Consider the following 60,948-nt stretch of genomic DNA (forward strand, 5'->3'; position numbering starts at 1 on the left):
CATGGTTCTCACCCCCTTCCATAGACTTACACAGTAATTATGACGACTTCCGGAGGACGTCCTCTAACCTATCAGAGCTCTTGCAGCATGAACTGACATGTTGTCCACCCAATGAAAGGATCAGAGAAATGATCTCGTACTGAAAGCATAAGCTACAGCTAGCTAGCACTGCAGTGCATAAAATGTGGTGAGTAGTTGACTAAAAGAGAAAGAAAGACAATAGTTGAACAAATTAGTTTAATAAAAAATTAAGGATAAGCAGCAGAGAGAGTTATATTTTGCTATAATTTTTGCCCCACTTACTTACTCTAACTAGCTAATGCAATTAGTTTAGCCTACTCAACAACCTGACTCAAACAGAGAGGAATGATATTTCTGTTAGCTAGCATGCTAAAGCTATCCAACTCTGCAACACTTCCAAGTCAAGGTAAGCTTTTTTTTTTTATTGCCACCGGGGCCTGCCGGTGTAACTGCTAAACTACTTGCTGTACACTGTATTGCATGATTGTACACATGGATTGGATTGTGGGTTTCCTAATGTTAGTTCTAGTAGCTTTGTTGACTAAAATGTGCAGTTTTGTCACACAACACAATGTCATAGATGTCTCAAGTTTTGAGGGAGCGTGCATTTGGTATGCTGACTGTCCAACAGCTGTTGCCAGATAATTTAATGTTAATTTCTCTACCATAAGCCGCCTCCAACGTCATTTTAGAGAATTTGGCAGTACATCCAACCGGCCTCACAACCGTAGACCACATGTAACCATGCCAGCTCAGGACCTCCACATCCGTCTACTTCACCTGCGGGATCGTCTGAGGAGGGGGAGGGGGGTGCTGAGGAGTATGTCCCCTGTAGCTCAGTTGGTAGAGCATGGCGCTTGCAACGCCAGGGTTGTGGGTTCGTTTCCCACGGGGGGCCAGTATGAAAATGTATGCACTCACTAACTGTAAGTCGCTCTGGATAAGAGCGTCTGCTAAATGACTAAAATGTAAATGACATTAGCTAGTATGGTGACAATGATGTGATCCCTTGACTTTTTTCCACATTTTGTTACGTTACAGCCTGATTGATTTAAATAAAGAATCTTCAACAATCTACACACAATACCCCATAATGACAAAGCAAAAACACGTTTTTAGAATTTTTGGCAAATGTATAAAAAATAAAAAACGGAAACAAGACATTTACATAAGTATTCAGACCCTTTACTCTGTACTTTGTTGAAGTACCTTTGGCAGCGATTACAGCCTCGAGTCTTCTTGGGTATGACGCTATTTACTATTTACTTCTTGGGTATGACTATTTACATTGACCCCCCTCCCTTGCTACTCCCTGTTTATTATCCATGCATAGTCACTTTACCCCAACCTACATGTACAAACTACCTCGACTAACCTGTACCCCCGCACATTGCCTCAGTACCGGTACCCCCTGTATATAGCCTTGTTATTGTTATGTAATTGTATTGTGTTATTTTCTATTTTTTACTTTAGTTTATTTATTAAATATTTTGGTAACACTATTTCTTGAACTGCATTGTTGGTTAGGGGCTTGTAAGTAAGCATTACACAGTAAGGTCTACACCTGTTGTATTCAGCGCATGTGACAAATACAATTTGATTTGACTTGATTTGGAAAAGCTTGGCACACCTGTATTTGGGGAGTTTCTCCATTCTTCTCTGCAGATCCTCGCAAGCTCTGTCAGGTTGGATGGGGAGCGTTGCTGCACAGCTATTTTCGGTCCCTCCAGAGATGTTCGATTGGGTTCAAGTCCGGGCTCTGGCTGGGCCACTCAAGGACATTCAGAGACTTGTTCCGAAGCCACTCCTGCAATGTCTTGGCTGTGTGCTTAGGGTTGTTGCCCTGTTGCAAGGTGAACCTTCGCCCCAGTCTGAGGTCCTGAGCGCTCTGGAGCAGGTTTTCACCAAGGATCTCTCTGTACTTTGCTCCGTTCATCTTTGCCATCATTGTCTCCCAGTCCATGCCGCTGAAAAACATCCCCACAGCATGATGCTGCCACCACCATGCTTCACCGTAGGGATGGTGCCAGGTTTCTTCAGACATGATGCTTGGCATTCAGACAAAACAGTTCAATCCAGAGAATCTTGTTTCTCATGGTCTGAAAGTCTTTAGGGGCCTTTTGGCAAACTCCAAGCGGGCTGTCATGTGCCTTTTACTAAGGAGTGGCTTCCGTCTGGCCACTCTACCATAAAGGCCTGATTGGTGGAGTGCTGCAGAGATGGTTGTCCTTCTGGAAGGTTCTCCCATCTCCACAGAGTAACTCTAGAGCTCTGTCAGAGTGACCATCGGGTTCTTGGTCACCTCCCTGAACAAGGCCCTTCTCCCCCGATTGATCAGTTTGGCAGGGCTCTAGGAAGAGTCTTGGTTGTTCCAAACTTCTTCCATTTAACAATGATGGAGGCCACTGTGTCCTTGGGGACCTTCAATGCTGCAGGAATGTTTTGGTACCCTTCCCCAGATCTGTGCCTCAACACAGTCCTGTCTCTGAGCTCTACAAACAATTCCTTCAACCTCATGGCTTGGTTTTTGCTTTGACATGCACTGTCAACTGTGGGACCTTATATAGACAGGTGGGTGCCTTTCCAAATCATGTCCAATCAATTGCATTTACCACAGGTGGACTCCAATCAAGTTGTAGAAACATCTCAAGCATGATCAATGGAAACAGAATGCACCTGAGCTCAATTTCGAGTCTCATAGCAAAGGGTCTGAATACTTATGTAAATAAGGTATTTCTGTTTAAATGTTTTTATAGATTAGCAAACATTTCTAAAAGCCTGTTTTTGCTTTGTCATTATGGGGTATTGTGTGTAGATTGCTGAGGATTTGTATTTATTTAATCCATGTTAGAATAAGGCTGTAACGTAACAAAATGTGGAATAAGTCAAGGGGTCTGAATACTTTCCGAATGCACTGTATAAAACACGTCTCCGGATTACATCTTCAAACTAAGGGCAACCATGGCATCCTTGACAGAGAGGGAGAAGCATTCATCCATGTATATAGGTAAAAGAGTGTAGCTAGGTACATTTTCAGATATTATACGTTTCTAATTTTGTCAGAATGTTGTTTTCATTGCAAGTTAAAGCGTACTGTTAGCCAGATAGCTGGCTGGCTGGCTAGCTAACATTACGTGTATGATCTGCATAGTAATATTATCCGTATCTCAGAGTAATTTGCATTGCTATTTATAGCCTAATGTTAGCTAGCTAGCTAACATTGAACCTAGCTAGTTGGTTAGCTTTAGCTACAGTGGGGAAAAAAGTATTTAGTCAGCCACCAATTGTGCAAGTTCTCCCACTTAAAAAGATGAGAGAGGCCTGTAATTTTCATCATAGGTACACGTCAACTATGACAGACAAATTGAGAAAAAAAAATCCAGAAAATCACATTGTAGGATTTTTTATGAATTTATTTGCAAATTATGGTGGAAAATAAGTATTTGGTCACCTACAAACAAGCAAGATTTCTGGCTCTCACAGACCTGTAACTTCTTCTTTAAGAGGCTCCTCTGTCCTCCACTCGTTACCTGTATTAATGGCACCTGTTTGAACTTGTTATCAGTATAAAAGACACCTGTCCACAACTTCAAACAGTCACACTCCAAACTCCACTATGGCCAAGACCAAAGAGCTGTCAAAAGACACCAGAAACAAAATTGTAGACCTGCACCAGGCTGGGAAGACTGAATCTGCAATAGGTAAGCAGCTTGGTTTGAAGAAATCAACTGTGGGAGCAATTATTAGGAAATGGAAGACATACAAGACCACTGATAATCTCCCTCGATCTGGGGCTCCACGCAAGATCTCACCCCGTGGGGTCAAAATGATCACAAGAACAGTGAGCAAAAATCCCAGAACCACACGGGGGGACCTAGTGAATGACCTGCAGAGAGCTGGGACCAAAGTAACAAAGCCTACCATCAGTAACACACTACGCCGCCAGGGACTCAAATCCTACAGTGCAGACGTGTCCCCCTGCTTAAGCCAGTACATGTCCAGGCCCATCTGAAGTTTGCTAGAGTGCATTTGGATGATCCAGAAGAGGATTGGGAGAATGTCATATGGTCAGATGAAACCAAAATAGAACTTTTTGGTAAAAACTCAACTCGTCGTGTTTGGAGGACAAAGAATGCTGAGTTGCATCCAAAGAACACCATACCTACTGTGAAGCATGGGGGTGGAAACATCATGCTTTGGGGCTGTTTTTCTGCAAAGGGACCAGGACGACTGATCTGTGTAAAGGAAAGAATGAATGGGGCCATGTATCGTGAGATTTTGAGTGAAAACCTCCTTCCATCAGCAAGGGCATTGAAGATGAAACGTGGCTGGGTCTTTCAGCATGACAATGATCCCAAACACACAGCCCGGGCAACGAAGGAGTGGCTTCGTAAGAAGCATTTCAAGGTCCTGGAGTGGCCTAGCCAGTCTCCAGATCTCAACCCCATAGAAAATCTTTGGAGGGGAGTTGAAAGTCCGTATTGCCCAGCGACAGCCCCAATACATCACTGCTCTAGAGGAGATCTGCATGGAGGAATGGGCCAAAATACCAGCAACAGTGTGTGAAAACCTTGTGAAGACTTACAGAAAACGTTTGACCTGTGTCATTGCCAACAAAGGGTATATAACAAAGTATTGAGAAACTTTTGTTATTGAACAAATACTTATTTTCCACCATAATTTGCAAATAAATTCATTAAAAATCCTACAATGTGATTTTCTGGATTGTTTTTTCTCATTTTGTCTGTCATAGTTGACATGTACCTATGGTGAAAATTACAGGCCTCTCTCATCTTTTTAAGTGGGAGAACTTGCACAATTGGTGGCTGACTAAATACTTTTTTTCCCCACTGTACCTGTAGATTCATGCAGGGTAGTAACGTTATGAGTTGGGATTATGGTTCATTGTTTACTTAGCTAGCTACATGTCTAAACAAAAGACCATTCACTGTACCGTTTACACCTTCTGTATCCTGTACATATGACAATTAATTATTTATTTTATTTTATATAGTGTGTTTATCAGAGACGGTAATGTGAAGAACAACACGACCTGCACCAAAGTCAAATTAGGATATAACGTTAGGCCAACGAGACAGTGTCCAAGTTCAAATATCCTCCGGTAGAATGCCTGCTTTTATTTCGCCACACTCACAACCGTAAGCTATTTTCTGTAATTAGCTCGCCATTAACTTGTTAATAATGATATTGTTGTGAGTTTATTTTCCTGTAATAATGAATACAAATTAGCTAAAGTTAAGACATTGTCAGCAATATGATATGGTCATTATTTGAACTGGCTAGCCAGCTAACTTAACGTTAGCTAGCTAGCTAACAAGCTACAAATGAACCAAAACATTGTTTAGAAAGTTGCTTTTAGTTGCCTGGTTTGCTAGATTGACATATGCTAAATTCATTTTTAAACTGATGGGTTTATAGGTAATAAAATACACCAGTTATGCTATTTTCGACCACCAGGCTGCAGCCTGTTGTTTTTTGTGTTTATACTTTTTCATAACGACAATGACAAGTTTGATGTCGGACGACAATATAATGTTCATGATGTCACTGCAACAACTGTATACAGACGTCGATAGACGTAGTGTAAACCAGCCTTTAGTCTTGACATCTTTGGTTGTACATTACAGTTTAGCACATGGCCTCACATGTGAATCCTTAAAGAGATGGGTGGGGGTAAGGCTTAAGAGGGTGTGAACGATGCTGAATGGGTGTAGACAAAGAGGAGCTCTCCATTAGGTGTACCAAAACATTTAACGTGTTGTCATCCCTACTGCCTCTGATCTGACAGGCTCACTAAACACAAATACTTTATTTGTAAATAATGTCTGTGTGTTGGATTGTGCCCTTGGCTGTCCATAAATACATTTAAAAAAAGAAAATTGTGCCATCTGATTTGCATAATATAAGCAATTTGATGCATAGCATTTATTTTTACTTTTTACTTTTACTCAAGTATGACAATTGAGTACTTTTTCCACCATTGTACTTGGGTACATTTAAAACCAGATACTATTATACTTTTACTCAAGTAGTATTTTACTTGGTGACTTTAACTTTTACTTAAGTAATTTTCTATTAAGGTATCTTTACTTTGACTAAAGTATGACAATTTAGTACTTTGTCCACCACTGGCTGGTGCCCATCCGATGGCCAAACTTTTAAAAGCATGCAGGTTGTTATCAAACCTAGCGGGAGGCGGGCACTTCACCGGCCAATGGAGAGTCAAAAACATACAAAATAGATAGATTCCAGATGTCCGTCAGCTAGCGCGCTAGCACTAAGCCAAGCTGGAAAAAGTTACAAAACTCCCGTAGCCTATTTCACAGAGAACATGCCGAAAAGTTGACAAAACAAAAAGGAGCTATGATTTTCTCTTTCGTTTTGAAATTGTGGGTAATTTAGAAGATAGCTGGAAATAAGTTAATAAATATGTAATAACCCAAAAACAACTATTTTGGTACTTATAGATGACTACAACTAAGTTACTAAGTCTTTGACCACACTGTGTTGTTACATTGGTGAGTAAAAATGTATGCTTCCTACCCTTTAAGATATTGTCACTTTGTAATTCAGAAATCTGTAATAAAGAACATTTTGATTGTACTTACCCATCTCTGTGGTTGTGTTTGCCGTGGGATCCTAGAACTATGCTTTTGACACAGACACACATGTAACGTGGGGTATTTACACATAAATATCTATTCCTGTAGCCGATACTATGCCACTTTTTTTTTTATACGTGAGGTGAGGTCCTTGGGACTAAATTATAACATAGCACATGTTCTTTAAATCAAGGAGTGGAGCATGGGAATAAAACAACCATATCAGAGATGCAACAATTAATTTTTAGCTGTAGTTCACCAATGCACATACTGTACATGGGAGAAGGAGAGCAGGTCTGGACTAAGGGCACTAAAAACTAAGGGAACTATGCCTAGAACAATACATTTACAATTACTACAGTTCCATACTTTGTTAAAAACCACCACCAACGCTCTCGTCCTCCCAAGGCCCACCAACCTCAACATGGCAAAAGGGATCCCCTGAATGACAGAAAACACACACGCACACTCCCACACACATACCCACCCACACACACACCACCCTCTCTCTAATTAGCGGGTTCCCTGTGTTAGGGCTGACTGAGGGCCTGCATGGTGTTGAGAAGAGTGTCATCACCCTCTACTACTTTTTACCACACCTCCCTTCATCCCTTCTTCCCTCCCCTTCTCTCCCTCTCTACCATTCCACCTCTCATCACCCACTACCACTCTCCACACCCCTCCCTCCATTCTTTCCATTCTCCTTCCATCCCTCCTTCCACCTCTACACAAAGGCTTGGACCGAGGTGCCAGACATTGGAATGAGACTTGGGGGGGATGACTAGGTTTAGAGAGAGAGAGAGAGAGAGAGACAGAGAGAGAGAGAGAGAGAGAGAGCAAATTAATATGAATTAAAGACAAATCTATCAGAAACACGCCTCCTTTATATAACCCCCCCCAGTTTGTTTACTTCACGTGCATTTTATGTTGACTGTCCCCCTCTGACTCTGCTTTGGTGACATGTTTGACTTCTGCAGAGTGCTAACCAGGACACAGATGTCTCTGTTGTCACACACACACACACACAGATACAAACTCATACGATACTCACGTGTGCACAGGCACACACTTTTTCTCTTTGTCCATCTCATCTCTCTATCCGTCTGTCTCTCTCTGCCTCTCTCTCCCTCTCTATCTCGCTCTTTCCATCTCTCAATTCAATTCAATTTCAATTTAAGGGCTTTATTGGCATGGGAAACGTGTGTTAACATTGCCAAAGCAAGTGAAGTAGATAGTAAACAAAAGTGAAATAAACAATAAATATTAACAGTAAACATTACACTCAGAAGTTTCAAAAGAATAAAGACATTTCAAATGTCATATTATGTATATACAGTGGGGAAAAAAAGTATTTAGTCAGCCACCAATTGTGCAAGTTCTCCCACTTAAAAAGATGAGAGAGGCCTGTAGTTTTCATCATAGGTACACGTCAACTATGACAGACAAATTGAGATTATTTTTCTCCAGAAAATCACATTGTAGGATTTTTTATGAATTTATTTGCAAATTATGGTGTAAAATAAGTATTTGGTCACCTACAAACAAGCAAGATTTCTGGCTCTCACAGACTTGTAACTTCTTCTTTAAGAGGTTCCTCTGTCCTTCACTCGTTACCTGTATTAATGGCACCTGTTTGAACTTGTTATCAGTATAAAAGACACCTGTCCACAACCTCAAACAGTCACACTCCAAACTCCACTATGGCCAAGACCAAAGAGCTGTCAAAGGACACCAGAAACAAAATTGTAGACCTGCACCAGGCTGGGAAGACTGAATCTGCAATAGGTAAGCAGCTTGGTTTGAAGAAATCAACTGTGGGAGCAATTATTAGGAAATGGAAGACATACAAGACCACTGATAATCTCCCTCGATCTGGGGGCTCCACGCAAGATCTCACCCCGTGGGGTCAAAATGATCACAAGAACAGTGAGCAAAAATCCCAGAACCACACGGGGGGACCTAGTGAATGACCTGCAGAGAGCTGGGACCAAAGTAACAAAGCCTACCATCAGTAACACACTACGCCGCCAGGGACTCAAATCCTGCAGTGCCAGACGTGTCCCCCTGCTTAAGCCAGTACATGTCCAGGCCCATCTGAAGTTTGCTAGAGTGCATTTGGATGATCCAGAAGAGGATTGGGAGAATGTCATATGGTCAGATGAAACCAAAATAGAACTTTTTGGTAAAAACTCAACTCGTCGTGTTTGGAGGACAAAGAATGCTGAGTTGCATCCAAAGAACACCATACCTACTGTGAAGCATGGGGGTGGAAACATCATGCTTTGGGGTTGTTTTTCTGCAAAGGGACCAGGACGACTGGTCCGTGTAAAGGAAAGAATGAATGGGGCCATGTATCGTGAGATTTTGAGTGAAAACCTCCTTCCATCAGCAAGGGCATTGAAGATGAAACGTGGCTGGGTCTTTCAGCATGACAATGATCCCAAACACACCGCCCGGGCAACGAAGGAGTGGCTTCGTAAGAAGCATTTCAAGGTCCTGGAGTCTCCTAGCCAGTCTCCAGATCTCAACCCCATAGAAAATCTTTGGAGGGAGTTGAAAGTCCGTGTTGCCCAGCGACAGCCCCAAAACATCACTGCTCTAGAGGAGATCTGCATGGAGGAATGGGCCAAAATACCAGCAACAGTGTGTGAAAACCTTGTGAAGACTTACAGAAAACGTTTGACCTGTGTCATTGCCAACAAAGGGTATATAACAAAGTATTGAGAAACTTTTGTTATTGACCAAATACTTATTTTCCACCATAATTTGCAAATAAATTCATAAAAAATCCTACAATGTGATTTTCTGGAATTGTTTTTCTCATTTTGTCTGTCATAGTTGACGTGTACCTATGATGAAAATTACAGGCCTCTCTCATCTTTTTAAGTGGGAGAACTTGCACAATTGGTGGCTGACTAAATACATTTTTCCCCCACTGTATACAGTGTTGTAACAATGTGCAAATAGTTAAAGTACAAATGGGAAAATAAATAAACATAAATATGGGTTGTATTTACAATGGTGTTTGTTCTTCACTGGTTGCCCTTTTCTTGTGGCAACAGGTCACAAATCTTGCAGCTATGATGGCACACTGTGGTTTTTCACCCAGTAGATAAGGGAGTTTATCAAAATTGGGTTTGTTTTCGAATTCTTTGTGGATCGCTGTAATCTGAGGGAAATATGTGTCTCTAATATGGTCATACATTTGGCAGGAGGTTAGGAAGTGCAGCTCAGTTTCCACCTCATTTTGTGGGCAGTGTGCACATAGCCTGTCTTCTCTTGAGAGCCAGGTCTGCCTACGGCGGCCTTTCTCAATAGCAAGGCTATGCTCACTGAGTCTGTACATAGTCAAAGCTTTCCTTAAGTTTGGGTCAGTCACAGTGGTCAGGTATTCTGCCACTGTGTACTCTCTGTTTAGGGCCAAATAACATTCTAGTTTGCTCTGTTTTTTTGTTTGTTTTTTCCAATGTGTCAAGTAATTCTCTTTTTGTTTTCTCATGATTTGGTTGGGTCTAATTGTGTTGTTGTTGTTGTTATCCTGGGGCTGTGTGGGGTCTGTTTGTGTTTGTGAACAGAGCCCCAGGACAAGCTTACTTAGGAGACTTTTCTCCAAGTTCATCTCTCTGTAGGTGATGGCTTTGTTATGGAAGGTTTGGGAATCGCTTCCTTTTAAGTGGTTATAGAATTTAACGGCTCTTTTCTGGATTTTGATAATTAGCGGGTATTGGCCTAATTCTGCTCTGCATGCATTATTTGGTGTTTTACGTTGTACACGGAGGATGTTTTTGCAGATTTCTGCATGCAGAGTCTAAATTTGGTGTTTGTCCCATTTTGTGAATTCTTGGTTGGTGAGCTGACCCCAGACCTCAGAACCATAAAGGGCAATGGGTTCTATAACTGATTCAAGTATTTTTAGCCAGATCCTAATTGGTATGTCAAATTTTATGTTCCTTTTGATGGCATAGAAGGCCCTTCTTGCCTTGTCTCTCAGATCGTTCACAGCTTTGTGGAAGTTACCTGAGGCGCTGATGTTTAGGCCGAGGTATGTATATTTTTTTGTGTGCTCTAGGGCAACAGTGTCTAGATGGAATTTGTATTTGTGTTCCTGGCAACTGGACCTTTTTTGGAACACCATTATTTTTGTCTTACTGAGATTTACTGTCAGGGCCCAGGTCTGACAGAATCTGTGCAGAAGATCTAGGTGCTGCTGTAGGCCCTCCTTGGTTGGTGACAGAAGCACCAGATCATCAGCAAACAGAAGACATTTGACTTCAGATTCTAGTAGGGTGAGGCCGGGTGCTGCAGACTGTTCTAGTGCCCTCGCCAATTCGTTGATATATATGTTGAAGAGGGTGGGGCTTAAACTGCATCCCTGTCTCACCCCACGGCCCTGTGGAAAGAAATGTGTGTGTTTTTTTGCCAATTTTAACCGCACACTTGTTGTTTGTGTACATGGATTTTATAATGTCGTATGTTTTTCCCCCAACTCCACTTTCCATCAATTTGTATAGCAGACCCTCATGCCAAATTGAGTCAAAAGCTTTTTTGAAATCAACAAAGCATGAGAAGACTTTGCCTTTGTTTTGGTTTGTTTGTTTGTCAATTAGGGTGTGCAGGATGAATACGTGGTCTGTCGTACGGTAATTTGGTAAAAAGCCAATTTGACATTTTCTCAGTACATTGTTTTCACTGAGGAAATGAACTAGTCTGCTGTTAATGATAATGCAGAGGATTTTCCCAAGGTTGCTGTTGACGCATATCCCACGGTAGTTATTGGGGTCAAATTTGTCTCCACATTTGTGGATTTGGGTGATCAGTCCTTGGTTCCAAATATTGGGGAAGATGCCAGAGCTAAGGATGATGTTAAAGAGTTTAAGTATAGCTAATTTACATTTGTGGTCTGTATATTTTATAATTTCATTGAGGATACCATCAACACCACAGGACTTTTTGGGTTGGAGGGTTTGTATTTTGGGTTGGAGGGTCTCTCTCCTGCTCTCTTTCTCTATATCTCTCTATCCTTCTATCGTTCTTTCTCTCTTCCTCTTGCCCTGTCTCTATTCCTCTCTCTCTCTCTCTTTCTCTGTATATCCCTCTTTCTCCCTCTCTCTCTCTCTCTTTCTCTGTATATCCCTCTTTCCCTCTCTCTCTCTCACTCTCTCTCTCTCTCTCTCCAACCCTCTACCTTTGTCTGTGTATTGATTAGTATTGTTTGCAAGACTGTGGTAAGGTTAATTTACTTTGTGGTGATGACAAAGCGTTAACAGACTGATGAGTCTCAGAGGGATTCTGGGATTGAGGAGGACTGAGAATGATACCATCACCAGAAGAATGCAGTTGTGTTCTTATTCCAAACACTGTACCACAGTACCATAAACAGGTGAATACATCTACATGTAGTGATGTATTTTACTTTGGCATGGTTTCACAAAGTACATTAGCTGAATTGCGGCAAAAAAATTTTCTAGAAAATCCCCAAATATAGCAGAGAACTGATATATTCAGAACTCCTACAGTATTTACTGTACCTCTACCTGATTTTCTCTATTCTTTCTCTCCTCTGTTCCAGTAGTAGCTCTGCCAGGTCTCTCACCTTCCTCCCATCAGATTCTCTTCCTCCATAATTACCTCTTATTAATTTTAAATGAGGGCCTTAACGCCTTGCATGATTTTAATACAGACTGTTAATATGGGAGCTAACTTATGGATGGGGGATGGAAGGATGGATGGAGGAAGTGTTGGAGGGATGATGGAACGGGTGTCCTCCATCAAACAAATCACTATGGACTGGGAACTCACTATCATCATCACTCTATCACATATAGACACACTCAGTGGTAGATACACAGACATAGACTCACATTTAGGAACAGCTAAAAATAGTAAATATTAAACCATGCAAAACCAACATTGTAACATAAAGGTGTGTAGTGGATGAAAAGGGTTCTCTTTCCTTTCTTCTTTTTTTTCTTCTCTACCTTTTCTCTATTCCCTCTCCTCTCCATACTTTCCTCCCTCCGTTCATCCCTCTCTCCGTCCTCTCTTTGTGTGGTGTGTGCCTTTCAGGGGCTTTCAGGGGCTGAGTGGCGCTTGGAGAGTCTGAAGTGTCTCTGCCAATGTGCCACATCCTGCAATTCACCAACTGTGTGTGTGTTTATGTGCACGTGTATGTGTATGTGCCCGAGACTGCAATTCACCAATTTCTCCGCAAATTAGCTTACAAAGGCGACCAGTGGGGGGAGAAGGGGGGACAGGGGGATAAGAGAGAGGTGGAGGAGGGGAAGGGGGAGGAGGGAGAGGAGTGTAAGAGAGGAGAGGGGAAGAGGCGTAAGGGGGTCTGGGCCTGGGGGTCTGGCAGGGCTGGCACAGCTGAGACATATGGCACAGAACCAGACTGGAGAGAGAGAGAGAGCGAGAGAGAGAGAGCGAGAGAGGTGTGTGTGTATGCATTTGTGTGTGTGTGTGTGGGGGGTTGGTTGCAGCTGTATCTCACCCAGTCTTGCCCCAGAGACTGGTCACAGCCCGCCCAGCTGGCAGCTCACTACTGGTCCCATTCCATCGCTGCCCGCCTGTGTGTGTGTTGTGTGTTGTGTGGCACACGCAGCTCGCCTGGCATCCTATATGCCACCTATCACCAACAGGGCCTTCCACAGAGACAGGCTGGTTGGCATACAGCCCAGGAGAGTGCTGGAGTGTGGCTGTGTGTGTGTGCTTGCATGCATGTGTTTTGTGTTTGTGTTTGCTTGTGTGTGTGTGTGTGTGTGTGTGTGACTGTGTGTGTTTGTGTGAGAGGGTGTTTCTCCCTTTGTCACTTAACCCCTGTAGGTCTAAGCCCTTAGATGGCAATATCTACTAAGCTAACATATGGAATTGTTTTAAGATGGTCATACCATGGTTCATTTAGCTATTTAATTTAGAATTTTAGGACCCCTGTAGGTATAACATTTTTTATTTGACAATTGTTTTATAAAACATTGCATCTGGCCTTTACTACTCTAGCCCATAGAAACAATGGTAAAACAGATAGTCAAAAACAATTAACAAAAGGAAATATGTTTTGAAGTGTGTCCTATATCTGAGAGATATAAGAAACTCAGGATTGCACTTTTTACCCTCTATTCATATTGTCATTTTTTCTGCCCGGTACTGGGTGACCTTCAGAAGACTCCTGAGAAGCTTGCAAAACAGACACCCACGTGTATGTGAGAGTCTCAGCTTTCGATAGTGGTGTTTCGATGGTGGTTTGTGTCTTGTTTTGTACGCTTTGTACAAAATAATAAAATGCAGGACGACAGGATATTTATAAACGTACCTCTTTATTAACTAGCTATAACGTGCATGTCCATGTGTCTCTGGCCATGATCATCTTAGAATGACCTCACCACCTGGGTGGTCTTAACCAATCATTGCACAGTATGATGCATCCAATCACAATTCAGTATGGTGACACATATGAATATTACATCCCCCTTCTTTTAAAAAAAGAAAAAATATGTGGAACAATAAAGCGTTTCTTTTGAATATATGCTCTGTAGTTTGAACTCGAGGTAAGTAACCATTTAAACTGCACCAACTGCATCAACATAACAGACAAACAATGATTCAGCATATTGTTATTTTTAGAACAAATATTTCTCAGCAACTCAGCTTTTCACTGTAGCAATGACATCTCAACATATCAAACAAATACAATACCAAAGCATTTCAAGTTAACTTTCAATAACAAGTTTACAGTCTGGAAACTCTTTTAGGGCAGCGATCCGCCTACACCCTTTGACATTTCACAGGTCTAGGACAGCTCTAGGCTTGACCTCTCTTCCTGACCTTGTGTGATATGAAGCTGAGCATGCTTCTGTGTCAGTCAACAGTTCTTGTGGTGTTGCAGGTAAGTATGGTGTATGTTGTGTTGTGTCTGTGTTTAGTCCATCCCGTTCTCTTTCAGGGGAACAGTTCATCTCGTCAGTGTGTTGTTCTTTTGTGTTCAGTAGGTGACGACGATTGCGGCGGTACACCGCTCCTTCTGCGGTGCGAACGTGATATGAACGTTCAGTGTCAGCTGGTTGGATGACGACTGCTGGCTTCCAGTAGCCATGCTCCTGGATTCTAACTGACTCTCCGTCGTTCAGTGGTGGCAGTGGTCTGGCTGACCTGTCGTAGTATCGCTTTTGCTGTTGCTGTCTCTGTGCACGTTTTGCATGCACTTCCTTGTAGCTGACGACCTCAGGTTGCAGCTGCTGGTTGGTGCTGGGGAGGATTGAGCGAAGTCTGCGGCTCATCAACAGCTGGGCTGGTGATTTGAAGTTGTCAACTGGAGTGTTGCGGTATTCAAGGAGACTGAGGTAGGGGTCTCTCTTGTCTGCTTTTGCTTTGTCCATGAGTGATTTAGCGATCTGCACAGATTTTTCAGCAAGGCCATTACTTTGAGGGTAATGTGGGCTTGTGGTGACGTGTGTGAACTCCCATGCTTTTGTGAAGGATTCAAACTCATTTGATTTGTAACAGGGCCCATTGTCAGATATTAAAGTCTCTACAATGCCATGCCTGGCAAAGGCTGCTTTCAGCTTGTGAATCACAGCTGCAGATGTGGTGCTGTGAAGCTTGTCGAGTTCGAAGTATCTGCTGTAGTAGTCCACTGTTATAATGTAGTCCTCGTTGTTCCACGTGAACAGATCGGTTGCCACGACTTGCCAGGGCCGGTCTGGGATACGGTGAGGTAACATTGGCTCTTTGGTGTTTGAGGGGCGTCGTTCAAGACAGGTGGGGCATTTACCAACCATGTCCTCTATTTGTTTGCACATTCCGGGCCAAAACAAAATGTCCCGTGCTCTCTGTTTGCACTTTTCCATGCCCATGTGTCCAGCATGGATCTTTGTCAAAATCTCTTCTCTGAGACTGGTAGGAATGATGATTTTCTCTCCTTTGAAAATGATTCCGTTGATCTGTGATAGTTCGTCACGATGGTTCCAGAACTCTGAGACGCTCTGAGGGCATTTTCTCCTCTCCTCAGGCCATCCTGACTGTATGACTTTCCTCAGCTGTGTGAGTTGTGTGTCTTTTTCTGTTTCTGCTCGGATCTCCTTCAGTTTTGTGTCACTAACTGGTAAGTTGCTGTACACAGTGTGCACCTGCATGTCCATGCCTTCACTGAGGCTGCTGTCCTTGTAGGTAAGAAACTTCCTGGAGAGTGTGTCTGCGACAGGGATGTCTTTGCCTGGACGGTGAGTGATTGTGAAGTCGTATTTTTGTAGTTGAAGGATCATTCTCTGTAGCCTTGGCGGGGCTGCGGCTAACGGTTTCCTCATGATTGACTCGAGGGGCTTGTGGTCTGATTCCACAATGACTTGTCGTCCATAGACATACTGATGGAAACGCTTACATCCGAACAGAATGGCGTACAGCTCCTTTTCGATTTGAGCGTAGTTGATTTCACAGTCTGTGAGAGATTTGGAAGCGTAGCCGATGGGTTTTCCTTCTTGCAGTAGCACTGCCCCTAGTCCATACTTTGACGCGTCCACCTGGAGTCTGAGCTCTTTGTTGGGGTCGTAGTAGGCAAGGATTGGTCCTGGTTCTCTCGTGATCAAGTCTTTCACTTTCTGGAAAGCGATGTCGTGTTGGTTGTCCCAGAGGAACTCACTGGACTGCTTTAGCAGCTGACGCGGGGTGCATTAGCATTGGAGAGGCTGGGTGCGAACTTGGCTAAGTAGTTGACCATGCCAAGCACTGTTTCCAGCTCTGCGCGGTTCTTTGGTGGGTCCATTTCCTTTATGGCTGAGATCTTCTGCGGATCTGGCTTGATTCCATTCGCTGTGAGAAGATGCCCGAAGTAGCTGACCTCTGTAGCGCCGACTGTGCTCTTCTCGGGGTTGAGCCGGACTCCTCTCTCGCGGGACCTTTGCAGCATCGCGCTGAGGTTTCTGTCGTGTTCCTCTTTGGTTCGACCATAGACAAGGATGTCGTCCACAATTGCCACGACTCCGTCGAGGCCTTCGTACACCTCGTCGATCTTTCGCTGAAACTCGTCTTGGGCTGAGATAATCCCAAAAGGCAGGCGACGGAACCTGTAGCGTCCAAACGGTGTGTTGAACGTTGTGAGCTTAGATGACTCTTCTGTGAGCTTGATAGCCCAGTAGCCTGATCTGGCGTCCATGACACTGAAGTAGCGTGCGCCCGCTAGCTTGTGTGTGATGCCATCTAGCGTCGGTAAGGGGTAATGGGGGCGTTTGATAGCCTTGTTCAAGTCTCTTGGGTCGAGACATACTCTGAGCTTGCCTGTCCGTGGTTTCTCCACCACCACTAACGCGTTGACCCAATCCGTCGGTTCTGTAACCTTGGTGACGATGTCAGATTGCTCCATGCTCTCCAACTCTTTCTTCAGACGGGCGCGGAGAGCAAGTGGAATCTTTCTCGGTGGGTAGATCACAGGGGGTTGCGTCTGGGTTAAGGTGAATGGTACATTCTCCTGGGAATAGTCCTATTCCTGTAAAAACATCAGCAAACTCCTCCATGACATTCTCTATCTCTACTGGTGCTGTCACTGATAAAACTAGCTTGATAAGGTCCATGTCTAAACATGCTTTAAGACCTAGCACTGCAGGTGCTCGAGTGTCAACAACGTAAAAGTCCAACATCATGTCCCTTTCCTTGTATTTGCATTTGAGAGTGCATGTGCCTTTTACTGGGAGCTGTTCACCACCATAACCAGTCAGTCTGCGCGTGGTGGGCTGTAGCTCACACTCAGATGTCAAGCTTCTGTACTTACTCAGAGGAATAATGTTTACTTGTGCACCAGTGTCTAGTTTGAATTTTAGCTCTGTGCCTTGTCTTCCTATCTCAATGTCAGCAAAGGCTTGCTCTGTCTCTGATATCTGACTTTTCTGTGTCACTGAATCAATAAACAGTTCATCAGCATTTGACTCTTTGATTGACATTTCATCTTCACTCACTGTATGTACTGTTTTTCCACGGTAAACTCTGCACACTTTTGCAAAGTGATTCCATTTTCCACATTTAGTACACTGTTTGCCTTTAGCTGGGCAATTCCCCTGTTCGCCATGCACTTTGTATCCACAATATCCACATGTTTTGGGGCGTTTGGAGTCTGTGTCGCTCTGTTTTGGAGTTCTGTCTGTCTCCGTTCTGAAACATGCTCTCTGGGCACTGGAGGTGTGCTTTGATGTCTGCCTGACTGCGTGCACTGCTTGTTCACGTGATGCGCTCATGCTGCCGCCTGAAATGGTTTTCATCTGAACCTGTGCTAGCTCGTGAGATCTGGCTATGTCGATAGCTTTGTCCAGCGTTAACTCTGATCCAACATTCAAAAGTTTCTCTCTCACTCGCGGTGATTGTATTCCAAATACAATACGGTCCCTGACCATCTCATCCTTGTTTGCATAATCACAGTCTTTCACAAGCAGACGCAGCTCAGTGACAAACTGTTCAAACGATTCACTAGCGCCTTGTACTTTCTCATGGAATTTGTACCTAGCGAAAATTGTATTGGTCTTTGGCAAAACATATGCTTCAAAACGATCGTAGTATGTTTTCAGTACCTTTGATTCAGCCTCGGTAAGTGTCCATGTGTTGTAAATGTCTCTCCCTTTTTCACCGATCCAGAGGAGCAGGTAGCTGCACTTTTCCTCTTCTCCTCTTTCCTTCAGAGGACCCGTGAACATCAGCTCCACATGCTGTTTGAACTTACGCCATGCATCGGGTAGATTTGTAGACCCCCAATCCATTCGAGGTGAAGGAACTCCAGCAAAATCCATCTTTTAGTCCTTTTACTCTGACACCATGTCTTGTTTTGTACGCTTTGTACAAAATAATAAAATGCAGGACGACAGGATATTTATAAACGTACCTCTTTATTAACTAGCTATAACGTGCATGTCCATGTGTCTCTGGCCATGATCATCTTAGAATGACCTCACCACCTGGGTGGTCTTAACCAATCATTGCACAGTATGATGCATCCAATCACAATTCAGTATGGTGACACATATGAATATTACAGTTTGTTTACCTAAATTTGTTTCTAGCTCAAAGTTAGAAACTAATATTCTAGTTTGCTAAACGACATCGGCACTTGGATTGGAACCAGTGCTTTGGTCAGATGACATGAAAATAGAGCTCTTTGACCACGCACACCAGTGGCGGGATTGTCGCCTAAATGAGAATGCATAAGCAGAAAAGAACCCCATACCTACTGTAAAATATGGTGGTGGATCTTTGATGTTATGGGGCTATTTTGCTTCCACTGGTCATTGGGCCCTTGTTAAGGTCAATGGCATCATGAACTTTACCCAGTACCAGGACATTTTAGCCAAAAACCTGGTTGTCTCTACCAGGAGCCAGGCTCACAACACTAGGCGGGTTTCCATTGACCCAGGTTTATTTTAAAAAAAATCACTGTAATGGAAAAGGCAGATGTAGGATAACTTTTCTAAAGATCGCCAACAGTTTTATCCATTCAACAGGGGTGGATTTTTCTTTTGTCTAACTTTATTGTGACAAATGATGATTGCCGAATAACTTTTAAGGTACGTGGGGCACACGATGTCATCATGTAACTATAAAGCTCCACTCCACATTTAATTTTAAATGTCTACTGCTTGCAAAATATTTTATATTTATAAAAATAGTGTTTCTTTGCAGGACAAGGATTCTCTTGACTTGAATGCCTGAAATGCTTCGCCTTGCTTTTCTGGTTGGCTGGCAATTTCACCATCCAATTATTTCAGATCTACAGGAGTGCAAGTTTCACCATGGCATGGCCCGTGGCGATACGTTGGCACATGAGAATGATTAGAATATGCCAAATATTAGTCAATTATTGAATTCTATCCATGCTGGCTTTTGCAGGCTACCTGAGACATGAAACAGATTATTTTTTACCTCCAAATTCAAGGTTTACTTTTGTTCCACTTGGTCTGTCACAAATGTAGTGTGCCAATATTGCATGATGCATCCTTGACTAGGTTACTAGCTACTAATGTTAGACAAAATTCAAGAGGCACATTTTCACATATACAGCTGTGGAAAAAATTAAGAGACCACTGCACATTTTTCTTAAATCAGCATATCTACATGTATGACAGCCATTCCATTCCAGTGTCTGTTGAATTCCAACACAGGTATACCTCATTCTACTGAATTAGGTACTGATTAGGTGATCACATGAACCAAATCTTATTTAACGAGGAAAAGTATAAAAACCACTGCTGTGGTCATCACTATCCTCTTGCAATAGGACCAGCTGGATGGCAAAAACAGTGCTAATAGTACCTCAAAAGTAATATTAATCAAAAAATAACTATTGACCATGCCAAAAGAGTTGAAAATGAAAGTTTTGAGTGAGGAAAAGAAGGGTTCAATTCTGGCTTTACTGGCAGAGGGATACAGTGAGCGCCAGGTTGCTTCCATCCTTAAAATGTAAAAGACGGCGGTTCATAAGAACAAGGTCAAACAGCAGACATTGGGGACAACAAAGCTACAGACCGGCAGAGGGCGAGATGACCACCAACTCATTTGAATGTCACTCAACAACTGTAGGATGACATCAAGTGACCTACAAAAAGAATGGCAAATGGCAGCTGGGGTGAAGTGCACGGCGAGGACGGTTCGAAACAGGCTCCTAGGGGCAGGGCTGAAGTCGTGCAAAGCTAGAAAAAAGCCCTTCATCAATGAGAAACAAAGAAGAGCCAGGCTGAGGTTTGCAAAATACCATAAGGATTGGACCGTAGAGGACTGAAGTAAGGTCATCTTCTCTGATGAGTCCAATTTTCAGCTTTGCCCAACACCTGGTCGTCTAATGGTTAGACGGAGACCTGGAGAGGCCTACAAGCCACAGCGTCTCGCACCCACTGTGAAATTTGGTGGAGGATCGGTGCTGATCTGGGGGTGCTTCAGCAAGGCTGGAATCGGGCAGATTTTTCTTTGTGAAGGACGCATGAATCAAGCCACGTACAAGGTTGTCCTGGAAGAAAACTTGAAGAAAACATGCTCTGGTGGAGAGCATGCCAAGACGCATGAAAGCTGTGATTGAAAATCAGGGTTATTCCATTAAATATTGATTTCTGAAACATTCAAACATTAGTATTGTGTTGTTTAAAAATGAACATTAACTTATTTTCTTTGCATTATTCGAGGTCTGACAACACTGCATCTTTTTTTGTTATTTTGACCAGTTGTCATTTTCGCAAATAAATGCTCTAAATGACAATATTTTTATTTGGAATTTGGGAGAAATGTTGTCAGTAGTTTATAGAATAAAACAACATTTTTACCCAAACACATACCTATAAATAGTAAAACCAGAGAAACTTATAATTTTGCAGTGGTCTCTTAATTTTTTCCAGAGCTGTATGACAAAATCCCAAGTTTTTGCTTATCCGTTTCACACACATCCATGTGCTTCTACGAGAAAAAGATAAAGGAGGTCTATAGTATTTTTTTGTATCGAGTGATGGTGCCTCAATGTTGTTGCTAGCAAATCGCGCATCCAGTTATCAAAACTCAACTTTTCCTCGATATGAGAACTGATGGGAACAGTTAATATGTAGCGTTGTATGACGTGCAACTACGTCAACGATTTTAAGTGTGGACCTACACGGTATAGCCACCAAACATGGTTAAAACTAAAATGTTGATATCATGGATGTTCAGTCCTTGCATCCATAGCTCTGTTTATGAGTTTGAGTGGTTACATTTCTCCAGGCCCATCCCTCATCTTTTTCCAAAACAGAGGCGGGGTAGGCGCTTTGTTATTGTTTCAGCTTTAATTAATCTTGCAGCACAAGAAGAATGTTTGTGACTTTTTACCTGAAGGCTGCTTATTAGCTTTGATTGAATAGCGGCCTGGGGCTGTGTCTGAATAATGGTTTCCTCTACTACATTACCTCTGATAGATGGATGCTCCGGACAGGTCTCACCCCTATAGATCTCAGCTGACATAAATTGACACATCAGACAGAGGAGAGTTACAAAGACTATATACGTACACAGCTTCCAACTTGATATGGATCTTAATGTTTAAAACTCCAGTGTTCTAACCAATATATTTTCACTTTTACAATTAAATACTTTGTGCATTATGATATTGTTTCCCTGCAAAAAAATTAACAGAACTAGATTGGATGGAGGTATAGCTGAGAGAGAGAGAGAGAATATGAATGAAAGGCAAATCTATCAGAAACACACCTCCCTTAAATACCCCCCCCTCCCCCCTCGTTCCCTTTCTCTCCCCAGCTCTCACCCCTCCATCCCTCCCTCCCCCTCTGTTATATTTTATTCTCCAATGCGAATGTAATAAATATATGCAAATGTGTGCTGTGGAACATGACGACTCTAAATCAGCCGCGGATGTTCTTTGAGCGCCGCCGAGATTGAGGCTGAGAGCTGACCCTAGGTTAATCATTTTTCACTTCCCTATCGCATTCAATTCTGCTGCTGCTGCCTGCGTATGTGTGTGTGTGTGTAACTGTGTTTGTGACTGTGTGTCTGTGAGGGGGGAGGGGGCATTTGTGTGTGTGTGTGGGGTGGGGGGGGTGCGTGGGTGTGTATGAGTGAGTGAAAGTGTATGTGTGTGGGAGTGCACATGAACTTGTGTGCATGAAAGTGTTTGCTTGTTTGTTTACCTAAATAAAATGATATGCGTGTGTTTGTGTGTCAGCGTGTGTGTGTGTGTGTGTGTGTGTGTGTGCAAGCACATGGGTGTGTGTGTCGTAATCATGCAAAGGGCCAATGCAGATAAAAAGTATAGTATGTAATAATGCAAAGCTATTCTTCGAGACATAGTTCTAATGTTATTATCTACCCAGCTAACAACAAACGTTCCCACAACTTTATAAAACGTTCCCTCTCATTAGGTAATTATCTAAAGTTTTCACAGGAATATTCCAGTGATGTGCAAGGACTGTCTCCAAGAGACCATTCCCTTAATGTCAAACAGAACTTACCCAGAATGTGGTTACCATTTTCTTAGAATATTCCAAATGAATGTTCTAGACACGTCTCAGGGGAACATCGCAAGAACATTCATGTGTCCAGCTTTCTGAGGGTTAGGAGAATATTCCATCAACGTCACACCAACCACACACAGTACATGGTTTCCTTGTTCTCAGAATAAAATATATTAATGTTGTAGACACGTTTCATGGGAACGTTGCAAGAACATTCATGTGTTCAGTGTTTTGAGGGTTAGGAGAATATTTCATCAGCGTCACACCAAACCAGGGGTTGGAACCAAAATTATTTTCCAATCGTTTCATTCTGAACAGAACCACTATTTTTTTTGTTCCATTCCACTGTTCCGACCAGCAAAAGAAAGTTCTGAACCGTTTCGAACCCAAACAAAGTACAGATTTATATTGTTCCTTTTTTAACCTGTGAAAGAATGACGTTAATGCTTAGGGAGTGAACGTTATTTATAATAAGGGTTACATGGAGAAAATCGGACCCCTCTGAAATGAAAATGGATGGCCCTCCCTTCAGCAAAATATATTCGACCTAAATCCTCCCTGAACGCTTGAAAAAAACAAGTGACCCTCGCCTACACCCAAAACAATAAGTAAAACAAAATGGATAGCAGAGAACATGTCTACCATTTACCCTCACTTCTTGGACAGACAAGAGCCTTAGATATGCAGTTTTAGAAACTGTTCTTCATCCATGGCAATGCAGGATTTTTGATAGAGCAGTGAAAGTGCACAGGGCTGTGGGCCAGAAGGTTGTGGGTTCGCAGACCACCGTGGGCAAGAGTAGGGGTGGAAAGATCTCCGTTATAGTAAAGTCATTGCATAAATCTATCATCGTATATGCAGGTCCGATCTTCTTCTTTTTTTTTATTCATGCAATTCTACGTCATTTTAAATATTAGCAGTCTTTTTTGATACCACACAAATTACCGAAATTACAGGCTAAGAATGGACAGAGAGATAGGCCTATGTGTTCATCTTATCATATTTCTCCAATGCCAAATCAGTGTCTTGTTTGCAACGAAACTGTCCCTGTTTGCAAATAATTACATTTGAGACGTCATTAGGAATCTGGGCATGGTACTTTCAAAAGTTAGGCCTACCTATCCACCTCAGACAGAGTAGGCCTACTGTACGCTTTAACTGCTGGCTTACTCTTCTTCCGTGGCTTAACCCGAGGTCACAAGTGTTTCCCTTAAAGCTGTCTGGGTTTAAACATATTCTATTGTACAGAAAGTTAATACCTTAATCAATTGATAGTGACAGAATTTCATTACTTCCCAAGCAAAGTAAATTTTTTGTCTCAGCTATAGAAGGTTGTAGCTCAGCCTCTGAATGTCAAAGACACGAAACAATGATATTCCCATATGCATCGGAGTCACATCTTTCCTCTGTATTTTACAGCTTGTTTCCAGCATAAAGCATCGCGGACCAAAGAGCTGTTATACTGTAGATCACTTTATATAATCAGATCAGTTTTATTTTGTTCAGAATCTTATGCTAATAAGGGGTAGGCCTGTGCTTTTTGCCATTTTCTTTAATAAAAGGTAGGTCATTACCAGGTTATGATGAGGTCTTAACTATGATCAATAGGCTACATAATATAGCACATAATATATTGGTCCAAATTATGACCAGCTGGTCATATGGCGATAAGAAAAATAAGCCATATTCTGGTCGGTAAAAAGACGAAAAAAATAAGTCATTTTTCAACCAGTTTGCGACCAGAATAAGACGTCATAAAAATACGTATTTTCAACCTAGTTTTACCCACTGGTATGGTGGACAGAAAAATTCTGTACATAATATTCTAGTCAGTAGAAATACCTTAAAAAACCAGTTTGCGACCAAAATAAGACGTCATAAAAAGACATCATACTGACATCTTTTCAACCAGGTTTTGCCCACTGGGTACCCCTTCAATTTGAGTCTTGGTTTTAACTGAACAGCCCTTCTCTGACAAAGAGGTATGCTATTTAAAGAGTGCATGGTGGGTGAAGGTATTGACCGACAATAGCTTTGGATATAGCAGCCTATAGCCTAATTACGTCTGTCAAACAGCCTGCCACTTATTTCTTAAATAGGAAGAAATAGGCTCCAACACAAAGCCCTCTTGTTGTTAGAAAAGTCTAATTAAAATGAAGAGGGTTAAATTGAATTCTGCCTACTCGAATTTGCCTACTTTCAGCACCATGAGCTGTCCATTTCTGATTGATTGTGCCGTGATTGCTGCTTCAAGTTTCAGCACCACAATGTAAGTTACTCGAATCTGGCTTTTTGTGAGGTCAATAACTCTGATAAATACATAATGGTCAAGAAACATATTGTTTTTAATAAAATCAAATATAGTAGTAGCAGGCTATCAAAGTTGACCTTGACCCTCATCTTCTTCGTCTCCTTCTCAAACTGAACAGAACATAGGCTATAGGCTAGTCTGCACGCAAGATAGTCAATTTTTTGGACTAGGCCTAATCAAAAAAGATTTTCGGAAGAAGCCTTTGACTCTCCTCCTGAACTGCCACCATAGGCCTACACAGCACAGCCATTGGTTGTATTTACACCATCCCAGCAGCTTTCTTAGAAATATAACTTTGCTCTGTGCTTCTCCAAGCATGCACTTCATAGTGTATAGCCTATGGATCATTAGATTGACCACACTAAATAGCCTATAGGCGCACTTGATATTGCGTGTAGCAGAGAATTAGAGATGAGGGGCGGCATTGGGCACACATTGATATACTGTACATGTTCATTTAGGGCTCTATTCAATCAGATCCGCTTTAGCCAGCATCCACAGAACGGTTGTTTTGGCGGTGTCGGAAGTGGAACTGCGTTAAATCTGTCAAATCCACAAGCGACTCAAGGCATTATACCTAAAGCAGACATTGCCATTGACTGCATGGAGTCGCATTAAGATAAATCCCATGCAGCCTTGTTTACAAGTTCAAACACTGGAATGTGAGATATAATCTACAGCTCGATTAGGCTGATAGGAATCCTCAGGATTTTGTTTAATGATTTTCAATTTGAGCACAATTATTTCTATATACAGTGCCTTCACAAAGTATTCATACCCCTTGATTTATTCCACATTCTGTTGTTACAGCCTGAATTCAAAATGGATGAAATCGTTTTTTTTTCTCACCAATCTAGACACAATATCCCATAATGACAGTGAAAACATGTTTTTAGATTTCTTTTTAGATTTATTGAAAACGAAACACAGAAATAACACCCCTGAATCAATACATGTTAGAATCCCCTTTGGCAGTGATTACAGCTGTGAGTCTTTCTGGGTAAGTCTCTATGAGCTTTGCGCACCTGGATTGTACAATATTTGCATATTATTATTTTTTAAATTCTTCAAGCTCTGTCAAGCTGGTTGTTGATCATTGCTAGACAGCCATTTTCAAGTCTTGCCATAGATTTTCAAAGTCAAAACTGAAGCCTAAACTGTAACTAGGCCACTCAAGAATATTCAATGTCGTCTAGGATTTTGCTTGTGCTTTGATCTATTCTGTTTCTTTTTATCCTTAAAAACTCCCTAGTCCTTGCCGATGACAAGCAAACCCATAACATGAAAATAGCCACCACCAGGCTTGAAAATATGAAGAGTGGTACTCAGTGATGTGTTGTGCTGGATTTGCCCCAAACATAATGCTTTGTATTCAGGACATAAAGTTAATTTCTTTACCACATTTTTTGCAGTTTTACTTTAGTTCCTTGTTGCAAACGGATGCATGTTTTGGAATATTTGTATTCTGTACAGGCTTTCTTCTTTTCAATACTTTTCACATTTATGTTAGTATTGTGGAGTAACTATAATGGTGTTGATCCACCCTCAGTTTTCTCCTATCACAGCCAATAAACTCTGTAACTGTTTTAAAGTCACCATTCACCTCATGGTTAAATCCCTGAGCGGTTTCTTTCCTCTCCGACAACTGAGTTACGAAGGACGCTTGTATCTTTGTAGTGATTGGGTGTATTGATACACCATCCAAAGTGTAAATAGTAACTTCACCATGCTCAAAGGGATATTAAATGTCTGCTTTTTTTAATCCATCTACCAATAGGTGCCCTTCTTTGCGAGGCATTGGAAAACCTCCCTAGTCTTTGTGGTTAAATCTCTGTTTGAAATTCACTGCTCTACTGATGAGGTAGTCATTCAAAAATCATGTTAAACAATATTATTGCACACAGAGTGAGTCCATGCAACTTATTATGTGACTTGTTAAGCACATTTTACTCCTGAACTTATTTAGGCTTGCCATAAAAAAAGGGGTTTAATACTTATTGACTCAAGATATTTCAGCTTTACATTTTTTTTATTAATTTGTAAACATTTCTAAAAACATAATACCACTTTGACACTATGGGGTATGGTGACACATAATCTCAATTGAATCTATTTTAAATTCAGGCTGTAACACAGCAAAAGTGGGAAAAGTCAAGTGGTGTGAATACTTTCTGAAGGCATCCTCAGCAATCTACACACAATATCCCATAATGACAAAGCATAAACAGGTTTTTAGAAATGTTTGCAAATGTATTACAAATAAAAAACATAAATACCTTATTTACATAAGTATTCAGACCCTTTGCTATGAGACTCGAAATTGAGATCAGGTGCATCCTGTTTCCATTGATCATCCTTGAGATTGATTGGAGTCAACCTGTGGTAAATTCAATTGATTGGACATGATTTGGAAAGGCACACACCTGTCTATATAAGGTACCACAGTTGACAGTGCATGTTAGAGCAAAAACCAAGCCATGAGGTCGAAGGAATTGTCCGAAGAGCTCAGAGACAGGATTGTGTCGAGGCACAGATCTGGGGAAGGCTACCAAAAAATTTCTGCAGCATTGAAGATCCAAGAACACAGTGGCCTCCATCATTCTTAAATGGAAGTTTGGAACCACCAAGACTCTTCCTAGAGCTGGCCGCCCGGCCAAATTTAGCAATCGGGGGAGAAGGGCCTTGGTCAGGGAGGTGACCAAGAACCCGATGGTCACTCTGACAGAGCTCTAAAGTTCCTCTGTGGAGATGGGAAAACCTTCCAGAAGGACAACCATCTCTGCAGCATTCCACCAATCAGGCCTTTATGGTAGAGTGGCCAGATGGAAGCCACTCCTCAGTAAAAGGCACATGCCAGCCCGCTTAGAGTTTGCCAAAAGGCACCTAAAGACTCTCAGACCATGAGAAACAAGATTCTCTGGTCTGATGAATCCAAGATTGAACTCTTTGGCCTGAATGCCAAGAGTCACGTCTGGAGGAAACCTGGCACCATCCCCACGGTGAAGCATGGTGGTGGCAGCATCATGCTGTGGGGATGTTTTTCAGCGGCAGGGACTGGTATACTAGTCAGGATCGAAGCAAAGATGAACGGAGCAAAGTACAGAGAGATCCTTGGTGAAAACCCGCTCCAGAGCGCTCAGGACCTCAGACTGGGTCGACGGTTCACCTTCCAACAGGACAGTGACCCTAAGCACTGAATGTCCTTGAGTGGCCCAGCCAGAGCCCGGACTTGAACCCGATCGAACATCTCTGGAGAGACCTGAAAATAGATGTGCAGCGATGCTCCCCATCCAACCTAACAGAGCTTGAGAGGATCTGCAGAGAAGAATGGGAGAAAATCCCCAAATACAGGTGTGCCAAGCTTGTAGCATCATACCCAAGAAGACTCGAGGCTGTAATCGCTGCCAAATGTGCTTCAACAAAGCACTGAGTAAAGGGTCTGAATACTTATGTAAATGTGATATTTCCGTTTTTTTTAGAAGAAAAAAATGTGTTTTTGCTTTTTCATTATGGGATGTTGTGTGTAGATTGATGAGGGAAAAAAACAATGTAGTAAATGTTAGAATAAGGCTGTAACCTAACAAAGTGGAAAAAGTCAAGGGTCTGAATACTTTCCGAAGGCACTGTAGAACTTACCAAAGACTTTGTTACCGTGTTCTCAGAACTTAAGATATCAATGTTCTAAACACGTTTCATGGGAAGGTTGAAAGAACATTCATGTGTCCATTTTTCTGAGGGTTAGGACAATATTCCATCAACGTCCCACAAAACATACACAGGACATGGTTGCCATGTTCTCAGAACATAAGATATTAATGTTCAAGACATGTTTCATGGGAACGTTGCAAAAACATTTAAATGTAAAAATAAATAAATGTTTGTAACTTTTGCAGAGCTAATCAAGGCACTGATTGGTGAACCACTAATCCATTCAAAACTCTGTCTGTTGGCAAGGTTAGGGACACACACACAGTGCTTTTAACGTACATATGTGACACACAATTACATTGTGCATGTTCATTTATTCAGCAATTGTTATTCAACATGTCCTCGTCGTTCACAATACTCCAATCTTCCTGCTACACCACCATGTCCGTGTCAGTTGTTAGTTAAGCTGACTATTCTCTCATCATTGATTTTATTTACTAATTTCAGCAATTGATGGGCTTTCTGTATAGTTGTCTAATGTTGGTGGGGCATATTAACATGTTTTAATGATACTCCTGAATCACTATGATCAATAAACTATTTTCTTGAGTGTACTTTTATCAGAGTTGACATTTACGTCAAAGTTCACCCTATTCCTTACATCAATCAAGTTGTTTCAGATCTGTGCCTTGGGAGGAGGGGTTAGGGTTTCTTCAGGATAGCCTAGCTATATTGGCTCAATAAGCACACGCTCCAGAGATACCCCTTATTGAGACAGTGGTTATGGGGTTTGACATTGGTGCTGGTGGCTTGGGTTTGAACATTCTCCTAACCCTCAGAAAACAAGACACTTTAATGTTTTTGCAACATCCCATGAAATGTGTATAGAGCTTTAATATCGTATATGATGTGACATTGATGGAATATTTTCCTAAGCCTCAGAAAACTACAAATGAATGTTCTACGCAACTTCCTAAAAACGCGTCGAGAACATTGTTGTATATTCTGAGAACATTGTAACCATGTTCTAGATAATATTAAGCAACCTTACGGGTAACATTACAAAAATGTTCTCTCTCCCTAGAATTGTTAGCTGTGTGGTTTTCTCTTCAATTGGCAAACAGATTTTCCCTGCAGAAAGGATGGTGATAGTGGTAAGAAGGCCAGCCTAGCTGGTGTTTGCTAGTACATTTCCATTCAACAGCACCAGTATACAGTATACAATGTAATCCTACTATGTTCTATCGAACTCTGAAATACACAGATTTCATTTCTAATCAAACATAATTTAGTCTCTATCTCGGCCCCTCCTCGCCCCCCCTTGCCCTTCTCCATGGGATCTCCCTCCCCCTTCCAACCCAGGATTGTCGCCAAGGCAACCAGAAGCTCATTTCTGAAGTGTCAGTTTACATTATTGTCTTCACGCTCTCTATTGATAACCTCCACGCCTCTCTCTCTTACTCTCTTTCTCTCTTTCCTTCTCTCTGTTCTGTCTATCACTCGCTCTCGCCTCCTCTCTTCCTTGTATTCTGTCTCTCACATTCAAACACTGTTGTCGCTCTATCTTCTATCTCACTTCATTTCTCACTCTGCCTCTCTCTCCTTCTATCTCACTTCATTTCTCTCTCCGATTCTCTCTCTCTAGCAAACTTGCATGTGCATACACACACACACACACCCTGTCTCTTCACGTGTGTGTACACGTGTGTGTGTGTGTGTGTGTGTGTGTGTGTGTGTGTGTGTGTCTGAATGTTTTCAGAAAAAGAGGTAAAGTGAGAATGATTGAGTGAAGACAAAATTAACATTCCCTAAAAGGCGCCGGCACGATCTCACTGTAAAAGAGAAAAGATTTGCACAGATAGAAGTGTGAAAGACAGGCCATATGGTAGAACATGGGAACGACTATCTACACGTTTAAAGCTCACTGTATGTATAATGTACACTAGATTACCAAAAGTATGTGGACACCTGCTTGTCGTACATCTTATTCCAAAATCATGGGCATTAATATGGAGTTGGTCCCCTTTTTGCTGCTATAACAGCCTCAACCCTTCTGGGAAGGCTTTCCACTGGATGTTGGAACATTGCTGCGGGGACTTGCTTCCATTCAGCCACAAGAGCATTAGTGAGGTCGGGCACTGACGTTGGGCGATTAGGCCTGGCTTGCAGTCGGCGTTCCAATTCATCCCAAAGGTGTTCGATGGGGTTGAGGTCAGGGCTTTGTGCAGGCCAGTCAAGTTCTTCCACACCGATCTCGACAAAACATTTCTGTATGGACCTTTGCTTTGTGCACAGGGGCATTGCCATGCTGAAACTGGAAGGGCCTTCCCCAAACTGTTGCCACAAAGTAGGAAGCACAGAATCGTCTAGGATGTCATTGTATGGTATAGCGTTAAGATTTCCTTTCACTGGAACTAAGGGGCCTAGCCCGAACCATGAAAAACAGCCCCAGACCATTATTCCTCCTCCACCAAACTTTACAGTTGGCACTATGCATTGGGGCAGGTAGCGCTCTCCTGGCATCCGCCAAACCCAGATTTGTCGATCAGACTGCCAGATGGTGAAGCGTAATTCATCACTCCAGAGAACGCGTTTCCGCTGCTCCAGAGTCCAATAGCGGCGAGCTTTACAACACACCAGTCGACGTTTGGCATTGCACATGGTGATCTTAGGCTTGTGTGCAGCTGCTTAGCCATGGCAACCCATTTCATGAAGCTCCTGACGAACAGTTCTTGTGCTGACGTTGCTTCCAGAAGCAGTTGGAACTCGGTAGTGAGTGTTGCAACCGAGGACAGATTATGTTTACACACTATGCGCTTCAGCACTCGGCGGTCCCATTCTGTGAGCTTGTGTGGCCTACCTATTCGCGGCTGAGCCGTTGTTGCTCCTAGACGTTTACACTTCATAATAACAGCACTTACAGTTGACCGGGGCAGCTCTAGCAAGGCACAAATTTGACAAACTGACTTGTTGGAAAGGTGGCATCCTATGACGGTGCCACTTTGAAAGTCACTGAGCTCTTCAGTAAGGCCATTCTACTGCCAATGTTTGTCTATGGCGATTGCATGGCTGTGCGCTCGATTTTATACACCTGTCAGCAACGGGTGTGGCTGAAATAGCTGAATCCACTAATTTGAAGGGGTGTCTACATGCTTTTGTATATATAGTGTAACAACAACACTATCCCTTCTAAAATAGTGTTTCTAACAGTCCATTCCTCTGTGTGTTTGTGTGTGTGCAGGCCCATATGAAGATCTTTGCTGCATACGGCTCTACTAAGGATATCACAGTGTACTCCTCCTTAGGTCTGCCGCCTTCACACATCTACATAGTGGGACGGCCCACCAAGAAGATGTCCAGCCAGTGTCAGGTACCAAACTAGCTCTTAGAAAGTGCACTTAACTTCCAACTTCAACTTATGAATATATAGAATGCACAAATGTATTCCTATAGATGGATAGTTTAGTAGATTAGTGATTGATCTGATCTCTCCTCAATTCCTACCCACTCTCTTTTTCTATTTTTTTTTATTTCTCTCGCTCTCTCTCTGTGTCTCTCTCAGTCTTTCGCATACTTTTGTATATATAGTGTACTACCCAACTAGTACATAACATTCTGAGAACCATATGTTTCTTAGAGCTTGGTGAGAGTCTGGTTGTCCCATTGTTATTTTGCATACAACCTTCTCACAAAGTTCTGGGAATGGTGCAGGATACCCAGCTAGCACTGAGAACCGTATGTTTCTTAGGTGGGAATTTCAGTACTTCAGCATAACGTTTCCTACATGTTTCCACATGTTTCTATTTAAAATAATGTTCTCAAATTGTTCCGAGAATGTTAAGGATCAACGTTCTTCTATGGGAATTTCAGTACTTCAGCATAACATTTTCTACAGGTTTCCTCATGGTTCTATTTAATGCTTTACACTATATAGATAGGGCTACATTGAAATGTTTCTTACAGAAAGAATATGGAAAGCAGATGCATAAACATGTTAGCATTGATGTCCGCACCTGCGTGGAAATCTAATGAACATAATGCAAAAATCCCCATTTAAAATATGTCTGTTTAAGCTAGACATATATTGCATTCGGAAAGTATTCAGACCCCTTGACCTTTTCCACATTTTGTTACGTTACAGCCTTATTCTAAAATTGATTTAATTGTTTTTTTTCCCCTCATCAATCTACACACAATACCCCATAATGACAAAGCAAAAACAGGTTTTTAGAAATGTTAGCAAATGTTTAAAATTAAAAAAACTGAAATATCACCTATATAAGTATTCAGACCCTTTACTTAGTACTTTGCTGAAGCACCTTTGACAGCGATTACAGCCTTGAGTCTTCTTGAGTATGACGCTACAAGCTTGGCACACCTGTATTTGGGGAGTTTCTCCCATTCTTCTCTGCAGATCCTCTCAATCTCTGTCAGGTTGGATGGGGAGCGTCGCTGCACAGCTATTGTCAGGTCTCTCCAGAGATGTTCGATCGGGTTCAAGTCTGGGCTCTGGCTGGGCCACTGAAGGACATTCAGAGACTTGTCCCAAAGTCACTTCTGTGTTGTCCTGGCTGTGTGTTTAGGATCGTTGTCCTGTTGGAAGGTGAACCTGTGCCCCAGTCTGAGGTCCTGAACGCTCTAGAGCAGGTTTTCATCAAGGATCTCTCTGTACTTTGCTCTGCTCATCTTTCTCTCGATCCTGACTAGTCTCCCAGTTCCTGCCGCTGAAAAACATCCCCACAGCATGATGCTGCCACCACCGTGATTCACCGTAGGGATGGTGCCAGGTTTCCTCCAGACGTGACGCTTGGCATTCAGGCCAAAGAGTTCAATCTTGGATTCATCAGACCAGAGAATCTTGTTTCTCATGGTTTGAGAGCGCTTTAGGTGCCTTTTGGCAAACTCCAAGCGGGCTGTCATGTGCGTTTTACTGAGGAGTGGCTTCCATCTGGCCACTCTACCATAAATGCCTGATTGGTGGAGTGGTGCAGAGATGGTTGTCCTTCTGGAAGGTTCTCCCATCTCCACAGAGGAACTCGGTTCTTGGTCACCACCCCGACCAAGGCACTTCTCCCCCGATTGCTCAGTTTGGCCGGGCGGCCAGGAAGAGTCTAGGAAGAGTCTTGGTGGTTCCAAACTTCTTCCATTTAAGAATGATGGAGGCCACTGTGTTTTTGGGGACCTCGACACAATCCTGTCTCGGAGCTCTACAATTCCCTTTGACCTCATGGCTTGGTTTTTGCTCTGACATGCACTGTCAGCTGTGGGACCTTATATAGACAGGTGTATACCTTTCCAAATCATGTCCAATCAAATCAATTTACCACAGGTGGACTCCAATCAAGTTGTAGAACCATCTCAAGGATGATCAATGGAAACAGGATGCACCTGAGCTCAATTTTGAGTCTCATAGCAAATGGTCTGAATACTAAGATTTTTTATTCTTTATACATTTGCAAAAATTTCTAATATCCTGTTTTCGCTTTGTCATTATGGGGTATTGTGTGTAGATTGATGAGGAAAAACATTTATTTAATCCATTTTATATTAAGGCTGTAACATAACAAAATGTGGAAAAAGGGAAGGGGGCTGCGTCTCAATCCACCGCATCCGCCGATGTCGGCCTTCTGCATCTGTGGTGGAAGGTGTCAGAGCTACACCGGTGTTTGTCAGACCAGGAGACATCCCGAAAATCTGTCTTCTCACAAAAACATCTGTAGCATCTGAACCATTTGGCCTACAAACTAATATGACCCCTCTATGGGAGAATGGTGAACACGATGGTCTGAAGTCTCGTCTAAAGTTAGCCCGGTACCAGTTAAAAAAATTAATGGAAGTATATATGGAAGTAGTTTAGTGCCCCAAAAAGGGGTTAAATATGCGTCATTTCAACAACAACAAAATCCTGATCTTTCTTATATCTCTCAGGTATAGGACAGACACTTCAAAACAAACTTTATTTTGATTTTTTTTGGGCTATCTGTTTTGCAATGTATGAATATGTTATTCAATGTGTTTCTATGGGCTAATAGCAGTAAGGCCACATTTGTATACTTACAGGGGTCCTACATTTCAAAATCAAATAGGAAAATGATCCATGGTATGACCATCTTAAAACAATTCCACTTGCATGGAAGTGAACCGGGTAAAAAAAAGAGCTAGCTTGCTACCTCTGTTAAAATTAGCTAGCTACAGAGCTACCACATCTTGCTCATGTCTTCTATCTAAATAATACTGATAAAATGAACTAAATGTAAACATGTCTGCCAGCTGTTAGTAGCTAACTGCTGATGCTGTCATAGATAGCACAAGCATATGGGAAAGAGTAGTTTTTAAGGTGTTTGTGGAAGCTGCGTGTTGCGGTAATTCAGTCGTTATGTGGCTCTGGGGGAGCTTTCTAAACGGCCTGCCGAGTGCTGGCTAAACTGAAATGCGACGCTTTGCCCATGGTTCCGATCGTAGATTGGAAGAGCCATGCTTTCTTGGGAGGGGTGGATTTTGCTCCATGGGAAGGTTTTTTAAATTATAATTTAGGATCAATGTTCACAGTTGCTTCTGGTTGAAGAGGCAGCAGATAATGTTAGCTTTCTATAGCTAGCTATCCTCTTCCTCCATTTCTGAATTAATTTGTGGCTATTTCTTTCTAGCTGGAAAAATAAGTGAGCTAGATTTTGTTTGTGTACTGCCGTATGTCGATAACATAGCTAAGTTTGTCACTGGTATGGGCTAGTAAATATCCTAAGCCTAGTCAGTTATACAGTGATAGTTGCAAGCTAAAACGTGTGAGAGAGGGAGAAGAGAATTCACTTTTTGTTTCATCCACTGCTGGCTTGCTAATGTTCACTCAAATTAGATTGCTATTCTATAAAGATTGTAATTGTGTCAATATGTTGTGAATATTGTAGAGAAATCCTCACAGCCATTTTCCATACTAACAAGTGATGTGCCACTTGGTGCGGACCAGCTTACCATGTACAGTAGGCTACAGGAATATGCTCCTCCACCGTGTGAGTCATAGGAATTACAATCTTGCGTTCGGGGCTTTCCGGCAGTCTTCGTGGTTTTTATATGCAGGGAGCATAAATTGTACAATTGTTTAAACTAACAAATCATTTTTCAAGTTCGAACCTATGTATACTAGTTAATATACAGCTACATATACCAACTACATAAATATCTGATAAGGTCCATTATCTGCTACCTGGACTTAAAAAGGGAACAGTTTGGAGATTATGGGAAAATTATTAGACTAAAGGTGAGGACACAACAGTTCACCTGACACAAGACTGAATCCAAACATTACACTGTCCATTTTATGTGCATTTTACATTTCCTGTACTTTTCGTCGCAATAAAATCTGAAACTACTTTGGATACATTCAGTAACATGATAAGAATATTCTTGAAATATTTGGGGTAGGTGCAACATAAGACAAAAAAATTACGAGGGTTTGAGTGAGAGGTCAAACTGGTGTCTCCAAGTGGCCACACACCTCTCCAAAGTGTGCACAGTTCCTAAGTAATTTCAATGCACTTTCATGACTCAAAGAAGAGTCTCCAACTATAGGGTGCTTTTTTGAGCTCTCCTAGCTGTGCTGTTGAGGTACTAGAGCAAGCACACTTGTAGTTGTTTTGTTTGGAACACAGCCCTGCATCCCCACCATCACACAATTACTGTTGTTTACGTAATCCAAAAATGGTCCATTATAAATCACAATCTGGATCAGGTGGGCATAATTTGAAACCTTGCTGTATAGCCAACATGACTAATAGAATTCAAATAAATTATAAAATACGATCTTAGTGTTAGGCTTTCACAAGGCAATTCAGAGAAGCAGATTGTAATTTTGGTGCGTTTACAATGGAGTCATGAGTGCTTTCAGGTCCGCGGAAAATTGTCTTCACAATACAACAAACATAGGCTCATTCTGTTCATCCATAGTATAATGCCATGTCATCTTGTAACTGTAAATCAAATATAGTGATCATAAACGTTGACACTATAATACATGAGTTTTATGATATGGATAGTGGTGGAAAAAGTACCCAATTGTCATACTTAAAAGAAAAGATACCTTAACAGAAAATTACTCAAGTAAAAGTGAAAGTCAGCCAGTGAAATACTAATTGAGTAAAAGTCTAAAAGTAGTTGGTTTTAAATATACTTAAGTATCAAAAGTAAAAGTATAAATCCTTTCAAATTCCTTATATTAAGCAAATATTTTTAATTTACGGATAGCCGGTGCACACTCCAACAATTGTGAGTCTGTGAGTCCACCAGATCAGAGGCAGTAGGGATTACCAGGGATGTTCTCTTAATTAGTGTGTGAATTTGACCATTTTCCTGTCCTGCTAAGCACTTTTGGGTGTCAGGAAAAATGTATGGAGTAAAAAGTACATTATTTTCTTTAGGAATATAGTGAAGTAAAAGTAAAAGTTGTCCAAAATATAAATAGTAAAGTAAAGTACAGATACCCATCAAAAATACTTAAGTAGTACTTTAACATATTTTTACTAAAGTACTTTACACCACTGGATATGTGAAGGGCACATTCGGACTCACGCAGTGGTGTAGTGGTGCCTAGAGAACTGGGTATACTCAAATTTGCGCCCTGTGTGAAAATGTATATGAGAAACAGTGACATACACGCTGAATGACATAAAATAATAAATCCCATATTGGTCTTTCACAGTCTGGCCAACCCAATCTGTACAGATAAACTGAGTAAAAAATTCACAGTTTTCAGATTTTCCCCATTCTTTTCAGGTTTTCGTTCTCACACTTTTAACAGAAAAAAATATATATATTTGTATGTTCTAAGTCCAGTGCTTAAACCACATCTGGAGACCACTTTTGAGGTCTGAGAAAAATCTAAGAAATTTAGTTTTTTAGAGTAGTTACCGTTTAATTCAAGTGTGCAGGCACCTAGGCACCTTGTTTGATTAGCGGTGTTTCTGTAGCACCTGAAATGCAGTTTGCAAAAGAAATGGCCACTGGATTGAGGCAAATAATCAAATAATCATTCTGACAGGTAGGCATACTTTGTAGCTAGTTAAGATTTAATAGAGAAGGTTTTACTTTTACCAGAAGACAATTAGGCCTGTAATTAGCATCCCTATATTTTTCCTGTTCCTTAATTGTTTTACTTCATATTATGAGGCGTGTCTTAACTTGCTTCAAAGTAGCCTATAGCCAAAATCCTACCATATTTTTTAAAAGACATACTCAGTATGCGTTCTCCTGTTGTATTGGTTTTCTTTTAACTTTCTTTCATTGTCTAGCAGCCAAAGGCATTATCCTAATCATATTAGCAACCAATGATAGTTGTTGTATTTTTAAACCCCCTCTCTTTCTAAAGGATATTTCCATCTCTGTCCATGAAACTGCTTGCATGTGTGTTGCACATTTTAGAACAGTGCCAGGAAAATAACCTCTCCCTCAACGTCAACAAAACGATGGAGATGATCGTGGACTTCTGGAAACATCAGACGGAGCATGCCTCTATCCACATCGATGGGACCGCAGCGGAGAAGGTGGAAAGCTTCAAGTTCCTCGGCGTACACATCACTGACAATCTGAAAAGGTCCACCCACACAGACAGTGTGGTGAAGAAGGCGTTACATTTGCCTCTTCAACCTCAGGAGGCTGAATAAATGTGTCTTGGCACCTAAGACCCTCAGAAACTTTTACAGATGCACAATTGAGAGCATCCTGTCAGGCTGTATCACCGCCTGGTACGGCAACTGCACCGCCCGTAACCGCAGGGCTCTCCAAAGGGTGGCGCGGTCTGCCCAACGCATCACCGGGGTCACACTGCCTGCCCTCCAGGACACCTACAGCACCCAATGTCATTGGAAGGCCAAAAAGATCATCAAGGACATCAACCACCCCGCTACCATCCAGAAGGCGAGGTCAGTACAGGTGCATCAAAGCTGGGACTGAAAAGACTGAAAAACAGCTTCAATTTCAAGGTCATCTGACTGTTAAATAGACATCACTATGCCGACTACCATCCGGTTACTCAACCCTGCACCCTAGAGACTCCTGCCCTATGTACATAGACATGGAATCACTGGTCACTTTAATAATGTTTACGTACTGCATTACTCATTTCATATTTATATACTGTATTCTATTCTACTGTATTTTAGACAATGCCACTCCGACATTGCTCGTCCGAATATTTATATATTTCTTAATTCCATTATTTTACTTTAGATTTTTGTGTATTGTTGTGAATTGTTAGATACTACTGCACTGTTGGAGCTAGGAACGGAAGCATTTCGCTACACCTGCAATAACATCTGCTAAATATGTGTATGTGAACAATAACATTTTATTTGATTAGATTTGTTTTTCCGCAAATTGCATTTTGAAACATTCACACATAGGCCTACTGCCGTGTGTACATTGCTGCGCCTAAAATGTGAAGAAATCAGTGGTGATTTTAGCATGTCAATTTGGTGGGGCAAACAAACAAAAATGTTTTAGATGCATGCCAGCAAAGCCACTACACAACCAGTGGCGACCCGTCATTCAGGGCAGGTGGGGTAGAGCCCCACCTGTTTTGAGCCCCACCTGTTTAGCAACAAAAAAAAATTGAATAAATAAATATGTTGCCTGTTTTGCATGTTATTTTAGCATCAATACGTGTCACATATCAGTTTGCAAACAATTTAAAAAAAATCTGCATACAAACATGGCTCAGTGTTCTGTCACTCATGGGGACACTACCTCGCCGCAAAATCTACGGGGAGAGTTCGAAAATTCAAGCCCCTTGGGTGCTGCCATACAGTTACATTAGAAGTTCCCATCCAAGAAGGCTCAAGGTCATTGGCCACAGATAAAATTATGTCAAATCACGTTATATCTACAGTAGCTTTGATTGGACTGATCATGTTAACATCATACTTTCAAAATCTTAGCTAGCAAGCTAGCAGTCATCATCATGAATCAAGTCGACAATCTACTGGCAAATCCTTTTCAATCCTTGTCATATGAAGAGAAATTATTAAGAGAAATTCTAGATAAAACGTATCGGTGCTCATCGGCCATTGGACATAAACATTACACACCAAGTTGGAAATCGCAAATTCAACAATGAGTGGTTTGGAAGGAATCAGTGGCTAACTGCAAGCAATGCAAAGCAATTAGAGTGGATGTGTGGTCCAAGTCTGGGTTCCAAGCTTAAAAGGATAAACATTCAACATTGGCCATGCTGTCAATCCAGCATGACTTCTGCCGCTTTCAAAACAACTGGAAACTCGGAACTGGGAAATCTCAGACTTCAGTGAGTTCAAGACAACTGGAAACTTGGAAAAAAAACGTTTTGAACGGTCATCCAAGTCAGAAATCCAAGTCGGGAACTCGGGCCTCTTTCTAGAGCTCTGACCTGAAGATCACTAACGTCATGATTCAACCTTGTTTTCTTCCGAGTTCCCAGTTGTCTTTAAAGCACCCATAAATCCAGAGAATGCCAGATGTGATGACAAAGTTTGATAAAAAAAATTTGCCCACGAAGGACCGCCGCGCCACCTTCCTATTCAAGTGAGCACAGCACAACAAGGTGAGTCCAAAAATGTATTGTATGCTGCTGCATAAATGATGTAATATGCCAGGAAGATATGTATACTGTAGCTAAGAAAGTAATACTAAGTGTATGTTGTGTAGTAAGCTGTTCGTAGCCCATGTGGCCACTACAGGATAAATAAAGGGGTCATATAAGCAGACAATGAAAGCTCTTACAATATTCGATGATGACATTTCTCTACAACAGGCTATAGGCTACATGTGCACCACCAAGTCAGAACAGTAGGCTAAATTATGAGGGGAAAAGGGACCAAATTATTAGTGAGATTATTATTTAAATTTTTTAGCTAAACAGGAGGGGCTCTGCCCCACCTGCCCTGAATGACGTGTTGCCACTGGAAGAAATAATAGTTTATCAACATTTTAAGCTAAACGTTCCGATCTGTTCCATCAGCCCTATTAATTGATACTGTGTATACCTCCACTACACTACTTTGATACGTATCAGTGGGGATTAAGAAGTGAGTATACACAATGCCCACTGAAAATTAAGTGGGTATATGGCGTACACCTGCGTATACCCTGCACTACACCACTGGATTCATGGGTGTTTGGCTTGCTTGTATGACATCAAAGAGGTATTTATTATAATCCTCAACGTCTCATCTTTCAAAATACACTGAGTCTTCTTCATTTACAGCATTTCCCTTACTCAGATAACAAAACATTTGCAATAGTTGCCCAAAAGTTATTGTCGTGCACCTTGTGGTCAAGTTCAGAACGGCTGTCGGTCAAAACCCATACAGAGCTGTGAAGCAGAGACCCTGAGCTCTGACATCATGTATAGCATGTTACTGTACAGCCACTGCATTCCAATTTAGGCACTTATCAGTGTCCAAATCTGCCATTTCCAACCCCTAAACGGGTACGAGTGTAAAGGGCTACAATTGTGTTCTCAAAACATTAAGAAAACTTTCCATAAAAACCACAAGAAAACATTAGTAACGTTCAAAGAACGTTCTAAGAATGTTATTTAAAAACATATACACTTAGTATACCAGACATTAGGAACACCTTGCTAATATTGAGTTGCACCCCCCACTTTTGCCCTCAGAACAACCTAAATTCGTCGGGGAATGGATGCTACAAGGTGTCGAAAGCGTTCCACAGGGATGCTGGTCCATGTTGACTCCAATGCTTCCCAGAGTTGTGTCAAGTTGGCTGGATGTCCTTTGGGTGGTGGACCATTCTTGATATACACGGGAAACTGTTGAGCGTGAATAACCCTGCAGCGTTGCAGTTCTTGACAAAAAAACAGTGTGCCTGGCACCTACTACCAGACCCCGATCAAAGGCACTTAAATATTTTGCCTTGCCCGTTCACCCTCTGAATGGCACACATACACAATCCATGTCTAAATTATCCCAAGGCTTACAAATCCTTCTTTAACCTGTCTCCTCCTCTTCATCTACACTGATTTGAAGTGGATTTAACAAGTGACATCAATAAGGGATCATAGCTTTCACCTGGATTCACCTGGTCAGTCTATGTCATGGAAACAGCAGGTGTTCTAAATGTTTTGTATACTCAGTGTACATTATGTTCTCAATGTCAACAAAACTCTCTCTATCCTCTATCTTGTGAAATGTGTTCAGGTGTGTTCTTAACGAGTGCTTGTTTCCTTTGAAATGGGGTCTTTTTGAATAGACTTAAATGAACAGCTTTGTATGAGTTTTTAAAAAAACATGGCATGCTAGCACCATCCTGGTGTTGCAGTAGACTAATTCCATGGATAAAGAAAAGAGAACAAAAGATCATAGGTTTGAATCTCACTGACACTGTGCTACAATTAAAAATAAATGTGTTTGCATGATTAATGCCTAAGAAAATGTATATCAGTGTGTCCTATCTGTGTTGGGAGTTCAAAACAGTTAACCCAAACTAAGCTAGCAGTGTTGTTAAAAGTCTTATTGAAACATTTTCTCAGAACGGTATTTAATTACCTTCAAATAACCTATATTTTTGTTCTCAGAACGTTAATAAAACCTCCCAGGAAAACATTCAGGGAACCATAGTAAAACGTTGTCAGAACCTCCCTGCAACCTAAAAATTAAAGTTTCCAGAACAGGCAAAGTGTTCACTTCCATTCTCAGAACGTTTAAAGAACTTTACGTTTTACCGGTCAGAAAACGTATGGCTTCGTTCCCAGAACCAATGGAAAACCAAAAAAGTAAGTTTCCACAACTTCCAAGGAACCAAATATGCTAGATTGGTATGTTCTATGTAATCTACAGAACTCTGAAATACAATATTCCACAGGTTATCTCTGATACCATTACCAGGGATAGTCAACTGGCAGCCGCGGGCCAAATTCAGCCCGTGGATGATTATATTTGGCCCCCCAAAGCTTTCTGAGCCAGTATTTTAGTTTTTGGACATAAAATACTAAAATCAATAGGATTCACCTCAACATGACTTTAATTTAGGAAATCAATTCCCAAGTATTTCCACTCATAAATAGAGAGACAGACATACAGTGGGGAAAAAAAGTATTTAGTCAGCCACCAATTGTGCAAGTTCTCCCACTTAAAAAGATGAGAGAGGCCTGTAGTTTTCATCATAGGTACACGTCAACTATGACAGACAAATTGAGAATTTTTTTTCCAGAAAATCACATTGTAGGATTTTTTATGAATTTATTTGCAAATTATGGTGGAAAATAAGTATTAATTATAGTCCCACTAAGCCCAAACCAGATGGGATGGCGTATCGCTGCAGAATACTGTGGTAGCCATGCTGGTTAAGTGTGCCTTGAATTCTAAATAGATCACAGACAGTGTCACCAGCAAAGCACCCCCACACCATAACACCTCCTCCTCCATGCTTTACAGAGGGAAATACACATGCGGAGATCATCCGTTCACCCACACCGCGTCTCAAAAAGACAAGGCGGTTGGAACCAAAAATCTCCAAAATCTCCAAATATATTTTGATTTGTTTAACACTTTTTTGGTTACTACATGATTAACATGATACTACATGTTATTTCATAGTTTTGATGTCTTCACTATTATTCTACAATATAGAAAATAGTAAAAATAAAGAAAACCCTTGAATGAGTAGGTGTTCTAAAACTTTTGACCGATTTAGTGTGTGTATGTACAGTGGGGAGAACAAGTATTTGATACACTGCCGATTTTGCAGGTTTTCCTACTTAGAAAGCATGTAGAGGTCTGTAATTTTTATCATAGTTACACTTAAACTGTGAGAGACGGAATCTAATTGTATGATTTTTAAGTAATTAATTTGCATTTTATTGCATGACATAAGTATTTTATCACCTACCAACCAGTAAGAATTCCGGCTCTCACAGACCTGTTAGTTTTTGTTTAAGAAGCCCTCCTGTTCTCCACTCATTACTTGTATTAACTGCACCTGTTTGAACTCGTTACCTGTATAAAAGACACCTGTCCACACACTCAATCAAACAGACTCCAACCTCTCCACAATGGCCAAGACCAGAGAGCTGTGTAAGGACATCAGGGATAAAGTTATAGACCTGCACAAGGCTGGGATGGGCTACAGGACAATAGGCAAGCAGCTTGTTGAGAAGGCAACAACTGTTTGCACAATTATTAGAAAATGGAAGAAGTTCAAGATGACGGTCAATCACCCTCGGTCTGGGGCTCCATGCAAGATCTCACCTCGTGAGGCATCAATGATCATGAGGAAGGTGAGGGATCAGCCCAGAACTACACGGCAGGACCTGGTCAATGACCTGAAGAGAGCTGGGACCAAGAATATAAACGCAACATCTAAAGTGTTGGTCCCATATTTCATGAGCTGAAATAAAAGATCCCAGAAATGTTTCATATCCCAAAAAAGCTTATTTCTCTCAAATTCTGTGCACACATTTTTTACATCCCTGTTAGTGAGCATTTCTCCTTTGTCAAAATAATCATTCCACCTGACAGGTGTGGCATAACAAGAAGCTGATTAAACAGCATTATTATTACACAGGTGCACCTTATGCTGGGGACAATAAAAAGCCACTCTAAAATGTGAGGTTTTGTCATACAACACAATGCCACAGATGTCTCTAGTTTTGAGGGAGCGTGCAATTGGCAACGTCATTTTAGAGAATTTGGGTGTATGTCCAACCGGCCTCACAACCGCAGACCATGTGTAATCACGCCAGCCTAGGACCTCCACATCCGGCTTCTTTACATGCGGGATCGTCTGAGACCAGCCACCCGGACAGCTGATGAAACTGTGGGTTTGCACAACCAAAAATGTCTGCACAAACTGTCAGAACCCGTCTCATGGAAGCTGATCTGCGTTCTTGCCGTCCACACCAGGGTCTTGAACCAACTGCATTTCGGTGGCGTAACTGACTTCAGTGGGCAAATGCTCACCTTCAATGGCCACTGGCACGCTGGAGAAGTGTGCTCTTCACGGATGAATCGCAGTTTCAACTGGCAGACAGCTTGTATGGCGTCGTGTGGGCGAGCAGTTTGCTGATGTCAACGTTGTGAACAGAGTTCCCCATGGTGGCAGTGAGGTTATGGTATGGGCAGGCATAATCTACGCACAACGAAGACAATTGCATTTTATCGATGGCAATTTCAATGCACAGAGATACCATGATGAGATCCTGAGGCCCATTGTTGTGCCATTCATCTGCCGCCATCACCTCATGTTTCAGCGTGATAATGCACGGCCCCATGTCGCAAGAATCTGTACACAATTCCTGGAAGCTGAAAACGTCCCAGTTCTTCCATGGCCTGCATTGTCACCAGACATGTCACCCATTGTGCATGTTTGGGATGCTCTGGATCGAAGTGTATAACAGCGTGTTCCAATTCCCCCGAATATAAAGCAACTTCATACAGCCATTCAAGAGGAGTGGGACATTCCACAGGCCACAATTAACAGCCTGATCAACACTATGCAACGTAGATGTGTCGCGCTGCATGAGGCAAAAGGTGGTCACACCAGATACTGACTGGTTCTCTGATACATGCATGTTGCGTTTATTTTTGTTTAGTGTATGAAACAAAATTGTTCTGGAGTGCACAGAGAGCATGATTATGCTCTTACCAGAGTAATACAAGAGAAACAAATTCTCTGTGCAGTATTAATGATACAAAATTCCTGAATACAGTGCCTTGCAAAAGTATTCATCCCCCTTGGAGTTTTTCCTATTTTGTTGCATTACAACATGCAATTTAAATGGATTTTTATTTGGATTTCATGTAATGGACATACACAAAATAGTCCAAATTGGTGAAATGAAATGAAAAAAATAACTTGCTTCAAAAAAAATTCATAAATAAATAACGGAAAAGTGGTGTGCGCATATGTACAGTGGGGAGAACAAGTATTTGATACACTGCCGATTTTGCAGGTTTTCCTACTTACAAAGCATGTAGAGGTCTGTAATTTTTATCATAGGTACACTTCAACTGTGAGAGACGGAATCTAATTGTATGATATTTAAGTAATTAATTTGCATTTTATTGCATGACATAAGTATTTGATACATCAGAAAAGCAGAACTTAATATTTGGTACAGAAATCTTTGTTTGCAATTACAGAGATCATACGTTTCCTGTAGGTCTTGACCAGGTTATCACACACTGCAGCAGGGATTTTGGCCCAGTCCTCCATACAGACCTTCTCCAGATCCTTCAGGTTTCGGGGCTGTCACTGGGCAATACGGACTTTCAGCTCCCTCCAAAGATTTTCTATTGGGTTCAGGTCTGGAGACTGGCTAGGCCACTCCAGGACCTTGAGATGCTTCTTACGGAGCCACTCCTTAGTTGCCCTGGCTGTGTGTTTTGGGTCGTTGTCATGCTGGAAGATCCAGCCACGACCCATCTTCAAGCTCTTACTGAGGGAAGGAGGTTGTTGGCCAAGATCTCGCGATACATGGCCCCATCCATCCTCCCCTCAATACGGTGCAGTCGTCCTGTCCCCTTTGCAGAAAAGCATCCCCAAAGAATGACGTTTCCACCTCCATGCTTCACGGTTGGGATGGTGTTCTTGGGGTTGTACTCATCCTTCTTCTTCCTCCAAACACGGCGAGTGGAGTTTAGACCAAAAAGCTCTATTTTTGTCTCATCAGACCACATGACCTTCTCCCATTCCTCCTCTGGATCATCCAGATTGTCATTGGGAAACTTCAGACGGGCCTGGACATGCGCTGGCTTGAGCAGGGGGACCTTGCGTACGCTGCAGGATTTTAATCCATGACGGCGTAGTGTGTTACTAATGGTCTTCTTTGAGACTGTGGTCCCAGCTCTCTTCAGGTCATTGACCAGGTCCTGCTGTGTAGTTCTGGGCTGATCCCTCACCTTCACCTCACGAGGTGAGAACTTGCATGGAGCCCCAGACCGAGGGTGATTGACCGTCATCTTGAACTTCTTCCATTTTCTAATAATTGCGCCAACAGTTGTTACCTTCTCACCAAGCTGCTTGCCTATTGTCCTGTAGCCCATCCCAGCCTTGTGCAGGTCTACAATTTTATCCCTGATGTCCTTACACAGCTCTCTGGTCTTGGCCATTGTGGAGAGGTTGGAGTCTGTTTGATTGAGTGTGTGGACAGGTGTCTTTTATACAGGTAACGAGTTCAAACAGGGGCAGTTAATACAGGTAATGAGTGGAGAACAGGAGGGCTTCTTAAAGAAAAACTAACAGGTCTGTGAGAGCCGGAATTCTTACTGGTTGGTAGGTGATCAAATACTTATGTCATGGAATAAAATGCAAATTAATTACTTAAAAATCATACAATGTGATTTTCTGGATTTTTGTTTTAGATTCCATCTCTCACAGTTGAAGTGTACCTATGATAAAAATTACAGACCTCTACATGCTTTGTAAGTAGGAAAACCTGCAAAATCGGCAGTGTATCAAATACTTGTTCTCCCCACTGTATTCACCCCCTTTGCTATGAAGCCCCTAAATAAGATCTGGTGCAACCAATTACCTTCAGAAGTCACATAATTAGTTAAATAAAGTCCACCTGTGTGCAATCTAAGTGTCACATTATCTGTCACATGATCTCAGTATATATACACCTGTTCTGAAAGACCCAGAGTCTGTAACACCACTAACCAAGGGGCACCACCAAGCAAGCGGCACCATGAAGACCAAGGAGCTCTCCAAATAGGTCAGTGACAAAGTTGTGGAGAAGTACAGATCAGGGTTGGGTTATAAAAAAATATCAAACTTTGAACATCCCACAGAGCACCATTAAATCCATTATTAAAAAATGGAAAGAATATGGCACCACAACGAACCTGCCAAGAGAGGGCTGCCCACCAAAACTCACGGACCAGGCAAGGAGGGCATTAATCAGAGAGGCAACAAAGAGACCAAAGATAACCCTGAAGGAGCTGCAAAGCTCCACAGCGGAGATTGGAGTATCTGTCCATAGGACAACTGATACACAAGTGTTCCTGCAACGTTCCCATTAAACATGTTTAGAACATTAATATCTTATATTCTGAGAACATAGCAACCATGTTCTGTGTATGTTTAGTGTGACGTTGATGCAATATTTTCCAAACCCACAGAACTGGACACATTAATGTTCTTGCAATGGTCCCATGAAACGTGTCTAGAACATTAATATCTTATGATCTGAGAACATGGCAACCATGTTCTGTGTATGTTTGGTGGGACGTAGATGGAATATTCTCCTTGCCTTCAGAAAACTGGACACAAATGTTCTTGCAATATAATATCTTATATTCTGAGAACATGGTAACCACATTCTGGGTAAGTTCTAATTGACATGAAGGGAATGGTCTCTTGGAAACATTCCATGCACTCTTAGGGTAAGAGTTGAATACCCCTGCAGTAGAGTATGTGCTAGCCATACTTCTGAGTGTGTGTGAGGTGAGAACACACCATAGATGTTTGCCAATTAACCACAGAACAGTGGCGTGCTGGAGCGGCGTGCTGTGATGGAGCACCAGATGTGGCTGCAGCACAGCCTGTGGAAATGTGTTAGATTTACCACCTATGGAGCCGCGTTGTTGCTTTCCATATCTCAGACATTTTTACCATATTTTGTTAATTCGTTATTATGTGCCCTTAGCGAGACACTGAAGTGAGCAAATAAGTCAGTGACTAAGTAGAAAAATCTGATTTCAACATATATTTTAGAGCAAATTGTACAATCCGGCTAGACCATCTAGGCATTCGAGATTACATGTACAGTATGCCTTCCAAATTTTAAAAGCAAATATAATGAATTCGGATTCACAAGTTGGGGCTAACCAAAGCCAACCCTCCTTCCTATAATAATAATATTGCTAATAATAATACATGTTATTTATATAGCGCTTTTCAAGGACCCGAAAAGCCCAGCCCTGAACCTCCCCTCTCCCCCACCCCAACCCTCGGTGGACTGGCTGGAAGGTGAATATTTGAAGGAGGGATAGCCCATAAATATGAGCAAAGGGAGTTTTAATTAAATAAGCACTTCTTAAGAGTCCTCCTGGGCCCAATGCTTTTGTTTAAGCATGATTGATTGACTGCTATCTCTCCTGACCAGGACCATTAGTTTCGCCACTCCCCCCTCCCTTCTTTTCTCTCTCCATCCTTGATTTTGCTACCTCTCCCTCAGTCTCCCTGTACCTCTCCCTCAGTCTCCCTGTACCTCTCCCTCAGTCTCCCTGTACCTGAGCCTCTCTCTTTCTTTACTGTCCCTCGCTCTCTCTTTCACTCTCTCTTTCGCTCTCTCTGTCTCTCTCTTTCTCTCTCCTTGGGGACTAATATTTATCCTAACTGCTGACAAGATAATGAGCCCATGGTAAGCCCAGCCCTGGGGCTAGCAGAGGGCTGAGGGGCAGGGCACTCCTTCCTTCTGTGTGTGTGTGTGTGTGTGTGTGTGTGTGTAACGGTGCTGCTGTGACATATGTCACCCACTCTCAACTAACAGTAATCACGGTGTGTTGTCATTGATCACTGAAAAGCCTGCTTTAACAGGCAATATGTTCATATTCGTACCTTGGGCCAAAGCTCTAGTCTGTCATGCTCTGTTCTCTCCTTCCCAGTTCCCAACCCCTATCTCCCTCCTCCCTCCTCTCCCTTCCACCCTCCTATGTATTTTTTTGTATCTCTCCCCCCTCCCTCCCTCCCTCATGGTCTGCTGAGTTCTAGCTGTGAGATGTTGAGCTGCGGGAGAGCTCAGTCTAACTGGGGGCAGCTGAGCCATGGAGTCTACGCTCACACAGACAGACAGACACAGTAAGAGTAAGGGGATAGAGAGTAGACATTTGAGGGGTTTGTGGTGTTACCGTTTCTCTCTAATCATGTTAAATTCCTACAGTATGTATGCAGCCTGTCCCATCCTAGTCGTCCTCCTCCCTCTACTGGAAGCTCTGGCCATACAGTGCAGCATGGGGTTCACAAGGGCAGCACACAGGCATGGACTGTGTGTGTGTGCGTGCTTGCTGGGGGAGCCAGGCAGGCTGGCAGTCCCATTATAAATGCAGCGCTGGGGAGCAGGCCAGGGATTCACAGTAATTAGATGACAAAACGGTGTCGGCTGGAGATGAGAGAGAGGGGGTCACACACACACACACACACATACACATACATACACACACACACACACACTTCCTCCACCGCAGGGCAATCTGTAAGTGTCAATCACCAGACTACCACAGGGAAAAGGGAGGGAGGGAGGGAGGGAGGGAGGGAGGGAGGGAGGGAGGGAGGGAGGGAGGGAGGGAGGGAGGGCAAGCGAGGGGAAGAGGGAGCCAGAGAAAAAGAAAGAGAAAGCAAGAGGGGGACAGAAAGGGGAAAGGGGAGAGAGCAGGGGTGAAAGAAAGAGAGGCAAAGAGGGGGAGAGGGAGGGTAGTAGGGAGTAAAAGAAAAGGGTGAGAGAGAGAGAGAGAGGTAGAGGTAGAGGGACAAATGAGGAGAAGACAGAAGGCAACCAAATATAGATATGTGGCGAAATCAGATATGAAAACAGAGCTGATGCTTGTAGCATTAAAGAATCAGGTCTAGTAATGTATAATACTTGTTTATTGTAGCATCACAATACAACATATAAGCCATGCAGCATTACATCATCATAATCATCATCGTTGTCGTTATCATCATTCATCCCAAAGTTATAATTAGCTTTTCAAGATACCCAAGGACACCCAAAATAGATGAAAATAACAATTATAAGTTAAGAATTATCAATCATACCTCAGGACATTAAGAAATTATGCTACTACTACCACTACTACTACACACAGTACTACATAGAGCCATGACTAAATGGAACTCTATTCCACATCAAGTAACTCATAAAAGCAGTAAAATTAGATTGACAAAACAGATAAATATACACCTTATGGAACAGCGGGGACTGTGAAGCAACACAAACATAGGCACAGACACACAATAACAAACACTATACACACATGAACACATGGATTTTGTGTTGTAGATATGTGGTAGTAGAGTAGGTGTGGGAGTAATGTGTTGTGAAATCTGTTGTGAATGTATTGTAATGTTTTAAAATTGTATAACTGCCTTAATTTTACTGGACCCCATAATAAATACAAATACAAAAATACTACTACTACTACTACTACTACCACTACCACTATTATTACTACTACTACTACCACTACCACTACTATTATTTCCTTTATAGTTGTAAATACATGTGGATAGCGTTATGGTCACGTATGTGTTGGTGATGACGAAAGGTGAAGTGTGAGTTCCATTCCATCAGGTGACGGGAGAGGATCCTCAATGTCTGCATCTTCAATGTCTGCCTACACATACAAACATGCATGTTATTGAGGATATACAGTGGGGAGAACAATTATTTGATATACTGCCGATTTTGCAGGTTTTCCTACTTACAAAGCATGTAGAGGTCCGTAATTTTTATCATAGATACACTTCAACTGTGAGAGACGGAATCTAAAAAAATCCAGAAAATCACATTGTATGATTTTTAAGTAATTAATTTACATTTTATTGCATGACATAAGTATTTGATCACCTACCAACCAGTACGAATTCCGGCTCTCACAGACCAGTTAGTTTTTCTTTAAGAAGCCCTCCTGTTCTCCACTCATTACCTGTATTAACTGCACCTGTTTGAACTCGTTACTTGTATAAAAGACACCTGTCCACACACTCAATCAAACAGACTCCAACCTCTCCACAATGGCCAAGACCAGAGAGCTGTGTAAGGACATCAGGGATAAAATTGTAGACCTGCACAAGGCTGGGATGGGCTACAGGACAATAGGCAAGCAGCTTGGTGAGAAGGCAACAACTGTTGGCGCAATTATTAGAAAATTGAAGAAGTTCAAGATGACGGTCAATCACCCTCGGTCTGGGGCTCCATGCAAGATCTCACCTCATGGGGCATCAATGATCATGAGGAAGGTGAGGGATCAGCCCAGAACTACACGGCAGGACCTGGTCAATGACCTTAAGAGAGCTGGGACCACAGTCTCAAAGAAAACCATTAGTAACACACTACGCCATCATAGATTAAAATCCTGCAGCGCACGCAATGTCCCCCTGCTCAAGCCAGCGCATGTCCAGGCCCGTCTGAAATTTGCCAATGACCATCTGGATGATCCAGAGGAGGAATGGGAGAAGGTCATGTGGTCTGATGAGACAAAAATAGAGCTTTTTGGTCTAAACTCCACTCGCCGTGTTTGGAGGAAGAAGAAGGATGAGTACAACCCCAAGAACACCATCCCAACCGTGAAGCATGGAGGTGGAAACATCATTCTTTGGGGATGCTTTTCTGCAAAGGGGACAGGACGACTGCACCGTATTGAGGGGAGGATGGATGGGGCCATGTATCGCGAGATCTTGGCCAACAACCTCCTTCCCTCAGTAAGAGCATTGAAGATGGGTCGTGGCTGGGTCTTCCAGCATGACAACGACCCGAAACACACAGCCAGGGCAACTAAGGAGTGGCTCCGTAAGAAGCATCTCAAGGTCCTGGAGTGGCCTAGCCAGTCTCCAGACCTGAACCCAATAGAAAATCTTTGGAGGGAGCTGAAAGTCCGTATTGCCCAGCGACAGCCCCGAAACCTGAAGGATCTGGAGAAGGTCTGTATGGAGGAGTGGGCCAAAATCCCTGCTGTAGTGTGTGCAAACCTGGTCAAGACCTACAGGAAACGTATGATCTCTGTAATTGCAAACAAAGGTTTCTGTACCAAATATTAAGTTCTGCTTTTCTGATGTATCAAATACTTTTGACATGCAATAACATGCAAATTAATTACTTAAAAATCATACAATGTGATTTTCTGGATTTTTGTTTTAGATTCCGTCTCTCACAGTTGAAGTGTACCTATGATAAAAATTACAGACCTCTACATGCTTTGTAAGTAGGAAAACCTGCAAAATCGGCAGGGTATCAAATACTTGTTCTCCCCACTGTATTAATATGAAAGACATATTTAAGTGATTATCACTTTTATACAACAGGTTACCAACATATTCAAATAATGATTGACATATTTTCATATAACATTTTGATGAATTTATTCATACTATTTCATCCTTCCACAAGATATAGTCCCGACACAAATCTAGGGTTGCTACCCAAGCCGGCTGGTCTTTCGTTCTATCGGTTCGGTTGCTAGAGACGCGACCCATTCGTCGTTCTAAATGTTCCATTGCCATACTGACTGGCAATACTTGCTAGCTAGCCAACTACGGCTAAATTACAGTCACGTCAAAAAGGGCAGCCAGATTAACAGCAAAGTAGCTTCATTTGCATTTGTTTAAGCTGTTTTCTAGTGACATTTATTTGGATACATCCATAACAATGAGCTAATGAGTCGCGATTTCACCTGGCATAGAAAATGTGCTCACTCGTCAGGACACTGTTGTTCAGAGGAGCTAGCCAACAACACAGCTAACACAATCACTTCAAACTGAAGCTGGAAAGACTGCAAACTAGCTGCACTTAATTTCGTTGTACCTTTTATCAATTGACATTTCTGTGTATATATCCATAAAAATGCCAGCTGATTCGTGATTTAGACTGGCTGAGAAACACTGCCTGTCTGTCTCATCCCCCGATGCGTTCATTACTATGGGACAGCTGGAGATCGAATTTGAATATTGAAACAATGTTGCAAATGTCGGAGAGGCAGACAGCAAGGTTTAGACAAATCTCCGCTGTTGAAAACTAAATGTTAGTCTAAAAGAAATGTGAGATAATGTCTAGATGCTTTTTATAGTGGAGATCAAGTTTATAAAGTGCCTGGCTGGGCTGATGAGACAGTGGATTGCGCAGTCAGATGGAACAGAGTACAGTGAGGGAAAAAAGTATTTGATCCCCTACTGATTTTGTTTGCCCACTTACAAAGAAATGATCAGTCTATAATTTTAATGGTAGGTTTATTTGAACAGTGAGAGACAGAATAACAACAAAAAAATCCAGAAAAACGCATGTCAAAAATGTTATAAATTGATTTGCATTTTAATGAGGGAAATAAGTATTTGACCCCCTCTCAATCAGAAAGATTTCTGGCTCCCAGGTGTCTCTTAAAGGGAGTGCTCCTAATCTGTTACCTGTATAAAAGACACCTGTCCACAGAAGCAATCAATCAATCAGATTCCAAACTCTCCACCATGGCAAAGACCAAAGAGCTCTCCAAGGATGTCAGGGACAAGATTGTAGACCTACACAAGGCTGGAATGGGCTAAAAGACCATCGCCAAGCAGCTTGGTGAGAAGGTGACAACAGTTGGTGCGATTATTCGCAAATGGAATAAACAAAAAACTGTCAATCTCCCTCGGCCTGGGGCTCCATGCAAGATCTCACCTCGTGGAGTTGCAATGATCATGAGAACGGTGAGGAATCAGCCCAGAACTACACGGGAGAATCTTGTCAATGATCTCAAGGCAGCTGGGACCATAGTCACCAAGAAAACAATTGGTAACACACTACGCCGTGAAGGACTGAAATCCTGCAGCGCCCGCAAGGTCCCCCTGCTCAAGAAAGCACATATACATGCCCGTCTGAAGTTTGCCAATGAACATCTGAATGATTCAGAGGAGAACTGGGTGAAAGTGTTGTGGTCAGATGAGACCAAAATGGAGCTCTTTGGCATCAACTCAACTCGCCGTGTTTGGAGGAGGAGGAATGCTGCCTATGACCCCAAGAACACCATCCCCACCGTCAAACATGGAGGTGGAAACATTATGCTTTGGGGGTGTTTTTCTGCTAAGGGGACAGGACAACTTCACCGCATCAAAGGGACGATGGACAGGGCCATGTACTGTCAAATCTTGGGTGAGAACCTCCTTCCCTCAGCCAGGGCATTGAAAATGGGTCATGGATGGGTATTCCAGCATGACAATGACCCAAAACACACGGCCAAGGCAACAAAGGAGTGGCTCAAGAAGAAGCACATTAAGGTCCTGGAGTGGCCTAGCCAGTCTCCAGACCTTAATCCCATAGAAAATCTGTGGAGGGAGCTGAAGGTTCGAGTTGCCAAACGTCAGCCTCGAAACCTTAATGACTTGGAGAAGATCTGCAAAGAGGAGTGGGACAAAATCCCTCCTGAGATGTGTGCAAACCTGGTGGCCAACTACAAGAAACTTCTGACCTCTGTGATTGCCAACAAGGGTTTTGCCACCAAGTACTAAGTCATGTTTTGCAGAGGGGTCAAATACTTATTTCCCTCATTAAAATGCTAATCAATTCATAACATTTTTGACATGTTTTTCTGGATTTTTGTTGTTGTTATTCTGTCTCTCACTGTTCAAATAAACCTACCATTAAAATTATAGACTGATCATTTCTTTGTCAGTGGGCAAACGTACAAAATCAGCAGGGGATCAAATACTTTTTTCCCTCACTGTAAGTAGTCATTTTAACGTCATAGATTTAGTCGATGGTAACTTGTGGAATAGACACCGGCTGGAATGCGGTTTTAACCAATCATCATTCAGGATTAGACCCACCCGTTGTATAAATTAAGGACACATTACAGCCCATGTTTAGATATTTGCTTGTTTTGTGAGTTGTAGGATTGATTCTTTTTTTTTTTCCTCAATTGTTTTCTCGTTATAAGGGTTTATTTAAATTAGTTGGCCTTTTATATTTATTGTCTATGATTGTTTTGTACACACCACACACGCACTCACTCACACACGCACGCACACCTTAAAACAGAAGTAGGCTAGGACTTACATTAGCTCATCCCTTATGATGAAGTGCCTTCACAATTGTCTTTACAGGATCTGTTTTCTTTTCACAATAGCAATGACCGTATCTTGTCACTTTTTTATAATAAGGCAAACAAGGCCAGCTACAAAACATTCTATACATAATTTGAAGTGGCTGGTTCTCGGTCCTCTCTTCAGCCTCCTGTTGTTTAGCATCTGACAACACATATAAAGGGAGAAAATTAACAGACAGACAGACGGTCTGACAGACAGACAGATATAAAATAAATAGATATATGATAGATAGATATTTGATAGATATGATTGATAGGTAAGTAGACAGACAGATATATATCTGATAGACAGACAGACAGTCAGACATATATGCTAGATAGATAGATAGATAGATACAGTTGAAGTCGGAAGTTTACATACACTTAGGTTGGAGACATTAAAACTCGTTTTTCAACCACTCCACAAATTTCTTGTTAACAAACTATAGTTTTGGCAAGTTGATTAGGACATCTACTTTGTGCATGACACAAGTAATTTTTCCAACAATTGTTTACAGATTATAATTCACTATATCACAATTGAAGTGGGTCAGATGTTTACATACACTAAGTTGTCATACACTAAGTGTACCTGTGGATGTATTTCAAGGACTACCTTCAAACTCAGTGCCTCTTTACTTGACATCATGGGAAAATTTTAAGAAATCAGCTAAGACCTCAGAAAATGTTTTTGTAGACCTCCACAAGTCTGGTTCATCCTTGGGAGCAATTTCCAAACGCCTGAAGGTACCACATTCATCTGTACAAACAATAGTACGCAAGTATAAACACCATGGGACCACGCAGCCATCATACTGTTCAGGAAGGAGACGCATTCTGTCTCCTAGAGATGAATGTACTTTGGTGTGAAAAGTGCAAATCAATCCCAGAACAACAGCAAAGGACCTTGTGGAGATGCTGGAGGAAACAGGTACAAAAGTCCACAGTAAAACGAGTACTATATCGACATAACCTGAAAGGCCACTCAGCAAGGAAGAAGCCACTGCTCCAAAACCGCCATGAAAAAGCCAGACTACGGTTCGCAACTGCACATGGGGACAAAGATTGTACTTTTTGGAGAAATGTCCTCTGGTCTGATGAAACAAAAATATAACTTTGGAGCAAAAGTGGGGTGGCTTGCAAGCCGAAGAACACAATCCAAACTGTGAAGCACGGGGGTGGCAGCATCATGCTGTGGGGATGGTTTGCTGCAAGAGGGACTGGTGCACTTCACAAAATAGATGGCATCATGAGGAAGGAAAATTATGTGGATATATTGAAGCAACATCTCAAGACATCAGTCAGGAAGTTAATGCTTGGTCGCAAATGGGTCTTCCAAATGGACAATGACCCCAAGCACACTTCCAAAGTTGTGGCAAAATGGCTTAAGGACAACAAAGTCAAGGTATTGGAGTGGCCATCACAAAGCCCTGACCTCAAACCTATGGAAAATGTGTGGGCAGTACTGAAAAAGCATGTGCGAGCAAGGAGGCCTACAAACCTGACTCAATTACACCAGCTCTGTCAGGAGGAATGGGCCAAAATTCACCCAACTTATTGTGGGAAGCTTGTGGAAGGCTACCCGAAACGTTTGACCCAAGTTAAACAATTTAAAGGCAATGCTACCAAATACTAATGGAGTGTATGTAAACTTCTGACCCACTGGGAATGTGTTGAAAGAAATAAAAGCTTAAATAAATCATTCTCTCTACTATTATTCTGACATTTCACATTCTTAAAATAAAGTGATGATCCTAACTGACTTAAGACAGGGCATTTTTACTAGGATTAAATGTCAGGAATTGTGAAAAACTGAGTTTAAATGTATTTGGCTAAGGTGTATGTAAACTTCCGACTTCAACTGTAGATAGGAGTACCAGAAACACACACACTGTAGACGTACTTTGCTGCAGGCGGTCAATGAACGGGTTTGCTAACAGGACACCCAGCAGGGCGAACAGCAGTAACACACTCAGGGTCTTCATTCTTTACTACAGCACAGAGAACACACCATTTTCATTCATTAACAACAAAACAGTGAATATTCAGTTTTCAGATTCAGGCACCTGCCACATATACACACTGTCGGTCAAAAGTTTTAGAACACCTACTCATTCAAGGGTTTTTCTTTATTTTTACTATTTTCTACATTGTAGAATAATAGTGAAGACATCAAAACTATGAAATAACAGATATGGAATCATGTAGTAACCAAAAAAGTGTTAAACAAATCAAAATATATTTTATATTTGGGATTCTTCAAATAGCCACCCTTTGCCTTGATGACAGCTTTGCACACTCTTGGCATTCTCTTAACCAGCATCACCTGGAATGCTTTTCCAACAGTCTTGAAGGAGTTCCCACATATGCTGAGCACTTGTTGGCTGCTTTTCCTTCACTCTGCGGTCCGACTCATCCCAAACCATCTCAATTTGGTTGAGGTCGGTGGATTGTGGAGGCCAGGTCATCTGATGCAGCATTCCATCATTCTCCTTCTTAGTAAAATAGCCCTTACACAGCCTGGAGGTGTGTTGGGTCATTGTCCTGTTGAAAAACAAATGATTGTCCCACTAAGCCCAAACCAGATGGGATGGCGTATCACTGCAGAATGCTGTGGTAGCCATGCTGGTTAAGTGTGCCTTGAATTCTAAATAGATCGCAGACAGTGTCACCAGCAAAGCACCCCAACACCATAACACCTCCTCCTCCATGCTTTACGGTGGGAAATACACATGCAGAGATCATCCATCCACCCACACGCGTCTCACAAAGACAAGGCGGTTGGAACCAAAAATCTCAAATTGGGACTCCAGACCAAAGGACAAATTTCCACCTGTCTAATGTCCATTGCTCGTGTTTCTTGGCCCAAGCAAGTCTCTTCTTCTTATTGGTGTCCTTTTAGTAGTGGTTTCTTTGCAACAATTCGACCATGAAGGCCTGATTCACACAGTCTCCTCTGAACAGTTGATGTTGAGGTGTGTCTGTTACTTGAACTCTGTGAAGCATTTACAGTGCCTTGTAAAAGTATTCATCCCCATTGGCATTTTTCCTATATTGTTGCATTACAACCTGTAATTTAAATGGATTTTTATTTGGATTTCATGTAATGGACATACACAAAATAGTCCAAATTGGTGAAGTGAAATGAAAAAAATTACATATTTCCAAAAATTCTAAAAACTAAATAACAGAAAAGTGGTGCGTGCATATGTATTCACCCCCTTTGCTATGAAGCCCCTAAATAAGATATGGTGCAACCAATTACCTTCAGAAGTCACATAATTACTTAGATTGCACACAGGTGGACTTTATTTAAGTGTCACATGATCTGTCACATGATCTCAGTATATATACACCTGTTCTGAAAGGCCCCAGAGTCTGCAACACCACTAAGCAAGGGGCACCACCAAGCAAGCGGCACCATGAAGACCAAGGAGCTCTCCAAACAGGTCAGGGACAAAGTTGTGGAGAAGTACAGATCAGGATTGGGTTATAAAAAAATATCAGAAACTTTGAACATCCCATGGAGCACCATTAAATCCATTATTACAAAATGGAAAGAATATGGCACCACAACAAACCTGCCAAGAGAGGGCCGCCCACCAAAACTCACAGACCAGGCAAGGAGGGCATTAATCAGAGAGGCAACAAAGAGACCAAACATAACCCTGAAGGAGCTGCAAAGCTCCACAGTGGAGATTGGAGTATCTGTCCATAGGACCACTTCAAGCCGTACACTGCACAGAGCTGGGCTTTGCGGAAGAGTGGCCAGAACAAAATCCATTGCGTAAAGAAAAAAATAAGCAAACACGTTTGAGGTTCACCAAAAGGCATGTGGGAGACTCCCCAAACATATGGAAGAAGGTACTCTGGTCAGATGAGACTAAAATTGAGCTTTTATGCCATCAAGAAAAACGCAATGTCTGGCACAAACCCAACACCTCTCATCACCCCGAGAACACCATCCCCACAGTGAAGCATGGTGGTGGCAGCATCATGCTGTGGGGATGTTTTTCATCTGCAGGGACTGGGAAACTGGTCAGAATTGAAGGAATGATGGATGGCGCTAAATACAGGGAAATTCTTGAGGGAAACCTGTTTCAGTCTTCCAGAGATTTGAAACTGGGACGGAGGTTCACCTTCCAGCAGGACAATGACCCTAAGCATACTGCTAAAGCAACACTTGAGTGGTTTAAGGGGAAACATTTAAATGTCTTGGAATGGCCTAGTCAAAGCCCAGACCTCATTCCAATTGAGAATCTGTGGTATGACTTAAAGATTGCTGTACACCAGCGGAACCCACCCAACTTGAAGGAGCTGGAGCAGTTTTGCCTTGAAGAATGGGCAAAAATCCCAGTAGCTAGATGTGCCAAGCTTATAGAGACATGCAAAAGGTGGCTCTACAAAGTATTGACTTAGGGGGGGTGAATAGTTATGCACGCTCAAGTTTTCAGTTTTTTTGTCTTATTTCTTGTTTGTTTCACCCCAAAAAATATTTTGCATCTTCAAAGTGGTAGGCATGTTGTGTAAATAAAATGATACAACCCCCCCCAAAATCCATTTTAATTCCAGGTTGTAAGGCAACAAAATAGGAAAAATGCCAAGGGTGGTGAATACTTTTGCAAGCCACTGTATTAACTCTACAGTTAACTCTAATGAACTTATCGTCTGCAGCAGAGGTAACTCTGGGTCTTCCAGTCCTGTGGCGGTCCTCATGAGAGTCAGTTTCATCATAGCGCTTGATGGTTTTTGCGACTGCACTTGAGGAAACTTTCAAAATTCTTGACATTTTCTGGATTGACTGACCTTCTTAAAGTAATGATGGTCTGTCGTTTCTCTTTACTTATTTGAGCTGTTCTTGCCATAATATGGACTTTGTCTTTTACCAAATAGGGCTATCTTCTGTATACCCCCCTACCTTGTCACAAAACAACTGATTAATTGAAATGCATTCCAGGTGACTACCTCATGAAGCTGGTTGAGAGAATGCCAAGAGTGTGCAAAGCTGTCATCAAGGCAAAGGGTGGCTATTTGAAGAATTTCAAATATAAAATAAATTTTTTGATTTGTTTAACACTTTATTGGTTATTACATGATTCCATATGTGTTATTTCATAGTTTTGATGTCTTCACTATTATTCTACAATGTAGAAAATAGTAAAAATAAAGAAAAACCTTGAATGAGTAGGTGTTCTAAAACTTTTGACCGGTCGTGTACATACCTGTCAGGTAGAGTAGACTATAGTTCAATTAAAGGCAAACTTACCTCAGAGTTTGAGGACTGAGGTTTTGGTTGATAGCTGTCTAGGATGGAGTTTCTGGATCTTTCCGGAGACGAAGTTGGTTGTCCTCTGCTTTCTATAGTGGTGTTTCATCTTCCCTCTGCAGCCAACTGCCACACTCCTTACACACCACTTACACACACCTCACTCTCTCATATACTTATTCAAATATGTACTCAGGCTAATCATGTTGCATGCATCTTGTTATTTTTATTAAAGTTGAAGAGAAATACAGAACACTGCCATGCATTTGTTACAGAATGTCTCCTATTGACATCTATGAATGATTAACATGAAAGTCAAAAGTTGAACCGACCCTTTAGGACCACACACCTGACCCAAACTAAA

At 41.9% G+C, this 60,948-nt stretch overlaps 1 long non-coding RNA gene across 1 annotated transcript; it reads right to left on the bottom strand.

The window, feature by feature from the left end:
• Window positions 1-50,668: 50,668 nt before the first annotated feature.
• On the bottom strand, window positions 50,669-60,705 carry LOC121583403. The gene is made up of 4 exons (XR_006003516.2): window positions 60,585-60,705; window positions 57,222-57,309; window positions 55,291-55,481; window positions 50,669-50,881 (listed from the first exon to the last, which is right to left on the bottom strand). It is a non-coding gene; the product is annotated as an uncharacterized LOC121583403 (long non-coding RNA).
• Between the last annotated feature and the right edge of the window lie 243 nt (window positions 60,706-60,948).

Source organism: Coregonus clupeaformis, chromosome 15, assembly GCF_020615455.1.
Source record: "Coregonus clupeaformis isolate EN_2021a chromosome 15, ASM2061545v1, whole genome shotgun sequence".
Classification (NCBI taxonomy): domain Eukaryota; kingdom Metazoa; phylum Chordata; class Actinopteri; order Salmoniformes; family Salmonidae; genus Coregonus; species Coregonus clupeaformis.